This window comes from Zootoca vivipara, chromosome 13, assembly GCF_963506605.1.
Source record: "Zootoca vivipara chromosome 13, rZooViv1.1, whole genome shotgun sequence".
Classification (NCBI taxonomy): Eukaryota; Metazoa; Chordata; class Lepidosauria; order Squamata; family Lacertidae; genus Zootoca; species Zootoca vivipara.
Genome location: NC_083288.1, coordinates 32,178,268 through 32,250,356, shown reverse-complemented (window position 1 = coordinate 32,250,356; position 72,089 = coordinate 32,178,268). Strand labels below are relative to the sequence as shown.

The 72,089-nt window shown below is 39.7% G+C and overlaps 4 protein-coding genes across 4 annotated transcripts; all 4 read right to left on the bottom strand.

Annotated features, from left to right (window-relative positions):
• Positions 1 to 13,207: 13,207 nt before the first annotated feature.
• Positions 13,208 to 25,610, bottom strand: LOC118094748 (vomeronasal type-2 receptor 26-like). The gene is made up of 6 exons (XM_035135370.1): positions 25,468 to 25,610; positions 22,399 to 22,690; positions 20,053 to 20,919; positions 18,400 to 18,627; positions 15,825 to 15,951; positions 13,208 to 14,109 (listed from the first exon to the last, which is right to left on the bottom strand). Exons 1-6 carry the CDS (start codon positions 25,608 to 25,610, stop codon positions 13,208 to 13,210), a joined length of 2,559 nt encoding a protein of 852 aa, XP_034991261.1.
• A 1,574-nt stretch (positions 25,611 to 27,184) lies between these two features.
• On the bottom strand, positions 27,185 to 28,084 carry LOC118094747 (vomeronasal type-2 receptor 26-like). The gene has a single exon (XM_035135369.2). It carries the CDS (start codon positions 28,082 to 28,084, stop codon positions 27,185 to 27,187), a length of 900 nt encoding a protein of 299 aa, XP_034991260.2.
• A 10,965-nt stretch (positions 28,085 to 39,049) lies between these two features.
• LOC118094746 (vomeronasal type-2 receptor 26-like) lies at positions 39,050 to 49,393 on the bottom strand. The gene is made up of 5 exons (XM_060281214.1): positions 49,245 to 49,393; positions 47,171 to 47,462; positions 42,082 to 42,309; positions 40,725 to 40,851; positions 39,050 to 39,951 (listed from the first exon to the last, which is right to left on the bottom strand). The coding sequence occupies exons 1-5, from the start codon at positions 49,391 to 49,393 to the stop codon at positions 39,050 to 39,052; spliced, it is 1,698 nt and encodes a 565-aa protein (XP_060137197.1).
• Positions 49,394 to 56,439: 7,046 nt separating this feature from the next.
• Positions 56,440 to 66,303, bottom strand: LOC118077459 (vomeronasal type-2 receptor 26-like). The gene is made up of 5 exons (XM_060281213.1): positions 66,155 to 66,303; positions 64,247 to 64,538; positions 59,129 to 59,356; positions 58,034 to 58,160; positions 56,440 to 57,341 (listed from the first exon to the last, which is right to left on the bottom strand). The coding sequence occupies exons 1-5, from the start codon at positions 66,301 to 66,303 to the stop codon at positions 56,440 to 56,442; spliced, it is 1,698 nt and encodes a 565-aa protein (XP_060137196.1).
• Between the last annotated feature and the right edge of the window lie 5,786 nt (positions 66,304 to 72,089).

Genomic DNA, 72,089 nt, shown 5'->3' with positions numbered 1-72,089 from the left:
AAGTTTTTAATCTGTGATATTTTAATGTATTTTGGTATTTGTTGGAAGCCGCCCAGAGTGGCAGGGGAAACCCAGTCAGATGGATGGGGTATAAACAAATAAATAAATAAATAATAAAATAATAATAATAAGGACCTCTCAACATCTTTTGAAGCTGTGGTCTTTGGGAGCCTACTAAATTAAATGTGTGGGCAGAGAAGTGAGTTTCTGGTGATCCCTGCAGGATCATTTCCTCTGGAAAGTGGCATTGGGAGATTACTGTTTGACTCCATGGCAGTGAAAAGTGTGTCTTTTCTTTTTTTTCTGTCTGGACCCCAATTACGTAACACCACCAACTGCCTGGACCCCAATTACGTAACGACAATTTAAAGGGTTCTGCAATAAAGGGACCATTAGACAGCCCAGTTAATTTGGTCCATAACAGTTTTTGTATAACTTCTATTCACAAATCATTTTATATGTAAATTAATTTTCTATTAATTTCTTAGAAACAGCAAAATAAATTACTTTTTTGTAAAAAAAAAATAGCAAAATTGTACTGTGTGCACTTGTACAGAATGATAGCATGGAGAATCTTAAATGAATTTTAACTTTTATTAATCAAACTTTGACTTTTGTTTCTTACAGCCTATTTTAGGCTGAACTGCATATGGTAAACACACAGAGAAAGACATTTCACCTAAATTAAAACTATTGCACTAATTTCTGGGGGCGGGGGCGGAATCAACCATAAGAGGAATGAGCAGCAGCAATTTCACAAGCCCTACAAAATCATGTAGATTACTTTCTTTTTATTAGTTGGCCCTTGCTGTTCAGCTCAGGTCTAAAAATAATTATATAGCATTTAGGGGCATAGATACAGACTAGCAATCCAGCACTGGAAGCCAAAATGGAGAAGATCTCCACAGCCACCATGGATTTTCCTTTGGTGCTCAGGTAAGCTGGAACAAAGGACACCCAAACACTGCAAAACACCAACATGCTAAAAGTAATGAACTTGGCTTCATTGAAACTATCTGGCAACTTCCTGGCTAGAAAAGCTACAGTGAAGCTAACAATAGCCAAGAATCCTAGGTAACCCAGGACACAATAAAACATAATGGCTGACCCCTCGTTACATTCTACAATTATTTCTCCAGCCAGAGAGTACACGTCAAAATCTGGGAATGGAGGAGCAATACAGAGCCATACAGCACAAATACAGGCTTGAATAATGAAACACCCCAAAATAACACAGTTTCCCAATCCTTTCCCCAACCATTTCCTCTTCTTGGATCCTGGCCTAGCGGCCATTAAAGCCAGAACCACTGTGATTGTTTTTGCCAAAATACCAGAAACAGCCACTGAGAAGATCATACCAAAAGTGGTTTGTCTTAAATAGCAGGTCACTGTGTTAGGATGGCCAATGAATAGCAAGCAGCACAGGAAACAGAGTGATAGAGAGATGAGCTGACAATAGGTGAGATCCCGATTGTTGGCTTTGATGATGGGAGTATTGCTATGTTTAATGAAAATCCCTAACACAAAAGCTGTTACTAGAGAAGAAGACAAACTGAAAAAAGCTGAAGTGATACCCAAAGGTTCTGTGAAAGAAAGGAAGTTCAGTATCTTAGGGAGACATTTATCTCTGTTTTTATTTGCAAATTGACCTTCTGGACACTGGAAACAATAGTCCATATCTGAAAAATAGAACAAATGCTGCGTTAGTCCCTTAGAAATTAATGATGGGCAAGCTGTGCTATTCATATATATATATATATATATATATATATATATATATATATATATATATATATATGGGGACCCAGGTGGCGCTGTGGTTAAACCACTGAGCCTAGGGCTTGCTGATCAGAAGGTCGGCGGTTCGAATCCCTGTGACGGGGTGAGCTCCCGTTGCTTGGTCCCAGCTCCTGCCCACCTAGCAGTTCGAAAGCACGTCAAAATGCAAGTAGATAAATAGGAACCGCTACAGCGGGAAGGTAAACGGCGTTTCCATGTGCTGCTTTGGTTTGCCAGAAGCGGCTTTGTCATGCTGGCCACATGACCTGGAAACTATACGCCGGCTCCCTCGGCCAATAATGCGAGATGAGCGCGCAACCCCAGAGTCGGTCACGACTGGACCTAATGGTCAGGGGTCAATACACAATACAACATATATATATATGTTTTATAAAATGAGACAAACCAAAGACAAAAAAACATGATAACAAACAAATTACATACACTACAATAAAGAATATCAAAGCAATCTTCTATCATAAAATCTACCATTTTTGACTTCCTCCAATCCTTCCCTGCTGCGTTTCATTATATTACTTTGTTAGTACTTCCATATCTTAATTCCAGTCTTTTTAATAATTATCTAAACATATTATGACTCTAATTAACTTGGTAACATGATAAATCTCTTATTACTATCTTAAAATACAGCTTTATTCTAATTAATTCTTGATACTCAATGCAATAACTCACTTAACTAAATCTTTGTTGTTGTTGTTTAGTCGTTTAGTCGTGTCCGACTCTTCATGACCCCATGGACCATAGCACGCCAGGCACTCCTGTCTTGCACTGCCTCCCGCAGTTTGGTCAAACTCATCTTCGTAGCTTCGAGAACACTGTCCAACCATCTTGTCCTCTGTCGTCCCCTTCTCCTAGTGCCCTCAATCTTTCCCAACATCAGGGTCTTTTCCAAGGATTCTTCTCTTCTCATGAGGTGGCCAAAGTATTGGAGCCTCAGCTTCACGATCTGTCCGTCCAGGGTGCACTCAGGGCTGATTTCCTTAAGAATGGATAGGTTTGATCTTCTTGCAGTCCATGGGACTCTCAAGAGTCTCCTCCAGCACCATAATTCAAAAGCATCAATTCTTCGGCGATCAGCCTTCTTTATGGTCCAGCTCTCACTTCCATACATCACTACTGGGAAAACCATAGCTTTAACTATACGGACCTTTGTCGGCAAGGTGATGTCTCTGCTTTTTAAGATGCTGTCTAGGTTTGTCATTGCTTTTCTCCCAAGAAGCAGGCGTCTTTTAATTTCGTGACTGCTGTCACCATCTGCAGTGATCAAGGAGCCCAAGAAAGTAAAATCTCTCACTGCCTCCATTTCTTCCCCTTCTATTTGCCAGGAGGTGATGGGACCAGTGGCCATGATCTTGGTTTTTTTGATGTTGAGCTTCAGACCATATTTTGCGCTCTCCTCTTTCACCCTCATTAAAAGGTTCTTTAATTCCTCCTCGCTTTCTGCCATCAAGGTTGTGTCATCTGCATATCTGAGGTTGTTGATATTTCTTCCGGCAATCTTAATTCCGGTTTGGGATTCATCTAGTCCAGCCTTTCGCATGATGAATTCTGCATATAAGTTAAATAAGCAGGGAGACAATATACAACCTTGTCGTACTCCTTTCCCAATTTTGAACCAATCAGTTGTTCCATATCCAGTTCTAACTGTAGCTTCTTGTCCCACATAGAGATTTCTCAGGAGACAGATGAGGTGATCAGGCACTCCCATTTCTTTAAGAACTTGCCATGGTTTGCTGTGGTCGACACAGTCAAAGGCTTTTGCATAGTCAATGAAGCAGAAGTAGACGTTTTTCTGGAACTCTCTAGCTTTCTCCATAATCCAGCGCATGTTTGCTATTTGGTCTCTGGTTCCTCTGCCCTTTCGAAATCCAGCTTGCACTTCTGGGAGTTCTCGGTCCAAATACTGACTAAGCCTGCCTTGTAGAATTTTAAGCATAACCTTGCTAGCGTGTGAAATGAGCGCAATTGTGCGGTAGTTGCAGCATTCTTTGGCACTGCCCTTCTTTGGAATTGGGATGTAGACTGATCTCCAATCCTCTGGCCATTGCTGAGTTTTCCAAACTTGCTGGCATATTGGGTGTAGCACCTTAACAGCATCATCTTTTAAAATTTTAAACAGTTCAGCTGGAATATCATCACTTCCACTGGCCTTGTTATTAGCAGTGCTTTCTAAGGCCCATTTGACTTCACTCTCCAAGATGTCTGGCTCAAGGTCAGCAACCAAACTACCTGGGGTGTACGAGACCTCCATATCTTTCTGGTATAATTCCTCTGTGTATTCTTGCCACCTCTTCTTGATGTCTTCTGCTTCTGTTAGGTCCTTACCACTTTTGTCCTTGATTATGGTAATCTTTGTACGAAATGTTCCTTTCATATCTCCAATTTTCTTGAACAGATCTCTGGTTTTCCCCATTCTATTGTTTTCCTCTATTTCTTTGCATTGCTCATTTAAGAAGACCCTCTTGTCTCTCCTTGCTGTTTTTGGAAATCTGCATTCAGTTTCCTGTATCTTTCCCTATCTCCCTTGCATTTTGCTTGCCTCCTCTCCTCCGCTATTTGTAAGGCCTCGTTGGACAGCCATTTTGCTTTCTTGCATTTCCTTTTCCTTGGGATGGTTTTCGTTGCTGCCTCCTGTATAATGTTACGAGCCTGTATAATGTTACTCTATAATGTTACGAACTAAATCTTAATATACAATAATAACTCAACTAATCCTCATCTACAACCTCCTTATACTTCCAAATAAGATGTGCTATTCTCAGTACAAAAATGAATTGTCCATTATTATTATAAGACATTACTCTTTGAAAACAATCTTATTTGCCCACCCACAACAGTTCTATGTTGCTGTTTCTGCATTTTTTAAAAAAGATCTTGACTAATTAAAAGCTTAGTTTGTCAAACACTCAGACTACAGACGGGCGAATCTGTATTTCCAGACTGTGTCACTTTAGCACGTGTCCATCCCAGAAGACTATTCTCCCCAAGACCTCACTGATTAGGAATGGATATAAGGTATCAAACAGTTCTAGAAGTATCTTTGATCCAAGTTGTTAAGGGTCTTTTAAAGTAATACAAGAACCTTGAACATTAACTAGTAGTGTATCGGCAACCATTGCAAGCTTTTGAGCAACCAAGTTTTGTGATAGCCTGTCCCCTTCAACAGTTGTTATAAACCAGAGGAACCAGGGTGGATTGAGTAGATTTTTGGTTACACATCCAATGCCTACAGCAAACTTGCTTTCATCTGTAATCAATAAAGTTGTGGCCTAAATGGATCCCAATACAAGTATCCTCTAATGGCTGTACTTTATTGCACACACCCTGCACAGTCTTCACTGCACCTGGGTCCAAAATCAACAAAAAGGTATGAAATAGGCATTAATAGGATTGTGCTGGCACTGACAGCATGTCATCCATGGCCCTAAACATTTTCCACCTACGCTTCTGGTCTGAAATCTTCCCATCTGGACAAGGAGAACAATCAAAACAACAGAATGGTTTCCCTTCTTTCTTTTTTCTGCTGTAACCTGGATGGCAGTTTTCATTACATCTGGCAAGGGGCAGCACCTATAAAAAAATTAAAAAGACTAGAGAAAGAAATGCAGAGTTCTTTCATCTTAACAATAGTGTACCCTATGCTGCTCTTTTAAAAAGTTGATTCTCGGGGGAACTGTGCTTGCAAAGAGAATCAAATGGATTAGATCTCAAATTCTAGACAGGTGGAAATAACTCAGGAAAATATGAGCGAGGTTTCAACTTTAATAGAGAACAGATTGATTTTCAAAGGATACCTTGGTATAATCTTCTGATCATTGCTGGTCCCATCATAGTGACACAGAAGCTCAGCAGTACTTGGTCTGAATGAACAAAACATACTACATACAAAGCTACATTTTGGGGTGATTGTATGAACCAAAATAAGTACTTATTTTTTACACACAGAGACACAGACACAGACGCACAGACACACACACATTAATTTCTCGGTCCATTTTCTATGTGGCAGTTGTAAAAAAAGTTTGTTTTTTTTTAAAAAAAATCCATGGTAGGGATCATTAAGAATGGAATAGAAAATAAAACAGTCATTATCATAATGTTATTATGCAAATCTACAGTGCGATCACATTTGGAATACTATGTACAATTCTGGCTGCCTCACCTCAAAAATGAAATTGTAGAGTTGGAAAAGGACAGCCAAAATGATCAAGGGAATAGAGCTACTTCCCTATGAAGAAAGCTTGCAGCATTTTGGACTTTTTACTTTAGAGAAAAGGTGAGTAAGAGGTGAAATAATAGAAATTCATAATTTATGCATGAGATGGAGAAAGTGGCTAGAGAAATGCCCCCCCCCTCCCATAACACTAGAACTCACGGACATTCAATGAAACTGAATGCTGGAAGATTCAGGGTGGCCTAAAAGTACTTCACGCAGTGCATGAATTAAGTTCTTTTTCACAACCAACTTGGTTGGCTTTAAGAATGGAATGGATTGGACAAATTAATGGAGGATAAGACTATCAATGGCTGTGCAATGGCAGATATGATTGCCTCCACTATCCAAGCCAAAAATGCTTTTGAATTCCAGTTTCTGGAAGCTGGGGCTGGTGGTGATGGCAGTGCTCTTTTGCTCAGGTTGTGCTTGCAGAACTAGATTACATTATCCATTTATATATCTCATTATTCTTCTCATTCATGTTGTTTGTTTCATATAATTCCTGAGAAATGTTGGGTACTTTCTCCTACTTTTCTCTGTTTTGAACCCACCTGATTAAATGCCATGTGCCATGTGATGGCCTCCTTATTAATTGTGAACGCTTGATCCAGCACAGAATGTGGATTCATTCTTCCCACTTTCACTTTTAAGAAAGATTGATTTGGGAAAGTAACCCAGTTCATTATGTCAAATCCTGCTGTTAATTCACCCTTCTCATTAAAATACACTGCGTCACCAACGGTGTTGTTAAATGAAATTCTCCTTAGGAAATGATGAAGCTAGAGTGAACAGAGACATAGTGAGATTTTATGAAGTGCAAGTCTGATTTTTCAAAATGATTAAAGTGCAACGCCTCTCTCCCCAGTCTTTCATTCTAAAATTATATGCTTCCGAAAAGGGATGTGTTGTGTTCAGGTATGGAAATGTAATGTATATATAGGATATTATGTGAATTGGCCACAACACTTCAAATCCCTTTGTGATTGATGCATGCTTCATATGAGCCTGAGGTTCCTTCTACCCTCATGAACATCCACAGCATGCTGGCTGAATGGTGGTCACCAATCAGGTTTTGGGATGCTTGGAAACATGCCAATGCCAAGCCAAAGGGTGCAAACCATTGCCAATAAAAGTCATTCCATTAGCAACTAACATTTGCATAGCTCCTTCCCCCTATCTCTGCTCAGCTGCACATTGTAAGCCATGATTTATGTGAAATACTACCTGCCAAGGTTGCACATTCAGATGATCCAACCAACTTCTGTCTGGCATTGCTCTGTGTTTTAGCCTGGATGAGTACATCCTATGTAAAGTGTGTGCTATGGCGTGGACTGCATTGTAAATGCTATAGCTTTGACCAGTAAAACTCATTTCAAAAAGAGTCCCAGGGAGGCTCTCCAGCTTCTGTTCACCAGTGCAATGATTATTATTGCATTTATCACTGCATTTGCTGATCTGATTTGAATAAGAGAAAAAGCAGTTAAATGCCTGCTGCCAGAAAATTATAAGAAAACCATCTCCTTTGGGTGACTTAGGATGTAAGAACTGCAAGAATTTTCTGAAGCCCACTACTTCTTTTGAGTGTATGACAAAAGACAAGGCCCCATCAAAGACTTGAATATTAGATGCCCTATGCAATGTCTCTGAAGAAAAATCCCACTGAGCTGTCATGATCCAGACTTTTCCTATAGATGTCTCTTCGATGCCTTTCACCATTGCAAAGAGGAATATTGTCCAAGTCATATATGTTATGGTGGGATAATCTGCATTCACTACCAAAACATTGACTTTGGAGTTGGATAGATAGCTGGCCTTCTGAAAAATAGAGTTAAACGAACTCAATTTATCTATAGCATGTGATATGGCTGGTGTTTTTTCACTGAGGGCTATGCATATTCCACATTGCAAAAGCATTGGGATCAAGGTCAGCATAAACTTGTCTCCATTATCATCATCCATTGCAATGATCCCAACCCATGTCCATTGAAAATACAGAAGAAGCTGGACAATCCCTTCATACTGATATTGTTCACTGGGAACTGCCCTGTAGAGGGAAGGGAGTTGACTTCTAACATGCATCATTGGAGCAAATGCACAATAGGCAATCTAAAGGGGAATAAAATTAAGAAAATAACAAATTTTAATATTTAATATATTGATAAGATAATATCATCATTAAAATAATGTGAATATGCTTAACTGAAAAAGAGGTTATTGTTAGGGGAAAGCAGTTCCCATAATATTGTCTTCTTTCCTTCAAACACACACAATTATATTGTCAGTGAACTGATTTTTCAGCTTGATACTGGGAATATAGATGAATTCTGCTGATTTTATTCTTAATGTCAAAAACTCTTGAACTCTAGTCCTTGCTTTGTTTGTGAGGAGGAAATGTGTAGTCCTTTCCATCTTTTTTTTTCCTATGCTGAATTTCATGTTCAGTTATGCCATGGCTTTAGAATTAAGCAGCACTCTCCCATTGTTAACTTTGTGGCAGAAGAAGTAACCATACCACTAAGGTAACAATATATTATAGTGAGGTTGCTGTTGAAGACTTCCTGGAAACTGAAGTTACTGCAGATCAAAAAGAAAACAATGTAGACCAGTATCTAGAGCACATCCAACCAGCTCCTGAAAAAATACAAATAGTTTCTTACCCACCATTTCAAAGTATAATTCAATATGCTAGTGCTCATCCTTTGAAGGCATGCACAGCTTGGAATATGGCTATTTGAGACACCACCTTTCACCCCATTAACCTGTCTGTGCACGGAGATTTTCCTCAGAGGTCCTCCTGCTGTTGCCCCCACTAGCCATAAGGAGGTGGTTGGCAATGGGGAAATGGGTCATTTTGGTTGTAGGGCCTCCTTCTGGAGCTCTCTCCCACTGGACATTTACCTGTTGCCTATGACTAAAATGTTCTTTAGGGCCTTAGGCAATGGAACATTGGTAGAGAAATTATGGCTTGTCTAATGTTTGTTGCATAGCTGCCAAGCTTTCCCTTTTCTCGCGAGGAAGCCTATTCAGCATAAGGGAAAATCCCTGTAAAAAAGGGATAACTTGGCAGCTATGGTTTGTTGTTGTTTAGTCGTTTAGCCATGTCTGACTCTTTGTGACCCTATGGACCAGAGCACGGCAGGCACTCCTGTCTTCCACTGCCTCCTGCAGTTTGGTCAGACTCATGTTCGTAGCTTTGAGAACACTGTCCAACCATCTCGTCCTCTGGCGTCCCCTTCTCCTTGTGCCCTCCATCTTTCCTAACATCTGCTGTTACTGAACTACAACTCTTGCCATTCCTGGACACTGGCCATGCTGGCTAGAACTGATAAATGTTGTATTCCAGAAACCTTAGGAAGGCTATACATTGCCCATTAGTGCAATAGGCAAAGCACTTGCCAAAACCAAGGTTCCTTAAAACCACCCCCTTGTATATATATATTTTTTAAAATGTCTTTTTTTTCACCATCCAAAGATTAATATGCTGGTTATTTCCATTTTCAGATGTGCTATTGAACTCTGTTTCACAAGCACACAATGGTGAAAAAAATGGAGCGAGGGGACTTTTTCTATGTTTTGGTATTTTGTTGAAGAAAAAGCAGTTGTGACTGTTATTTTCTCTCTGAATGGCTGATAATACCTGTGGAATCTTGTAGATGCCTAATAGAGTAGCCATGTGAAGGGAGATTTCAGAGTCAAGTCCCCCAATAACAGATATCAACTTCCGTTGCTTATCACATTTGAAGTTTGGAACAATTGCTTTCTGGCTGGAAAGAAGTTTCAAGGTGTTTTGATGAGTCATCCTTGCATTGAAATAACTCTCATAAATGTGGAAGCCAAGAGTTATATTTGGTAAGATATTGGGATTTTTATTCATCTCCTTCACTGCAAACACTAAGGACAGAACATGCTGGTAGGTTTTTGTCCTTGCCCTAAATGAAGAGTAGTGCAAAGTGTGAGACAGATATTAAGCCCTATCTTAACCATCTATTCGATAATTTATTTTTGATAGGACACTACTGGAGACATCATGATGACTGCAGATATGATTAGGTTTGAACTGCTTACCTTTTCTAACTTGTAGAAAACAAAACAAAACAAAAACCTGAAATGAATTCATTATGTAGCACAAAACAGGGGTGCCAACTTGAATAAAATATATAAAAATATATAAAAGGATGTCATACAGAGGAGGGCGAAAGGTTGTTTTCTGCTGCTCCAGAGAAGCAGACACGGAGCAATGGATTCAAACTACAAGAAAGAAGACTCCACCTGAACATTAGGAAGAACTTCCTGACAGTAAGAGCTGTTCAACAGTGGAATTTGCTGCCAAGGAGTGTGGTGACCTTTTTTGGAGGTCTTTAAGCGGAGGCTTGACAGCCATCTGTCAGGAATGCTTTAATGGTGTTTCCTGCTTGGCAGGGGGTTGGACTGGATGGCCCTTGTGGTCTCTTCCAACTCTATGATTCTATGCTTGAGGGGTCCAGGTAAACCCTGCCCTGCAAAATTGATCACATGACATGGCACACACACACACACACACACACACACACACACACACACAATATGAATGGCAAGGCCCATCAACTTTGTGGGGGGGACTGGCTCCCTCAAACATTTTATTGGGGAGGGCAAAGGGGCCTAAACGCCTAGGAGTTGGCTCCTATGGTACAAAGTTTCCAGTTTGGGAATTCATGAACATGTTTAAAATGTTCATATCCTCACCATCAGCAAAATTTGCCTTCTCTTCTGTCAAAGGTCCCTGGATGGGTAAAGGGGTGCATCTTCAGCATTCATTAAATGCTGTATAATGAAGGTGCCAGATGGGTGCCTATGGGGATAGAGTTCCATGACTTAGGAGCTGATACAGAGAATGCCCACTCTTGGGCTGCCACCCCCTATGTCAATCTTAGCACCCAAGAAGCTCTGTATGGAAGCAGGTATTCTTTCAGGCATTTGTGTTTCTATGGCATATTTATAATCAATACATATATATTTTATGCAGCTCTATGAATTGTGTATATACATGTTAAGATGCTCATTATTTCAGGAACTCTGGAGTGTATATGCATATAATATACCAGAATTGTTTGTATTTTTAGAAGGCAGAGGTCAAGGGGACCTTACTTCTAATTGAAACTAAGAAGTGAGGTAGAAATAAGAATAAAAAATTATAAGAATGTCTATTGATATCAGGCAGGTGCCTTCGCAAGACTTTTTTTGGTACCTGCTAAAAACTTTTTTGTTTAGACAAGCCTTTGTCAATATGTAAAATGCTGCTGTGTGTTTGAATCTGTTTTTAGTTTAATACTTGTTTTACGTCATAAGGGTTTAAATATTTATTTATAACTGTTTTACAGATTTTTTTCCCATGAAGCGGTTATTGTAAACTGAGTTTCTTTTTTTAAAATCAAGCAGTATAAATTTTATGAAATAAAAATAAAATAGAAGGATAGAGGAATTATGTCTGACAGCCATAAGGGTTGTAGACAACATCTATAACAAAGACCACGTAGATTTTAAAAGCCTGCTAATAAGACTAAATGCTTGTACAACCTGCTTTAGGTCATTGCAGTGCTTGTATTACCTACACAAGGCACTTCTAAGGTGGGCTATGACAGTAGAGCTGGGGTAGGGGGTATACCTTACATAAGTGCATCCACAAACTTTGTTGCTGGGTGTTCACTGAATGAAATTTCATCAAACATGCAGACATATTGAGTAGCAATTGCTCCAATGGTGATGTCTCCTGTCTGATAATACTGGTATGGGAGCTGGAATGGATCTGTCAAGGTACACATAACAGTGGGTGTCTCACATTCACTTTGAGGAAGTTGCAGCCACAAAATAAGAAGCAGGAGAAGAAATTCCTCCAACATTTTGCCCAGTTCCATTTATTATCCACCATCAGCCTTGTTACAACTTGCTTACATCCATGGCTCCAAATCCTTTTGCAATGGGAATTGTCACATATTCAACTTAATGCTTCAGTCCAACCAACATCCCATTACTAAATGGCACAGAGATATTTTATGACAGATTTCAGACTATGCTATTAATTCTGTTTGTGAACTCTACAGTCCACATGGGGTTTGGCAAGCTGCATGATGAGATGTGGTAATTTGTGATAATTGAAGTGTTCAGAGCCGTCTTCCAAGAGTATTGCATTCTGGAAGACTTTACTTACATCAGGGGGAAAAAAACATAAAAAACATGTTTGCTGCCTCTCAGTATGGTTTACAAAGAAATCATATGTTCCAATTAATGCCCTGATTTACTGTACTCTAAATCAACTTGTTGATAAGGTTTCATACTGGAGCCTCCAAATAATCTCTTTCTCATAGTTCTGAACAACTTGTCTTTGGATATCAAAACAGACTCAGAATGACTTTGACATTTTGCCATATTCATTTAATAGGAGGAAGGGAATTCACCAGAAAACATTCTCTTCTGGGCATTAGAATGTGTCAAGATGTTGAAATATATTCCTGGCAGTGGGTAGGTGAGAGATCTGGTTCTCTAGTGAATACCTCTCAGAGTATGCAACTTTTTAAAAGATGTTTTTAATGGTTTTTTTTTAGAATATTTTTTAGGAGAGAAAAAAACAGGACCCCTATTATTTTTTATTTTTTATGTTTTAATTGTATTCTATTATTGACACCAGGAAACTCTCTTCACCACAAGCTTCAGACAAAGTTGTGGGTGAGCCAGGGTGTCAAAAGTTGAAGAGAACACAATGAACTGTGGAGGGCTAAGTGGAAACAGATATGTATAATAGAAAGCCTTTTAAAAGTGTCTGGTGGGGGTAATCTTTACATAGCCAGGACATTAAGGTATGTATATGAATCTATAAAAAGACATGTGAAACCTGCCATTGGGGTCGCTCTTTTCTTGTCCGCACCATGAGGTGAATGAGACATCATCGATTTTGCTGCCCATTCAGCTATTGACCAAAGAATACAATGGCTTGTTTCACAAAACATCCGGCGATGTACAGATCTGAACAGAACATTGACCATTTTAAGAGATACAAAGTGTAATTATATATGTGTAATACATGTGTAATATATATTGGGTGTTCAAAATAAACTACAATGAAAGTGCAGAACTGTGTGAAAATAAAAGGAGACTTGAAAATGCAAGAGCCAGGAAATATGAGCCAGTGCAAGAATAACTATCCTAACACTTCAGTTCCTATATATTCCTCTTTATTAGCTGTTCTCTGCTGTTCAAGGAAGGCCTCAGGATAATTATGTAGCATTTGGGAGCAAAGATACAACCAAGTAATCCGGCACTAGAGGCCAGGATGGAGAAGATCTCCACAGCCACTGTGTATTTCCCCTTAGTGCTCAGGTATGCTGGAACAAAGGACAACCAAACGCTGCAAAACACCAACATGCTGAAAGTGATGAACTTAGCTTCATTGAAACTGTCTGGCAACTTCCTGGCCAGGAAAGCCACAGTGAAGCTGATACTGGCAAGAAATCCCAAGTATCCCAGAACACAATAAAACATTGTGATGGATCCCTCATTGCATTCCACTATAATTTCTTCAGCTATAGTGTCCATGTCAAAATCTGGAAATGGAGGAGTGGTACTGAGCCATATAGCACAAATAATGGCTTGGATAAGGGAGCAGCTGAGAAGAACAGTATTGGCTAAACCTTTCCCCACCCATTTCCTCATTTTAGATCCTGGTTTGGTGGCCATGAAAGCCACAACCACAGTTATTGTTTTTGCCAATATGGTAGAAACAGCCACTGAGAAAATGATGGCAAAAGAAATTTGTCTTAAGTAGCACGTTACTGCATTGGGCCGACCAATGAACAGCAAGGCACAAAGGAAGCAGAGCAATAGGGAGACTAGCTGACAATATGTAAGTTCCCGATTGTTGGCTTTGACGATGGGAGTATTCTTGTGCTTGATGAAAATTCCTAGCACCAAAGCTGTGGTGAAAGATGAAGACAAACTGAAAAAAACTGAACAGATTCCCAAAGCTTCTGTGAAAGAGAGGAAGTTTGGTCGCTTAGGGAGGCATTGATCTCTATTTCTGTTTGGAAATTGATCTTCTGGGCACTGGAAACAGTTATCTGTGTCTGAAAAACAGGGAAAAAAATCCTTCAATAGTTAGTAATTCCCATCCCAAAAGTTATTTTTTTTAAAAAAAAAAATATTCCTGAATCCATGACACCTGTTTCATCTCAGAAATACCATAGCAAACTCTAATGCAAAAATGTCAACTGAGAGTGACTCTGTAGATGGCAAACCTATGGCAAGGTCAGGCAGGATGTATCCAGTTTAGGATACAGTGGCTCTCTGGCTGTTTCCCTTTATTGCTCCCTTTATTTAGCATCCCTTTGGGGGGCAGAACCTGAGCCTTATGGTGAAGGGAGTTGTACAGCCCCTAAGCATATGCAGGTAAAGATAATTCACATCTTACACTTTGTATACTAATGTAATTGCAGCTTTGGATGGGGAATGGATGAATAAATAAATAAATAAATAAAGGGAAAGCGGAGACAAGTCACTCTCCCTTTATTTATTTTCCCCACCCCACCCACCCACAGCTGCAACCATAGGCTTACCTAACTTTGAGAAGGCAATGTGGGGGCTTTGGCAACATACCAGAGCCCTTGCGCTGTGTCCCCAAAACTGGGTAAGTGAGGCACTGGACTTTGAGAAGGAGGCATGAAGGCTCTAGAAGTGTGATAGATTCCTTGTGTCTCCTCTTCAAAACATGGTACCTCACTTACCAATCTAGGGGAAGGCAGGGGTGAGGTCTCTAAGACGCTGCCGCGCCTTCCCATAGACGGGTAAGCAGCACTCCACCTTGCAGGACATTCTTGGCTTTATTTATTTTTGTGTTTATGTGTGGACCACCACAACCAAACCCTCATATAAGAGGCAATATATATGTATAACAAAAACTCTACATCTTTTTCTCAAAGACAAGCAGACAACATGATCCACTAGTTGTCTGCTTAGTCTATTCTTAAGACCACTTCAACTTATAAATAAAAAAAGATTATTATTTTTTTTAAAGACCCTCCTAAGCTTCATGATGTTCACTGCTAATGTTGTAAATACCATTGTTCTTGAGCTGTAGATGATACATCAGAAATGCATGTGCCAAAAAGCTTGTTTGGGATATTTATTATCATTCCTCAGACTTATAAAATAATATTTATAAACTTGATTGAATGAAAAAGAAGCAAAATCAATCAATCACCACTACGATGGTTCTAATATTAATCAAATTCAAATCCTTTATTGCTTAGCTGGTGGAGGCATAATCAAATTGTACAACAGTACAGTGGTACCTCGGGTTAAGAACTTAATTCGTTCCAGAGGTCTGTTTTTAACCTGAAACGGTTCTGAACCTGAGGCGTGTTTTGCTAATGGGGCCTCCCGCTGCCACTGTGCTGCTGGCGCACAATTTCTGTTCTTATCCTGGGGCAGAGTTCTTAACCTGGAGCAAGCACTTCCTGGTTAGCGGAGTCTGTAACCCGAAGCATCTGTAACCTGAAACGTCTGTAACCCAAGGTACCACTGTACAGTAAAAAATGGAAATAAATCACTATATATTTGATGTATGAGGCTTATTTTGAAATACAGGGTTTTTGTTTTTGTTTGGATAACATACAGGGTTAAGAAGTTTGGTTGTTTATTCAATACATTTTTACTGTGTATAACAAATTAGCAATTTGTGTTCTCACTGGATCATCACCATTCTTTTGGGAGAGCCGAACCGGAGACAGAAGAAAAATGAAGAAAAAATTATGCTCACGAAACTGAACATATTGTTTCCTACCCTTTTGGTTTGAAATCTTCCCATCTGGACATGGTACACAATCATAGCAACAGAATGGCTTCCCCTCTTTCTCTTTTCTGCTGTATCCAGGAAGGCAATTTTCATTACACTTGGCAGTTGGCAGGATCTATCCACAAAAAGAGGAAAATAATTGTTCTTGTTTCTAATCAATAAATTAATACTATGGTGTTTTAAATTAATACTATGGTGTTGCTTATCATGGGCCATGAGGTTTCTAAGGCTCCAGTTCTATTTACAAATTCCTGAGACACCTTGAACTGAATGGGACATATATCTGAGTAGACATAGCTAAGTTTGCTTTGCAAAAAACCAGCTACTTTAAAGGAGCTGGTTTAAAGGAATGCTTCTGTACGGAACATAACGGCTTTGAAAAGAGTTACGATCTTATTATTGTTGTTAGTGCTCTTGACTGAGTTGCTCAGAAGCTGGGTGATTCTGAGCCTATATTAACTAAGCAAACCACACTTGACTGTCACATTTGGAGTAGATGCCATAGTCATGAATCTCAGTAGGTAAATTCCAAGAGGTTTTAACCAGAGATGTTATCCTACAGTGAAGGAACGTGAACCTAGTTCACTGAATTGTAAGCACTACTTTTGGCAAAACATTTTGAGACCTTTAAAATAAATTCCCTATGAGGAGGTTATTGACTTCATACTCAGTAACAATGGGACTCACATTTTGAAGAAACTTATCACATGCTGCATCACTATTAATAATCATCAGCATCCAAACAGTCCAATGAAAATACTCCACTGGTACAATTCTAAGGATCATTGAGTAGTGGCTCCTTTTGGAGCAAGTTATCCAAGAAATGACAGTAGATATTCCTCTCATTCAGTTATTCCTTAATGAAACACTATTATTTGAAAAATACTGGAAATGATACTACTTGTATCAATATAATTGCCTCCTGTTTTTGTAATTGGCCCAAATCTTTTCCCACTGAAACTGCTGCTAAAACAGAGAGGAAAAGCCCTGTGTTAGCAAGTAGTTTCAGTGCAAACAGCGTTGTGCACTTGACCAAGGCATGATCCCACTGCCCATCAGCCAACAGACAGTGTGGCTTGCTCAAGAAAAGGAACAACTGGTAGCTGACTTTACAATCTTAACTGTTCCTTTGTAGCCACATCAGTACCTGCCCCTGACCTGACATCACATCTGACATCAGGTGTAGAACAGGTGTGGCATCATTAGTGAGGAACGGCTTCATGGGTAAAATTAGGCCTGCAAGCTAGAGGTTTTCTGATCCTATAAATAGTGATAAAATAACAACAATAATATTAATTTCAATTAACAACAACAACAACAACAACAAAACTTTTTTATTTATACCCCGCCCTTCCTGATTTGAAAACCGGGCTCAGGGCGGCTAACAGCAAATATGAAACATTAATTAAAAGCGACTTTAAAAACAGCTTAAAAACAGCATAAAATACAACATACATATAGCATCCATGTCAATAAAATTCAAAAAATTCAGGGTCATTTTATGGGGGGAAACCCAGTTTGGTAAAGGTCAAGTAATCACCAGGGTTAACTGGCCAAGTTTGGTTCTGCTAGGGCAAGGAAGGAGACCAGGGAAGAGTTTAAATGTGGGGTCCCAAAAGGGTTTCTTCATAGGAAAAGGAAAGGGAGTAGAGGATCAGGCTAATTCAAACTGAAGACCAGGTGGAATAGCTCTGTCTTACAGGCCCTGCAGAAGGGGATCAAGTCCTGCAGGGCCCTAGTCTCATGGGACAGAGCATTCCACCAGGTCAGAGGCATCACTGAAAAAGCCCTGGCCCTGGTGGAGGATAATCTGGCTTCTTTAGGGCCCGGGACCTTTAGCTATTATTATTCATGGACCTTAGGGTCCTCTGCGGGACATACCAGGAGAGGTGGTCCCATAAGTATGTGGGTCCTAGGGCTTTAAAAGTCAGAACCAGCACCTTAAACCTGACCCGATACTCCACCGGGAGCCAGTACAGCTGCTAGAGCACTGGGTGAATATGCTCCCATGGCAAGGACCCCGTGAGGAGCCTCGCTGCAACATTCTGCACCCGCTGGAGTTTCTGGGACAGTTTCAAGGGCAGCCCCGCGTAGAGTGAGTTACAGTAGTCAAGCCTGGAGGTGACCGTCACATGGATCACTGTGGCTAGCTTGGGGAAAGGTAAGGGACCAACTGCTTGATATGGCAAAGATGGAAAAATGTCACCTTGACTGTTGCTGCAACCTGCACCTCCATAGAAAGGGAGGGGTCAAGGATCACACCCAAACTCTTAACCGAAGGCACTGGCACTAATTGAGCCCCTGCAAGAGAAGGGAGTTGGTCCCCCAACCCTATACCACCCCAACCCAGCCAGAGGACCTCTGTCTTCAAAGGATTTAATTTCAGTTGGCTCCCATGAAGCCATCCAGCCACAATCTCCAAGCATTAATAACATTTCCTTTATAAATCATTCTTCAGGTTCTCTCTCTCACAGTCATAACCAAGTATCTTTTTGCAAGAGAATGGGATACCAAAGACTATGCCCAACTAATATTTTTTCCTGTACCTGTATTTTTATCCTACCTGATTAAATGTGTTGTGCCATATGACAGCCCCTTCATTAATGGTGAATGTTTGACCGTGTGTTGTGTATGGATCCATCTCTCCCACTTTCACTCGTAAAAAAGATTGGTTTGGGAAGGTAACCCAATTTATAATATCAAATCCAGCTGCCAATTCACCATTCTCATTTAAAGAAACTGTGTCTCCAGCACCATTGTTGAATGAGGTACTCCTTAGGAGAGAATGAAGCTAGAATGAAAAGTGGCAAAGGCAAAAACAAAACATCAAATTTGCAGATGACACCAAAGTGGGAGGGGCAGCTAATGCTGCAGAAGGCAGAATCAGGTTTCAAAATGACCTTAACGGATTGGAGAACTGGACCCAAACTAACATAATGAATTTCTCCAAAAGGGGATGCTCTGCCTACCATACCCACCTCTCAGGGGGCAGAAACACAATCCACATCACCTAGAACCAAAGGAGGTGTGAACAGATGGAGAAGATCCTGTCTTCGCTGCAAAGTGATAGATTGCTTAATAAGAAACCAAAAAATCCTACTTTGCCCTAAAGTGACCACCCTAGCCACACTACAGGGAAGGTCAGTGAGTGCCTAAATGCACTCAGTTGCCCCCCCCCCATGTTGTCATGCAATTTGTTCTTAAGGCAGATGGTTGTTGGGGCTTCAACCACAGGCTGCAAAGCATGCTGCGCAATGCAAGGTCAGAAGTGGAGTGGGAACTGGCTTAATAAAAGACCACCACTTTATTAAGTGGTTTTAAAAATTAGAGTTTTGCTCTGGGAACAGCTCTAAGGGTGCATTGTGGGAGCCAAACTATGTCAACCACAATGAAATGCAAGAAGGAAAGGGAAAGTTGCCATAATGTGTTCCTTTTTAAAAACCTGTTACAAAACAAGTATTTTTGTATTAAGAAAATGGAAAGGCCACTGATACCCAAAATTCTTAGGAATGTTCAGTGCCCAACCCAATGGGCCCACTGATTTAAGCTCTTCTTTTCTCACTCCCGCCTCCTCCAATGTCCATGAAAAAGTTATTAAACATTATTATACCACTTCATTTCAGAAATATTGTGAGAATAGCTCATTCACTTACAAAATCCATCCCATCCAGCATATCCCAAACATTATCCTCCACATTCATACACTTAAAATGTAACTTTACAGTGATGTGTCCCTAGACCAGGCATCCCTAAACTGCGGCCCTCCAGATGTTTTGGTCTGCAACTCCCATGATCCCTAGCTAACAGGACCAGTGGTTGGGGAAGATGGGAATTGTAGTCCAAAACATCTGGAGGGCTGAAGTTTGGGGATGCCTGCCCTAGACGATGCTTTCAGTGTCAACATGGCAATCTGATACGAGCTCTTTTTCTTATTCTCTCTTAACACATCTTTCTTCATTCATCAACCTATAGTAACATCCAGTTCCTGAATCTTCATTGATTAGCATCAATAACTTTGAGAGGGGAAATGAATTGATCTTCAACAGAATGATGACTTCTGCCGTGCTTTCAGGTGGCGAGTAAGGAAAGATTTCTGAGAACAGGATTGACCATTGTATTTAAGGAATAAGGAACATGGATCTGGATTTCCTGAATTGTGTGCCATCACACAACAAACTACATATTACAGGAGAGCTAGTTTTGATATGAAAATTACCTGCCAAGGTTGCACTTCTGGAAGATCCAATCTACTTCTGTCCAACATTGCTCTGTGTTTTTGCCTGGATGAGTACATTTTCTGTAAGCTATGTGCTATGGCATGAACTGCATTGTAGATGCTATAGCTTTGGCCAGTCATCCTTATTTCAAAGAGAGTCCCTGGGAGACTGTTCAGCTTCTCTTCACCAGTGCAAGTAACTGATCTCATCTCTTCCTCCTTAGAATCAGGAAATGAGCAGTTGAATGCTTGCTGCCAGAAGATCCTCAAAAAATCATTGTCTTCGGATGTCTTAGCATGCAAGACCTGAAGGAATTTTCTGAAACCCAAGTCTTCATTTGAGTGTATTGCAAGAGATAATGAACCATGAAACACCTGTATGTCAAAAGCCCTGTGCACCACGTCAGCTGAGAAATCCCACTGGGCTGTCGTTATCCACACTTTACCAATGGATGTCACTTTTATATCTTTCAGCATTGCATATATAAGCATTGTCCATGTCAAATATGTCATGACACCAGTATCTGCATTTACTACCAATACATTGACTTCAGAATTGGATAGATAACTGGCCTTCTCCAGCATAGAGTCAAGTGAACTCAACGTCTCTACAGCATGAGTTGTGGCTGGTATTTTTTCATTGAGGGCTGTGCAGATTCCATGCTTCAAAAGCATTGGCATTAAAGTCTGCAGGAATTTCTCTCCATTATTGTTCTCCATTGTGAGGATCCCAACCCATGTCCATTGGAAATGAAGCAGCAGCTTGACAATCCCTGCATACTGATACTCTTCATTGGGCACCATCCGGTAGAATGGAGGGAGCTGGCTTTTATCATCCATCTCTGGAGCATTCACACAGTAGGCAATCTAAGCCAAATAAAAATTGTACATTAATCAAATAATAATAATCATACAATGGCATTATGCAATTAGATTAATAATGTAACAACACCACATTTCTTTTCCTTCCTTGTTGCCAGACCTGCTCTCATTTTTGTATACACATTTTTAAATTCTTGAATTCATTCTGTAGTTTAATTGTACAGTACTAGATTATTTCAGTTCATTTTATGCTAAATGTCATACTTTCAGAAATTCATACTCTATCTTTTTGTTTGTGGCATGCATGTGAAATGTTGATTAGTTTGTTGCTGCCAGCAACTCCCACAGCTGGTTGCCAGCAATGTACAAAGACAAGGAAATGTTTCTTACCATCCACTTTTGATTCAGTATTTACAGAGAGAGGCTATAGAACCCAGCTAATAATAATAATAATAATAATAATAATAATAATAATAATAATAATAATAATAATAATAATTTATTTATACCTCACCCACCTGGCTGAGTTTCCCCAGCCACTCTGGGCGGCTTCCAATAAAAGGTTAAAAATACATTAAAACATGGATAATGGCATTGTCCCGAGTGAATCTCCACTCCCCCATCTCTTCCACATCCTCATTCGTCAATCACATCATATCTTCTACGGGTGCTGATAAGTGCCCTCTGCGTTTGAGCTCTTTGCTCTCCTACTTTCAAGGATCACTGGGTTCTGAGAGTGGGGGCTTCTGGAATGCTTTCTAAAGACACTGTCTGTCAGCTGTCACCCCTCTGGTGCTCCTCTTCCTCCTCCTCCTCTCCCATTATTTCCCAACTTTCCCCCTCGTCTGTCTCTGAGCTGTGACCTCCCTCAAACCCCTGTTGTAATTCTCAACTGTCTTTCTCCTCCCTGGAAGGTTCAAGCTGCCATGTCCCTGACAGTTTGCAGGTTTTCTATGTATCAAAAATTGTGACTCTCTACAATAAGAAGTAAGCACTTCATACACCTTCCCACATTGCCTTAGTTCCTAACACTACTTAGCAGTGAAAGCAGCAGTTATGCCACTAAGCTTGGCAAAACATTGAATATATGGACACATATGCTGCATATATGAAATTACATGGTAATAAATTGTCCCAAGGACAGTTTAAAGTGCTGGTGCTTACCATTACAGCCCTACATAGTTTAGATTAAGGATACCTGAGGGAGCATCTTCTAGCCCAGAGATAGGGAGTTTATGATCCTCCAGAATTGTTGCAATATAACTGCCATATCCCTATCTATTGACAAAGCTCAGTGGAGCTGATGGGAATTGGAGACCATCAACAATGGGGGGGGGCACAGCTTGCCAATCAACCACTCAATGCAATAAGATCTTCCTCAGTGACCCTGCAACAGGTCCAAGAACCATCTGAAATGAAGCTATTTGTGAAGGATAAATGGTTCACTATCATATTTTATTTAGTGGATAAATATATGGTAATACAATCTATGGAAAGCTTATATGGTCAGGTGATTCTTTGTACCTGTGGAATCTTGTAGATGCCTAAAAGAGTAGTCATGTAAAAGGAAATTTCAAAGCTAAGTCCTCCGATGACAGCTATCATATTCTTTTGCTTAAAACATTTGAAGTTGGGAACAATTGTTTTCTGGCTGGAAAGAAGTTTCAAAGTATTCTGGTGGATCATTCTTGCATTTAGATAACTGTCATAAATGTGAAAGCCAAGGCTGACATTTAGTATGGTCTTCAGGTTTTTATTTATCTCATTCACTGCAAAAACCAGAGACAGGATATGCTGGTAGTTCTTAGACTTTGTCCTAAAGAAAAGAATTGTTTCATGTGTATTATTCTTGATAATAAAGGATCAACCATCTTTTTCAGAATAGGGATGGGTCATTTATTTATTCAGTGTGCCCATTGTGTTTTGGGCAAAAATGCATTTGACAAGACTTTATCCAAAAGGAAGAAGAAAAAGCAATAAATAACATTCTTTAAACAATGATATATATATATATATATATATATATATATATATATATATATATATATAATGGAAATCCATATATATATGGAAATCTAAAAGCCGAACATTTAAAAGCTGTGGAACTCCCTCCCCACAGAAGTGTGTCTGGCACCTTCATTATACAGATTCTGGTGGATGCCAAAGTGCACCTCTTTACCCAATACTTTGGCTCCAATACTTTTGCCACCTCATGAGAAGAGACGACTCTCTGGAAAAGACCCTGATGCTGGGAAAGATTGAGGGCACAAGGAGAAGGGGACAACAGAGGAAAAGATGCTTGGACAGTGTTCTCGAAACTACGAACATGAGTTTGACCAAACTGTGGGAGGCAGTGGAAGACAGGAGTGCCTGGTGTGCTCTGGTCCATGGGGTCATGAAAAGTCGGACATGACTAAATGACTAAACAACAACAACACTTTGGCTTTTGATACCCGAGGTGTATATTTTTAGGACCCAACTTATTTTTGTTGCTGAAGATTGTTTTAAACTCTTTTAAATGTTGTGTTTTGCTATTATAACTCGCCCTGGGAGCTTTGGGTGAAGGGTGGGTAAATGATGATGATGTTAGCTGGTGTAAGTAAGTTAAGCAATGTTACACCAGTTTCAAACCCTGTGTAGCAGTGAGGCTGCTCCTGCTCTGCCTGGTAAAAGGAAAACAAGCTTTTAAAATATTGTTTCAGGCTGGTTACATAACTTAGCTGAAAGGGTTTAGAATCCAGGCTAAGTCCCTGGTCTTGCCATGGTAAAGCCCCAGGATGCCCCTTTTCTAGGACTTACACTGCCAGCTGTACCTGTGTTTAATGCCACGTAAAATCAGAAATCTCTCATTTTTATGATTTTGGGCTCATGAGCTGATCCTACCATTAGCTCACTAATATTAAGTCCTGAACAACCCCAGCTCAGCCAAAGATACAATGTCAGTGTAACTGGCTTATTCCATGTCAGGCAGGGCTTAGCTGATTGAACCAAGGCCATTGCAAGTATCCAAAAGAAGTGTTTTGGGAATATGGAGGAGGTAGGATTCCGGGGAGTGAAGAGGCTGGATCTTAGGTCCTTTCTGATTGGTCATATAACCTGGAAACCCAGCATAGAACCCTCTTTTAAAGGCTTGTTTTTGCACCACCAATTTTTAGCACAGCAGCAGCAACACCCCTGTTTGAATATTGTGGAACTTTATTCTGGCTTAATTAACATTGGTGTGCTTTGTGCCAGCTTTTTGTGCAAAGGGTTGGGTCCATTGTGGAACAACTGCAGATAAAGCATGGAATGCTATTGTGTGGTCAGGGTGGTCCTTCCCCTTACCTGGCCAGTCCCCTGGCAACGCCTCCCCAGGCAGGATAGGGCTTTTGACTGAGGTAGGCGGAGACCCCAGGTATCCTGCCTGGGGAGGGTGAAGCCAGTTCCTGAACTACCAGGAGCCGCACTGGGATCCAGGGGGCTATGCGTGACCACGCAAAAGTCGCCCCCCCCATTTGATGTGGGGAGCGGTCACTCCCTAAATCCCATTTGAGAATCTTTTGTCACATATTGATCACATATTGATAGAAAGAATATGCTTATCTCCCCGATAAATAGGGCACAAACACAACCATCAAATAAGAAGAAATAGGAATGGTGTGTAATGAAATTCAGTTTAACAATGTCACATGCAGAATGATACTTGGTATTTAAAAATATTCCAGCTATGCTAGAGTGCATTAATTTGAAAGGGAAAAAAACAAGGAAATATTTCAATGGTACCTTACTCAACATAAACCGAACAAAAGATGCAGTCAAAATATGTACTGTTGGAGATGTAAAAGAACTACTACAGATTTTATACATATTTTGGAACTGTGTTAAAACAATACATTTGGAGGCTACAATTCTGCATGATTATGTATTACCATCACCCCCCCCCCAAAAAAAGTCCTCCTTTGCATGCGTTCTGAAGTTATAAATCCTGATCTACAACTAGCAATAAACATTTTGACAATGGTATAACTATGTATAGCCCAGCAACGGAGAAACAAAGATCCCCCCCATAACTGTAGAATGGCTGAGGAAAACCTGGGATAATGTTATGGTGATAAAGCTGACATACAATAGAAATACTATAAAATATAATCTTCACAACAAGTTTTGTGGCTTGCCCATTCAATTTTGGAATAAAAATGTCAGATGACATAACCCCTTATTACTAATTTAAATTAATCCATCTATATGTAATGATACCTTCCTTTCTTTCGTCTCACCCTTCTAAAAACTTCTTCTATTATACCCTGCTTTTTAATTTCATATCAATGTATTATAATACTTAGAAGAAATAGGAAGGGATTGTGAAGGCCATTAAATAATATGATGTGAATGATGAAAATGTGGAATGTAGAATGATCATGAAGAATAAGAAAGCATTGTAAGCAAAAAAAATATCACAGAAATGTCAAGCACATTGTGTAAAGGAAAAACCATATGCAATTTAAATAAATCTGCTATTAAACCTAAAGACAAAAAAACCCCAACCCTGCTCTCTGATCATGTTGCTGCTTGTATAACATATGTGATTCTATTCAGCCTTACATAATTCCTTACATAAGTTCATCTGTCATCTTTGTTGATGGCTGGTTGTTGAATGGTATTTCATCAATGATGAAGGTGTTCAGTGTGGCAATCATGTCAATGTTTATATCCCCTTTCTTATAATACTGGTGTGGGATCAGGAATGGATCTATCATGGTGCACATAGGAGCTGGCGCCTTGCAGTCAATTTGAGGGAGACCCAAAATGAGAAGCAGAAAAGCAAATACCCCTATCATCTTGGGTGGATTCATCAAGCAGAATAACCGGAAATAATCTATTATCTGCTACCAGACTGGATACATCACTGAAGATCAGATGGGCAGCTGTAGCTCTGCCCATTCACCAACCAGCACACCAGCACTTAATAGGACTGGGTATTTTTTTTAATCAAATTTCAGACTGTGTTATTGATTGTGCTTGTGAGCTCCAGAAATCCATAGGAGGCTTGACTAGATGGATTATGTCCCTGAGTGGTAATTTGTGATAATTAAAGGTTCCAGACTAATCTCCCAAGAGTATTGCATTGTACAATACATGACTTGCATCAGAAGAAGAGAAGAAAATATGTTTGATATATCTCAGCAATCCTTACAATGCAATCCTGCCAGGCTACTACTACTACTACTACAGTCATACCTTGGAAGCTGAATGGAATCCATTCCAGATGTCTGTTCAATTTCCAAAACATTCAACTTCCAAGGCATGGCTTCTGATTGACTGCAGGAGCTTCCTGCAGTCAACTGGAAGCCACTGAAGCCCCATCAGACGTTCGGCTTCCAAAAGAATGTTCACAAACTGAAACACTCACTTCTGGATTTGCAGCGTTCGGGAGCCAAAACGTTCGACTGCTAAGGCGTTTGTCAATTAATTCATTAAATTTTTATACCACTATTCACTCGAGGATGACAGGGAGGCTTAAAGGAAAAGGTAAAGGGACCCCTGACCATTAGGTCCAGTCGTGACCGACTCTGGGGTTGCGGCACTCATCTCGCGTTATTGGCTGAGGGAGCCGGCGTACAGCTTCCAGGTCATGTGTATCTATTTGTACTTTGATGTGATTTCGAACTGCTAGGTTGGCAGGAGCTGGGACCGAGCAACAGGAGCTCGCCCCATTGCAGGGATTCAAACCACTTACCTTCTCATCGGCAAGCCCTAGGCTCAGTGGTTTAACCCACAGCGCCACTTGCGTCCCCACACAGGGAGGCTTACAATATAGCATATTACAATAAAGTGTTATACAGTGTGATTGTGGGTGAAATATATGTTTTAAATACCTGAAGGAGGAGGAGGAGAAACTCAAATCCACATCAAGTTCACCAGTAGCTCTGTTTATCTGACACCTCTTAGTTAAACATTGACTAGAGGAAGCAGAAATAGAAGAGCAAGTCTATTCCTGCCACTGAGTCCACCCAAACAGTAAAACTGCTAAGGTTAGATTCAGCGCCTAAATTGCCAGCCTGACAGAGACAGGACAGAGAGTCAGTAACTCCATTAACACACAACTTTACTATTACATGGTGTCTTCTGGCTGAAGACAGATGGGTGGGAAATCTTGACTATAGCAATGTTTTATATTATCTGTTTATTGAAAAATACATATAAGCAACAGAGAAAAGGCAATGCAGAGTTGCAAAACTAAATAATAACAGCAAACCAATGTGCCAAATTACTATTTTGCTTGAATATTGAAATACCCCAACCATAACTACTTGCAATTGAAGAAATACATTTACATATTCCTCCTTATTATATGCTCCTTGGTGTTCAGGGAAGGCTTCAGAATAATAATGTAGCATTTAGGAACAAAAATACAGCCCACTAACCCAGCACTGGAGACCCAGATGGAGAAGATCTCCACAGCCACCATATATTTCCCCTTGGTGCTCAAGTAAGAGGGCACAAAGGACAACCAAACACTGCAAAACACCAGCATGCTGAAAGTGATGAACTTGGCTTCATTGAAACTGTCTGGCAACTTCCTGGCTAGGAAAGCCACAGTGAGGCTGACAAAAGCCAGCAATCCCAAGTATCCCAGAACAAAATAAAACATTGTGACTGACCCTTCATTACATTCTAGTATGATTTCTTCAACCAAAGAGTTCATGTTGAAATTTGGGAATGGAGGTGCAGTAGATAGCCATATACTACAAATTGTGACTTGTATGAGAGAACAGCCAAGAATAATAGAAATAGCCAATTTTCTCCCCACCCATTTCTTCATTGTGGATCCTGGCTTGGTTGCCATGAAAGCCAGAACCACAGTGATGGTTTTTGCCAGCAAACAAGAAACAGCTACTGAAAATATGATGCCAAAAGCAGTTTGACGTAAATAGCAGGTCACCCACTGAGGCTGGCCAATGAAGAGCAAAGCACAAAGAGGGCAGAGGAACAGGGAGATGAGGAGAAAGAATGATAGAGCTCGATTGTTGGCTTTGACAATGGGAGTGTTCTTGTACTTGATGAAAATTCCTAGTACCAAAACTGTGGTGAAAGAAGCAGCCAATATAAAAAAAACTAAAGTGGTGCCCAAAGGTTCTGAGAAAGAGAGGAAGTTCATGGACTTAGGGAGGCACTGGTCTCTGTTCTTGTTTGGAAATTCATCTTCTGGGCATTGGAAACAGTCATCCATATCTGAAAAACAGAACAAATTCTGTGTTTGTTCCTGTCTGTGCAGTTATATATTTCCAGATCTGCAACTTCTGTATGAAAGTGTACACAGAAATGTCTTATTTTCCTGAAGGCATCTATAGGGTTGATTAATAATTCCCCCTAAGTGTTTAACACCAGTTTACTTCTAAGGATATATCAGTACTGTAAGTGCTGCAATAAGATTTGCAGACGTCAAATCCTGCTCCAAGGGATTATGCAGGGAAGTGAATATCTCTTACTTCCTAAACAAAACGACTCTTATAACAAAAAAAAGTACAAATTGTACTTTGTACTTTTATAACTATTACTTTGCAATTTGGCCAGCTTAATCTACTCCTGCAGGTTGATGCCTCTGCAAATTCCAACCACTTTGGCCAGAAGGGGAGGGAGTTATAGTCATTTGTAAATTTCCCATTACAGTCATACCTCGGGTTGAGTATACGCTGTGGGTTGCGTATTTTCAGGATGTGTACTTCACAGACTCAGAAGTGTTTGCTTCCAGGTTCCGTCGCACGTGCATGCACAGAAGCATTCTTCACGCATGCGCAGAAGCGCTCTATCAGCGCTTCATGCATTCGCTAAAGCGCCGCTCAGGTTAAGTACTTTTTGGGGTGCGAACTGCACCCTGGAACGGATTGGATACTTAACCCGAGGTACCACTGTATAATCCAAGGGTGGAAACAAAAGTTCGCTAGCAGTTAAGTTAGATACCAAAGCTAAGTGTGCATAGAAAATATCTTGATGTGTAAACAAACATTCATGTATCTGAAAAATGATTTGCAATATTTACCACTAATAGAATATATTTTTCCCTAGCACTTACTGTATTGGATGGAAATGGGGAGGAATTTAAGAGACTATCAACAACACACGGTCGGTCTCAATATTGCATAGTATGTTCACCATTTTGTTTCTCTTACCCATCTGGTCGGAAATCTTTCCATCTGGACATAGAGCACAATCATAGCAACAAAATGGCTTCCCCTCTTTCTTTTTTCTGCTATAGCCTGGGTGGCAATTTTTATTACACTTGGCAAGGGGTAGTACCTGGCCATAAAAAGTAAAGGGAAAATTAATTCATGATATATTTGGTTAATAGCAGGGAAAAAGTTTTAAACAAAGTTGCTTCTCATGAGAAATAAGGTTTCCTTTGCACACTCCTTGGTGTTAAGTCCCTATATACTCAGTAGGGTCTATGTATATGTGACCAAAACAAGTTCCATCCCATTTGTGGCTTAATTTTTCATTTCTTTTTAAAAAGAAAATATTTTTTTAAAAAAATCTCTCTGGTTTTATGTACACAGACAAGTAAATGTGAGGTGGCATGAAGGACGACTTTTTCATTCTTTGACATTTTACAGCTTCTTGGAGGAGTTGGTAAGCCCATAGTGGCCACCTGCTAAATATGTCTTGTGAATCCCCCCACCCCCAAGGAAGCAACTGCACATTATAGAAATATGTTCACTGAGCCCAGCACATTTGAAATATTAATCAACCTTCATGAACAATTTTGGCAGAACCATTTTTTTCTTTTTTGCAACAGAAGAAGAAGAAGAAGAAGAAGAAGAAGAAGAAGAAGAAGAAGAAGAAGAAGAAGAAGAAGAAGAAGAAGAGTAGTAGTAGTAGTTTGGATTTGATAACCCGCTTTATCACTACCCGAAGGAGTCTCAAAGCGGCTAACATTCTCCTTTCCCTTCCTCCCCCACAACAGACACTCTGTGAGGTGGGTGGGGCTGAGAGACTTCAAAGAAGTGTGACTAGCCCAAGGTCACCCAGCAGCTGCATGTGGAGGAGCGGGAATGCGAACAAGGATCACCAGATTATGAGTCTACCTCTCTTAACCACTACACCACACCAGAACTGGGCATGAAAGACTCCAGTCACCTAAGAGTGCTACTGAAGAGTCATATGTAAATATGTTGAGCACAATAATCATATTTCTGTGCTCTTATTTCTGTGCTCCATTCTTTGCTTATACGTTTATTGCCACACCATTTTCGCCTTTTCCTTTCAGTGTGAAAACCAACACCTGCACCAGAACTTAGTCTGTTGAAACTATTAGCAAGGACTGAGCAATGTCCAAGGTCTGTTTAATATGACCCTATCAACTGAAAGCAGTCCTGCGGAAAGAGCACATTTTGAAGCAATTAAAGCTATTCACTTCTCTTCAAGGACAGCCACATGAATACTGTGTTATATCAAGGCAGCAACCTTCAAAAAACCTTATATAAAGCAACCTAATTTCCTTGTAATTGTTACAGCCACAGAGAACAAAACTTATCACTCTGATGGTTGATGCTTGTATGAAACTTTCAGACAACCCAGAATGCTGCTGACATGAATCACATTTCAGGGTGGAAAAGCTTCCTATGTAATTTTAATTTATTTTTTTCATAAAATCTATACACCGCTTGATTGAAAACAAAAACAAAAACAAAAAAACAAACCACACATCTCAAGACAGTTTACAGAAGGATTAGACAATAAAATTGAGGGGAAAATTGCAACCATAATTAAAGACATATGAAATTAAAATACTAATTTCAGTAACCCAGTTTCGAAGTAACCAATGCATGAGCTATTGTGGCAAGGCTTTTCCGATCCAGGATTGGCTGTAGCTGTTGAACCAGCTGTAGCTGGTAAAGGGGATTTCTAGCCACTGAGGCCACCTGAGCCTCCCGTGACAGAACTGGTTCCAGAAGCACCAGTAAAGGGTGGACTTTCTGCTTCAGGGGCAGTTTGAGCGTAGGCATCTGACCAATTTCTCAGACACGGGAGCTCTTCACCCACAGTGCCTCCATCTTGCCAACATTCATGCTCAGCTTGTTTGTCATCATCCATTTCACCACTGCATCCAGTCAATGGTTCAGGGACTGCACAGCCTCTCCTGATTCAGATGTTTTGGAGGAACAAAGCTGAGGGTCATCCCTATATTGATGGCATCTCGCCCTGAAACTCCAATGACTGCCCACAATGGCTTCATGTAGATATTAAATGGCACTGTAATATTTCCTCCTGCACCGATACATGGGCCCCACCTGATTAAGCATGTAATGCCATGTGATAACCTCATTAATAGTGAACTCTTGATTCAGAGCAGCCCATGGAGCCATCCTTCCCACCTTCAGTTTTGAAAAAGATTGGTTTGGGAAAGTAACCCAATTTATTATATCAAATCCAGATGCTAATTCACCATTTTCATTAAAAGACACCGTCTCTCCACCAGTGTTGTTAAATGAGATACTCCTTAGGAAATGGTGAAGCTAGAATGAATAGAGACAAAAATCCTTCCTTACATACCAGGTTACCATAACAATTAAAACAGATAATGATAATCACTAAATAATAATAAAGCTACCACTTAGCCTTAAACATTAGAATTCATAGTGTACCAAAGGTCAGGGTGAAAATGTGTGTTTTAAAATGGTACCTAAAATTAAACCAGGTTGGCATCAATCGCAGTGGTGGAGCTTCATGCTCCGCCACCGGGGGTGGAGATCAGGCGCTCTGCCCCCAGGGACGTGGCACACATTTTGGGGGTGGGGCACACGTTTTGGGGGCTGGGTGCATCGTGCGGGGCATGCATTTTGGGGTGGGGCGCACTGAGCGCAGGGGCGGGGCGCGTGTTTTGGGGGTGGGTTGGGCAGCCGCAATGGCGCCCTTGGGATCGTGCCACTCGGGGCGGCCCACCCTCACCGCCCCTATCTTCCTATGCCCCTGATCAGTCGTATTTGAGGGGATGGAAAGACACCCAAGATGTGTGGTGACATTTAAAGAAGATAAATGAATGAGTAAGTTAAGTTAATTTGGATATGCAGAAGATATTAAAAATAAATTTAAGGAACAGCAGAAAGAGGAGGAAGGAAGTCAAGTTTTAAAATGTCAGAATGATTGTACATCTGAAATATGAGTTGGATGAAAGCTAAGGCTGCAATACTGTAACCTCTACCTGAATGTAAATCCCATTTTTTTTAGATTGCCTATTATACCGCTTGGGCAACACAAAACGTTTTGGGCCTGCTGTATATCCCTTCTCCAGCAAACAATAAATGCTAGGTGGGGGAAGCATCCCTTCACTGTCATGGAAATCGGTGCCTCTTCCTCCCTGTAGGCCAGGGCAAAATCACACACACTGGAAGGTACTACCCTTGATCTGGAAAGCATATGGATGAGTGACTTGTTTGATATGTAGTCACATGTACAATGTTCCTAGAAAGAGAGTGGAAGAAGCCAGAGTGTGGGGAAACAAGTTCAGGGATAACACATGGAATATCTTAACTTGACCCACCCCCTGCTGTGTCTTCACATGAGAAAAGATATACAGGAATGGTGGGAGTGGATAATCAACATATTCAAGGAAAAGAAATGAAGTGTGTGGTGTGTAGGTTTACTCTGTAAACTGAGTGCCACCACACACTGGAAAAGCTATTGCAAAAGAACTGTTTTTCATGTAAAACATTACCTGCCAATGTTGCAGGTTTGTAGGATCCAATTTAGCTCCATCTGGCATTGCTCTGTGTTTTGAGCTGGATGAAATCATTTTCTGTAAACTATGTGCTATTGCATGGACAGCATTGTAAATGCTGTAACTCTGGCCTATCATGCCCATTTCAAAGAGAGTCCCAGGGAGGCTATCCAACCTCTCTTCACCAGAACAAACACTAGCACTTTCCTTGGCTGCTTTAGAATCAGGAAAGAAGCAGTTGAATGCCTGTTCCCAGAATATATGGAGAAAAATATCTTCTTTAGCTGAATTAGGATGTAGGGCCTGAAGGAATTCTTTAAACTCTGGCACTTCATTTGTGTGTATTGCAAAGGACAAGGCACCATCAAAGACTTGTATTTGAGAAGTCCTGCGCGTTGTATCTAACGTGAATTCCCACTGAGCTGTAAAGATCCACACTTTAAATATTGATGTCTCTGTAATACCTTTCACCATTGCATATAAATAAATTGTCCAGTTCAAAGATGGAATGGTGGGATTTTCTGCATTCACAACTAATACCTGAACTTCAGAGTTGGATAGATAACTTGCCTTTTTCAGGATGATGTCAAATGAGCTCAGTGTATCTATAGCATTAGATATAGCTGGTACTTTTCCATTGAGGGCTATACAGATCCCATGCTTCAAAAGCATTGGCATCAAAGTCTGCACAAATTTGTCTCCAGTATCATTCTCCGTTGTAAGGATCCCAACCCATGTCCACTGGAAATGCCCGAGAAGCTTGACAATCCCTGTGTACTGATATTCTTCATTGGGAACCATCCGGTACAATGAAGGCAGTTCACTTTTAGCATCTACCACTGGAGCAATTACACAATAGGCAATCTAAGGGGAAGGAAATGAAATTCAATTAAAGAAGTAGTTAATTCAATTGAAATATGTCTGCATTAATAATATAAATATGCAACGGTTTATTGTAATTATCTGCTAAGATAAAAAAGGAATGCTAACTAAATCTAAAAATGCTGGTGCATTTTAAAAATTGTAGATATTTAAAATAGTTTAATAACTATGAGCTTTGTTTTTCATAGTAATAACATCTGCAGTTCTTTTCTTCGCGCATGATAAAATTATTTCTGCTATTTTTCTGTGCACTTTTTCTTCATAATGAACTCATTCTACAGTTACATGCTAGTGTAATAGCTGGTTTCCACTAAGATATATGGAAGGTTAATTTAAACCCTGTCCAGTAGCCCCACTACTCATGCTGGCTGGGGCAAAATGCAGGAAAGAGGCAAATGACTGTTCCAGGCTATGCCAGCCTGGGTCTGGCATAGTGCTTTGTCCCAGATTAGCCATGTAGCCATCAACTGGCAGCAGTGACAGCTCAGGATTCCAGTGTGCCCTGGCTTGCTCAGCCTCACATCATGCTGTTTTGTGGCTTTCCATGGACTACCAGCAATGGTACTTCTGGTGACCCACACTTTCAGCAGGTTGATTGTATATGTATGTATGTATGTATGTATGTGTATATATATATATATATATATATATATATATATATATATATATGTTGTTATAGTTGTTTAAAACTGTGCACCTCAGATGTGTTAATATGTTCTTAGACGTGTTGCTAATCTTGCAAATAAAATCACAATAAACTGCCTGCCTTACAAGCACATAGTGACAAGAACTGGACAATTTGAATTTTCCTGACCCTGGACTTCTTTCTTTCTTTGGGAACATCAGCCTCATATATATTGTATATTTATTTATTTATTACATTTATATGCCTCCCATTACCCCACAAGGCACACAAGGTAGCAAGCAACAAAGCAATAAAACAATGCAATTGAACGTAACACAAAACAAAAGAACAATTGAAAACATAGAAAAATATTTTAAAAACTTACATCTCTTGCTAGCTCACAAAAATCTTTCAAAAATAAATAAAAGAGAATAAAATTCTAAATGATATAAATGATTAAAAGTTGCATTGCCTGCCAGCTCACTCTACCTGTGGTATTTTGTGGATGCTTAAGAGAGTGGCCACGTAAAGGGAGATTTCAGAGTCAGGGCCTCCAATGACAGCTATCAGATTATTTTGTTTATCACATTTGAAGTTGGAAACAGTCTTTTCAGAGGCAGACAGAAGTTTCAGGGTGTTCTGATGAGTCATTCTTGCATTCAGGAAGCTGTCATAAATTTTGACTCCAAGGCTGACATTCGGAAAGAGTCTGGGGTTCTCATTCATCTCATTCACTGCAAATACCAAGGACAGGACATGCTGGTAGTACTTCGGAGTTGCCCTAAGGAAAGAATTACCTTAAACATAAGACAGATATTCAGCTCTTCATCAACCACCTGTTTCATAAGAATTATTTGACAGGGTGCCACTTGATACATGACCATTGCTGCAGTTGTTCTTAGGATTATATGAACTAGATTGTGCCTCAGAAAGAATGATGAATTGGAACACATAAATCCCACTGGAGTCAACAGGAAAAGCAATTCATGATTCAGTCATATCCCATTGTTTTTAAAGAGAACTTGGGACAGCTAGCTTAATCTGGATACAATCATATCCCTATCAAATGCATCCTTTAAATTTCATCTGACTGAATAGCATAATCATTCCACTGTGACCAGGTGGCCCGATAAAGAGACAGAAATACAAGCTGGTGTTGAACTAGGACCACATTTTTAAGTGTTTATTGTTTATTATTATTATTTATTATTTGTACCCCGCCCATCTGGCTGGGTTTCCCAGCCACTCTGGGCAGCTTCCAACAACAACAACAACAAAAAAGAATACATTAAAATGTCACATATTAAAAACTTCCCTTCTGATGTCTTCTGAATGTCAGGTAGTTATTTATCTCTTTGACATCTGATGGGAGGGCATTCCACAGGGTGGGTGCCACTACCGAGAAGGCCCTCTGCCTGGTTCCCTGTAGCTTTGCTTCTCGCAGTGAGGGAACTGCCAGAAGGCACTCGGCGCTGGACCTCAGTGTCCGGGCTGAACGATGGCGGAGGAGACGCTCCTTCAGGTTAAGACATGGAAAACCACCTTCAGAGGGAAATACTATCAGTGCAGTATTTCCACCCATGAAGCCTCTTCCTTCTGATCACTTGGGTGGGAAAGAACAACTCAGCCTGTTTTCAAAACTGACCTTCAGTGAAATGCAAGCATCAGTTATTTAGTTGAGCCCAGCAGAGGAAACAGTGGGAACTTTAATGCTCATATTCTGTCTAGTTTGTACATGGAACAGCAGTTATCCAGTTGTGAATCTTTGTTTATCTGTTAAATAAAGCTGCAGTTAAATAAACTGTTATTTGGCATCCTTATTCTGGAAAATTGGGGGGGGGGCTATATCTAGCTTACTTTTCTTCTTCGGCTTTCTTTTTAGTTGTTGCTGCAACACAAATAATGCAGAACTGTGGTTTTTAAACAAAGTTTTTAAGCAAAGTGCATAGCCACAATGCAGATAAAGACAATCTCATCTCGATCATATGATTACATATTTATAATTACATATTATTCATATTAAATTTATAATTACATATTATGTCATATTAAATCATATTGCTTAAGGAAACTCTTAACCTCCACAGTTGAAATGATTGGTTTTAAAAAGTGTTTTATCTTGGCCGAATTGACTCATCCTGATCCATAGACTCATCCTGATCCAGCAGATATAAAACTCTAGTGGCCCAGTCACTATTCTTGTTATATGCATATATGAATGTTTTAAAAAGGGAAATGTTAAATGAAAAATGAACACGAGGAATAAAAATGGGGAATGCAAAACACAATGGATATATAAAGCACATCAGGTAGAAGAAAAACCAGAATTTGCTTTTTTTAAGCCTACACAGAAGTCTAAACACATGTTCAGAAAAGGTAATCTGATAACTCTAGTACTTTCTGACCATGCCAATGTTCATAGGATTTATGTGCACCAATTATGACCGGTACTCATGCATGCATAGGATAAATATTATTTCTTACAAAAGTCCATCTACCAGCTTCGTTGTCGGGTGCTCACTGAATGATAGTTCATCAAAAATGCAGCCATACAGAGCTGTAATAGCTCCAATAGTGAGGTCCCCTATCTGACCATACTGGTATGGCAGCTGAAAGGGATCATTCATGGTACACATAACAGGGTCTGGCCTGCACTCTGTGTGAGGCAGTTGCAGCCACAATATGAGCAAGAGCAAAACATATGCCCCTGCCATCCCACACCACTTATTGATGCAGAATGTCCTCTTGGATCTACAATCCACCATCAACTTGGTTTCAACAATGGCTCTGAATTATTTTGATAAAAGAGACCCCCCAAAATATCAGATTGAATGCTGCAACCCTGTTTTCCCACCATCCCACATCCCAGTACTAATTGTGACCAGGATACCTAAATAGCAATCAGTCTCTATTATTCATTGTTCTTCTGGTCTCAGAACATCCAACTGGGATTAAGCAAGATAGATTATTGACATCTAGTAATTTGTGATAATTGAAGGTTTGAAAGCCACCTCCCAACTGTATTGCACTGTGCACGTTAACACTTGCAGCAGAAAGAAATAATGTTTGCTATATCTCAGCATGAGGGACTCAGGTGGCGCTGTGGGTTAAACCACAGAGTCTGGGGCTTTCTGATCAGAAGGTCGGCGGTTCGAATCCCTGCAACGGGGTGAGCTCCCGTTGCTCGGTCCCAGCTCCTGCCCACCTAGCAGTTCGAAAGCACATCAAAGTGCAAGTAGATAAATAGGGACCGCTCCGGCGGGAAGGTAAACGGCGTTTCCGTGCGCTGCTCTGGATTGCTGGTGGCAATGTGCTAAAATATACGAATTTTGGAACAAAGTATATGAAAAATTAAAGATGTTTAAAAGTACATACGAAAAGAAACCTGAAATTGTCCTATTAAGGATGGTGCCAGAGAACTTCCCAGAAGACAGAAAAAATATACTTTTATATGTATGTGCAGCAGCTAGGCTTCTCATTGCACAAAATTGGAAGGGTGAGAAAATACCGATGATCCTTGAATGGTAGGAAAAACTGGTGGAATTCATGTATTTAGCCAAAATGACGGCAGCAATCAGAAGCATATCCAAGCAGAAATGTAAAGCCGAATGGAAATATGTTGAGGACTATTTGATTAAAGGAGGTATAAATATTGAATTGGTGATTTGCTTAAATTGAAACAGATACAGGGAAGTGTACAGAAAGAATGTAATTAACAGATTAAAAAAGCAAGTTAAGTTAAAATAAAAGAGGAAAACAATGCATAAACCATAGGGAGTCAAAATTTCTGTTTTTATATTCTGTTTTTATATTTCTTTTTTATGCTTGTTGTTTATTCTTTATATCATATTTGTTTTATGTTCTTTGTAATATTTTAATGTTATCAAATAAAGATGATTTCAAATTGAAGAAACATAAAATGTAAGCATGCCAGTAAATCAACTTTTCTTTCATGTTTCTTCTAAACACAAATACAGTGGTGCCTCAGTTTAAGTACACAATTGGTTCCGAATGTCTGTATTTAACCTGAAGTGTACTTAACCTGAAGCGAACTTGCCCTATTGAAAGTAATGGAAAGTGGATTAATCCATACCAGACAGGTAGATGGAGTACCCAACCTGAAGCGTACATAACCCAAGGTATGACTGTAATTGGTTCCAGAGGTCCGTACTTAACCTGAAGCGTACATAACCTGAAGTGAACTTTCCCATTGAAAGTAATGGAAAGTGGATTAATCCATACCAGACAGGTCCACGGAGTACTCAACCTGAAGATACTTAACCCGAAGTATGAGTGTAATTGGTTCTGGAAGTCCGTACTTAACCTGAAGCGAACTTTCCCATTGAAAGTAATGGAAAGTGGGTTCCAGACGGGTCTGCGGAGTACTTAAACTGAAAATGCTCAAACCGAGGCGTACTTAAACCGAGATATGACTGTGCAACTTAGCATCACTGTTAAGGTACCCAACAACAGTTCTTATTTTATGTTTATGAAACTAGCACTTCAATATACCTAGTACTGGATTTTTTCAAATGGGAGGAAACGGCTCGTTCCTGTAATATATTAACATATTGACCAGTAAACTTCTCATGACCATAAATAATTGATAGTACTCTTATTGGCCTTTTTATTGCTTCATCATTTTTCCACCTCCTGCTCTATAGCCTAGAGGAGAACTTCTTCACAAATGCTGACATAGCATTTTGCACAAATTACAGACAATAGTTTGCAACAGACAATGGCTAGTGAATCGAGTCAGGTTCGTAACCAATGGCAATTAACCACTATTCTAAACAGTAATCCACATTTTGTACACAACAAGATGTTTAAATCTGTTAATTCTGATATATTGTTTTACAAAAGCACTCAATGGAGAAGACTTGAAAAGTTGAAGACGTTAGTACATATATTTGCTTTGAATAAATTCTCAATTGAATAGCTTTGTATGCATAAATATCCAAACATTTCATTTCCTAAATATTCCTCCTTATTAGCTGGTCCTTTGTGTTCAAGGAAGGCCTCAAGATAATTATGTAGCATTTGGGGGCAAAGATGCAACCTAGTAACCCAGCACTAGAGGACAAAATGGAGAAGATCTCCACAGCCACCATGTATTTTCCTTTTGTGCTTAAATAAGAAGGAACAAAGGACAACCAAACACTGCAAAAGACCAACATGCTGAAAGTGATGAACTTGGCTTCATTGAAACTATCTGGCAACTTCCTGGCCTGAAAAGCCACAATGAAGCTGACAGTGGCCAGAAATCCCAAGTAGCCCAGAACACAATAGAACAGAGTCACAGACCCTTCATTGCATTCCAGTATGATTTCTTCTGTCAGAGAATGCATATCAAAATGTGGAAATGGAGGAGCAGTACATAACCAAACAGCACATATAATGGCTTGAATAGTGGAGCAGCCAAGAAGAAGCGAACTGGCCAATCTTCTCCCCACCCATTTTCTCATCCGGGATCCTGGCTTGGTGGCCATGAAAGCCAAAACCACAGTAATGGTTTTTGCTAAAATGCAGGAGACAGCCACTGAGAATATGATACCAAATGCTGTTTGTCTTAAGTAGCAGGTCACTAGGTTCGGTCGGCCAATGAATAGCAAGGAGCACAGGAAGCAAAGCAATAGAGAGATGAGAAGAGAGTAGGTGAGCTCCCGATTGTTGGCTTTGACGATTGGGGTGTCCTTGTTCTTAATGAAAATCGCCAGCACTGCAGCTGTGATTAGAGAAGAAAACAAAATAAAGAAGGCTAAAGTGGTCCCCAAGAGCTCCGTGAAAGAGAGAAAGTTAAGGATCTTAGGAAGGCAGTTATCTTTGTTCTTGTTTGGGAATTGACCTTCTGGGCATTGGAAACAGTTGTCCATATCTGAAAATGGGACAAAGTTTGTATCAATCGTTCAGTAAAGATGTCAAACTCTGCATAGAACTGGGTTATTAAATAAGAGTAGGTGGGAAATACTTTCTGAAAGTTTCTTCCTCTACATTGGTGCCATTGCTCTTTTGGTCTCAGAACATCCAGCTGGGATTAAGCAAGCTAGATCATTTCAGCATTCATCTTTGGCACACACATACATATAAACACACACTCTCTATCAGAGTAGACCTTCACTTATATAAAAAAATATTTTTGACATTTCTTAGGCAGGAGAATAACAAGACTCTGCAACCATACATGTGGAAGGTGTAGAAATCAATGTATAACTACACCAATGGTGTGAATACACTATGGATGAAGCACAAATCTCCGTCTTCCAGAGATTTCAACTACACCCATGATATGAATGGTCTGTATCAAGATGTACATCAAAAACACAGTTATTTGACTTGGAATAAGAGATACAAATCCCTTCTAGAAAAGCATGGCAATGGTGATGAAATTTGGCAGTATACCAAACACATTAACTGGACTTGATATAAAATGTTTATGGATCTATGTCCATAGCTGCCAAGTTTTCCCTTTTCTCGCGAGGAAGCCTATTCAGCATAAGGGAATTTCCCTTAAAAAAATGGAGAACTTGGCAGCTATGTCTATGTCAGAACTAGACAATTGTCAACCACGTTCTGTTTTAGGGAACTAGATTGACAGTAGAAAAGGGGGTTCAATGCTGCAATCCATATTCAGGTCACTATGTCTTCTACCATTCTGGTCTGAAATCTTTCCATCTGGACACGGAGTGCAATCATAGCAACAAAATGGCTCCCCCTCCTTCTTTTTTCTGCTGTAGCCTGGATGACAGTGATCATTACACCTGGCAAGCGGCAGCACCTATCCATTAAAAATGAAGAGAAATAAATTGATGTACCTTTACAAAAAGAAAGAAACACCCACACTCAATGCTGCTGTCGAGAACATTGGGCCCCATGGAAAATGAGATTTAAGTGATTCAAAAAGCATCAAATCCCACAATAATTTTGTACATTAATGCCAGATAGACAGAAAGGGAAAATATAGGGGGGGGGAATGAAAAAAAATGAACAAGGCATCAACTTCAAAGTGTCATTTTCCTAATGAGCATATTTTTTCCTGTATTAAACTGCTGGTGCGATCTCCTGGCCATTCTTAGTTCTATGCTAGGAGTTCTCTTAGACACAACCAAGCATAATAAGAACAGAATTTGATATCAAAGATGTAAGCTGTAACGGAATGTAAGGAAATGCAAGGGAACCAGGCAGAGGGCCTTCTTGGTAGTAGCACCCGCCTTGTGGAACGCCCTCCCACCAAATGTCAAAAAGAAAAAAACAACTACCAGACTTTTTGAGGACACCTGAAGGCAGCCCTGTTTAGGGAAGCTTTTAATCTTTAAGAAATTAGTGTATTTTAATATTTCTGTTGGAAGCCGCCCAGAGTGGCTGGGGAGGCCAAGCCAGATGGGCGGGGTATAAATAATGAATTATTATTATTATTATTATTATTATTATTATTATTATTATTATTATTATTTGGTTGTTACTAGCATTTTACTGAAAAGTAAAACAAACAGCTCATGACAAAATCAGCAACTTCAAGAGCTGGCCGATGATGACCTTGAATCCATTTTTCTGAAAGCCACACATGTATAATCAATTTGTCAAAATAATACAGTAGGGCAGCAGTTTTAATTTACATTCTCTTGCGCCAACTTACATTTATTTATTCCAGTGTTTTAAAATTTGGATTGGCCTTTATACTTTTGAAATAATGAGGTGTTCATATATATGGGCAGTATATAACTGAATGAATAAGAAAGAAAATAATCATTTAGTCACTTGCTCTGCTCTATGATTTTGTCCCTCATATATGTTACTGAGAATAATAATAATATATCAGGATGAGAAGAATTATCAAGGCTCATTTGGGAACTCTTCCCTTTTAGCAACTTCTCTTATGTTTGTCATATACATATAAATAGATAAAAAGATAGACTGAGTCTCCTACTGAATGGAATCACCTGTCATGGTTCTTTATTGTGCCGCTTACTAATTTTAGTTTTATCTTATTTCTATATTTGGATCCTACCTGGTTAAATATTCTGTGCCATGTGATAGCCTCTTCATCCACTGTGAATTTCTGATCAGGTAAAGCCTGTGGATCCATCCCTCCTACTTTCACTTGTAAAAACGATTGGTTTGGGAAAAGTACCCAGTTTACAATATCAAATCCAGATACTAATTCACCATTCTCGTCAAAGGACACTCTGTCACCAGCACTGTTGTTAAAGGAGATACTTTGCAAGAAAGAGTGAAGCTAGAATGGGAAAAAAAATGCAAGCCAAAAAAATTAAAAAGAGGGACTTTCAGCGAGGCAAGATAGTGAGCGCCATAACCGCACTGAACCCCTAGGGAACGCCAGCACCAAACTGCTTGTCTGGTCCCCACACCACCATCACCATCACAACTATCAAAAGGGAGTCTGGGGAGCCCAAACTGATAATTGAAGAGGCAGCACAGAGCCTCACCCCCTCACCCCCTGACAATCTCGATCCCACTGGGACTCATAGCACCCCAACAAAGTTCCTGGATTGGATGCCTCCAACTTACCACTGCCAACATCACCATCACCACCACCACTGCCAAGGGAGAATGGCAGGAGGGGACCGGGAAAGTCAGGGAGGCTGTGAGAGAATGTGTGGCCTAGCCCAGGAGGTGTTATTGGGGTGCTATTTTTGTTTTGATTATATATATTGTGGTTTTTATGTTGATATTTTCTGTGAACCACCATGAGACCTCTGGGTAAAGGGTGGTATATAAATTCAAATAATAATAATAATAATAATAATAATAATAATAATAATAATAATAAGATGATGATGTGGGGGACCACATTCTTAAAAATCCAATACTGTTTTTTTGGAAGAATGGGAGTCAACTGCCTAACTTATCGTATGTGATAGTTGTATGCATTGTACTTTCATTTGCTTTTGGTTTTCCTCTTCCCCCTGTATTTTCAGTTTATTTTTCAATTTCTGTATTTATTCTTATTTGCTACACTCATCATTTTTACTGCATTTTGTATATGCTTATGTCAATAAATTTTCATAAAATAATAAAAGGTCAACTGTAATTTCCTTTTCATAAATGTAATAAGACTTTTCAATCCTCTCTCTAACCAGAGATTTCTCATTGTCCTGGCTTCCTTGCCTGCTGATGTGAATGGAGAGGAAATAGTGAGATAACTGCTTCTTTTTGCAAAATTCTTCAATTTGTGCAGAATTCATCACATCCAGCATATTTAAGCAGTAAAATATTATACTTAGCGACTCCAAATCATTACATGTAAAGTCATAAATATAGCAAAAAAGAAAGAAAGATACTTGTGTGGGACTATTATAAAAAGAAAAACCAATGCTCCAAATCTGTAGTAGGCCAATACTTGTTTTGCAACATTTTCATTGGCCTAATGAATATGTTGCCCAAATATGGATTATATAATTCAGTCATACCTCCTGTTGCGTCCACTGCGGGTTGCATTTTTTCATGATACGAACGCGGCGGACACGAGTGTTTACTTCCGGGTTTCACCACGCGCACATACACAGAAGCGTCCTGCGGGCTTCATGCATGCGCAGAAGCGCTCTATCGTCCCTTTGCATGCTTGGGTTATGGACATTTTGGGGTGCAAACAGCACCCCAGAATGGATTGGGTCCGCAACCCAAGGTACCACTGTATAATAATTATGTTTCTCTATAATAGGGTAGGAAAATTTGATTGTTCTAAATTAACCAACCAACAGTTTTTTCCTTTCTCTTTTAACTCTGGAATTATATACACCTTTTGTATTATTAACAAAAAATTACAAGAAGAAAAGAAGTCATGTGAGTGGGCAAAGTATTCAAGGAATACAGAACATTCTTAGCAGATATGTGCATAAAGCTTTTAAAGAAATTCACTTTGGATGAGGAACACTACCTGCCAAGGTTGTACTTTTACTGGACTCACTCTACCTCTGTTTGGCATGGCTCTGTGTTTCTGCCTGGCTGAGTGCATCTTATGTAAACTATGTCCTATGGCATGAACTGCATTGTAGATGCTGTAGCTTTGGCCGGTCATGCTCATTTCAAAAAGTGTTCCAGGGAGGCTCTCCAAATTCTCTTCACCACTACAGCCATTATTGTTTTCCATGCCATCCATAGAATCAGAATATGAGCACCTGAATGCACTTTCCCAGAAAAGCAAAATAAACCCATCTTCATTTTTTGATTTAGGGCGAAGGGTCTGCAGGAATTTTCTGAAGCCCCACACTTCATTTAAGTGTATTGCAAAAGTGAAGGCGCCATCAAAGACTTGCATATCTAAAGACATCAGTCGTGTGTCTGCTGAGAAATCCCATTGGGCTGTCATGACCCATACTTTCCCTATTGCTAATGGTGGGATATCCTCCACTACTGCATACGCATATATTTTATATAACAAAAAAGAGATAGTAATAGTTTCTGCATTTACAACCAACACTTGAACACTGGTGTTCGATAGATAATTAACTCCGTCCAAGATGGAATCAAAAGAAGTAAATGTCTCTACTGCTTGAGCGGTGGCTGGAATTTTCCCCTTGATGGCTATACAGATTCCATGTTTCAAAAGCATTGGAATCAAGGTCTGGATAAACTTGTCTCCATTATCATCGTCCATGGTGAGGATCCCAACCCACGTCCATTGAAAATGCAGAAGAAGCTGAGCTATCCCTGCATACTGATATTCTTCATTAGGCACCATCCGGTAGAATGAAGGGAGATGGGTTTTAACATCCGTCACTGGAGCGATTACACAATAGGCAATCTAAGTAAAAAGATTATGTTAATTTCAGTAAAATTCTAGGAACGTCTTTTTTCTTCAAGAGTTTATTGGGTGAGTGGGGGTGACAAAAGATACTCCTGAAAAGTCATAATGGAGAAAACCTATGTCTTCATACTATATAGCAGGGACATAGAGTGGCCTTACAAAGTGGCAAAATGGTTTCCACTTTTTACTTGTTTTTTATTTTATTTTATTTTACTTTTTTAAAAAAATCACTTTGCTTTGCAAAGTTCAAGCTTTTTTACTCTCCCACGAAATGCTATAAAGCTAAAGGTCACCTCTTCAGAGAACATGAAGGATGCTCTTTCTTTTCAGTGTTCTCTAATGACTGAATGCTTTTGTGGGGATCTAGGGAATGAGAGTGGTCTAAGGCAGGCATGCCAAACATGCAGCCCTCCAGATGTTTTGGACTACAATTCCCATCTTCCCCAACCACTGGTCCTGCTAGCTAGGGATCATGGGAGTTGTAGGCCAAAACATCTGGAGGGCCGCATGTTTGACATGCCTGGTCTAAGGGATAGAGGGGGTAGATCAGGCATCGGCAATGTTTTCCGGCCATGGGCCGGATCATTGCCACTGAAGCTGGTCCGTGGGCTGGACAAGCTCCGGACTTGCGCAGAAGCGATTTCCAGCTTCTGGGTATGGGCGGCGCAGCATCGGAAATCGCTTCTGCGATTTCAGGCGCTGTTTTTGGCATCTGCACTTGCAGTTTAGCAAGGCTCTGCCGGTTTAGCGCGGTGCGGGGACTTGCCGAGCGGGAGGCTTGGTGACCGGGCGGCTCGTGGGCTGGATAAACGGCCTCCGTGGGCCACATCCGGCCTATGGGCTGGAGGTTGCCAATGCCTGGGGTAGATGGAACTTTTGAGTGAGGAGAGAACCATTTGTCTAGTGTGTTATTCCTGTTCACATTTACATGTTGTAATTGTGCGTTTGCACTTTGCATAGGTACATTGTATGCACTTTATAAACAATCCCTGTCCAATTTTGGTTGGCTGCACTTTGGCGCTTTTTTATTTATTTCACAAAATTTATACATGTATTGATTTAAAAAAAATCTGAAACAAGCCTACTTTAAAATATGCAAATGTTAAAATGCTAGAACACATTAAAATTTCCTCAACTTTCTAAGCATCTGTGTAGGCTTGTCTAAACAAGAATGTTTTTAGCAGGTACCAGAAATAATACAGTGAAGGTTCCTGCTTGATCTCAATAGACAGGGTGTTCCTAAATGGAGGTGGTGTTACAATAAATTGTTCAGTTCTTACAAATGCAGCATGGGTATTGTGTGGCACTTGTAGGAGTGACATACCCTTGACTGGTAGCAATTCTATTTATAATCGGGTTTTTTGGAGGGAGGGAGGGAGGGTTACCACTTTTGTCTTTATATAAAGAATGGGATTAATTGTTCACTTTTCCTCTTGCATGAATAGGGGGCCAATTACACTGTTGTGTTAACTACACATTCATTATTTGCTGACTTACACTTTCTTTCCAAAAAGAACAAAAGAGAAACTTCAAATGCCATTAGTAGAAATGTAAATATTATACTAATAATAAATTTATTGTTTATATCCACTAGGGTGATGACTTTTTTACAACCTCATTTCCCTGTATCATAATTTGATGAACCTTCATTAAAGATTAGATAAAAACTTACTTTCAAAGAGATTTGATAAAAAAAAAAACCTCACACACAACATGATTTAAAAAAATTTATTTATCAGTTTTTTGACCATTTTTGAAGTCACTGTAAGCAGATATAAAATTGAATACCCAAGCTTTGGAGTCACATATATACAACATTATATAGGGTCATCAAACACACAAGGAAGCTTTCTATAGCTGCAGTAACAGTATAGACGCCGCTAGAGGATGATGTTTTGCTACCTCTCCTTTAGGTTCTTTTCCCAGCATGCCCGGCAGGGTCTGCTGGCTGAGTTTTGAGGTCCCAAAAAGGGGCTTTTAGCTTGTGCAGGTGTTACATTTGTATACCCTATGTTGCTAAGAACACTCCCCATTGTGGAATGTGGTGTTGTGTCCAAATTTGATACGAAATATATATATAGAATTGTTAATACAATTTTATGAAATGGTAAAACGGCATACAATTTTTTAAAAATGGTTTGTGCATAACCTTTTTAAATATTTCAATGGAATATACCTCATTTTAGTCATTAATAGGTGAAAGTTCATCCATTTGTGCTACAGGAAATAATTTTTGAGGGAAAAAAATGAAAAAGTCATCACCCTAATATCCACCTATCTGGCTGGGTTTCCATGTGGGAAAGCTGCATAGCCAATCCAAATATTTTACCTGTGGAATCTTGTGGATGCCTAAAAGAGTAGCCATGTAAAGGGAGATTTCAGAGTCAAGTCCTCCAATGACGGCCATCAGATTCTTCTGCTTATTGCATTTGAAATTGGGGACTGCAGTTTTATGACTGGAAAGAAGTTTCAGGGTGTTCTGATGAGTCATCCTTGCATTTGTATAACTGTCATAAATGTGGAAGCCAAGACTGACATTTGGTAGAAGTTCAGGATTCTCGTTTATCTCCTTGACAGCAAATGCCAAAGACAAGATACGCTGATAGCTCTTTGTCCTTGGACTGAAGAAAGAGTTAATCAAGGCAGATATATATATATAGATATTCATCAACCATCAGTTTTTAAAACATTTGTTAGATTACATCTAACTGGAAGGAATATTAGGATAGAATCCTGTCTGCTTTGTAAGTAAGAATTTAATAACAAATTTACTAACAGCAGACACCACAGTAATAGCCAGAACATGGAAAACTTTGCAATTAATAAATATTAAGCACTGGAATAATATTTATGAATACATTTCCCCTTTTTTATTAATAAATATTTATTAATATACATATTGTTTTTCAAACAACTGCCCCCCATGTTCTAATAACCTTCTTGTCAGGTAACACAATATGCATGTTTGTTTCTTTAATGTATTATACTTCAGTTTTATTATGTTGCACTAGTTTTAAATGAGATCTTGTGCACAACATTATATATATATATATATATATATATATATATATATATATATATATATGTGTGTGTGTGTGTGTGTGTGTGTGTGTGTGTGTGTATGTTATATGACTTTGCAGTATTGGAGGAATAAAAATAAATAAATAATATCATGACTTAATATCACAGTAGTAGTTTTTAAACATTTATTGCTCTGAACCATAGATCTTAAGATTCCAAAGGTAAAGCATTAATAAATCCAAACTCATCTTAGTTGTGTATAAACTGAAGGTACACAAGATTGTACTCTCAGAAAGTTTTGATTAGAAACTGCAATGCTCTTATACATTTTCTAAGGATTAAACTCAACTGCCCCCAAACAAAGACACACACATAAACACACCATTGTTCAGCCCCTATGGAAGATTTGTAATGCCACATCACAATCCTGGCTTTGCATGAAACCAGAGTGGCGTAGGGAAACAAAGCTGAAGGCAGGTTGCACAATAGCAGTGGCCCTGGCAAGGGAGCAAGAAGGGAAGGGGGAAATCCGTGGTTTAAACACTGGTAGAAGTTTCAATAAAGCAGGATTTGGAGGAAATGTGAGGGAAATTGCCAAAGACATCAAAGACATAGGTTTGAGTACTATGGAATATTTGGGAGCTCCGCATAGTTATCTCTCACTCAAGAAGCTGCTGAGGAATGAACAACAGAGAAGTCTGAGTGCAATGAGAAGTGAACACAGAATAACTATCTGGTGATTTTAAACGAAAGCAGAGGTTTCAGAAGAGTGAACAGAGTTCAACATGGGGGGTGGCAGTTTAAAACAAAATATGAGTGCAGTGAAAAGGCAGTTTAAAAAGGTTCTGTTGCGTTAGCTTTTCACTCTTAGCTTCTGTGGTCTACCCTTATCTGTTATTTCTCCTGCCTAAAAGTGGTTGGTTGGTTGGTTGGTTGGTTTGATTGATTGATTGAAAATCCCTTGGTGTACCCCCTCCCCACATTTTGTTTTAAAAGTACTACTTTTTTCTCAGCTTCACTTCACCTCCATTTACTCAAAACTTCTTTAGCTGAGAAAAGCATCTTCTCCTCCCCTCACACACAAACCTGGTTTTGAAGACAAAGGTGAGAATCAGTGCAAAGTAGGGCTACATTACAGAAGATAGAAGTGGCTTCAGAAATGCAACTGGAAAGGTGAAATGTGAAGGGGAAACCCTGTGTGTTAATATGGAGGACATAGCAGGGGTTTGTTGAGTAGATCAAGCCAGTAAGCAGCCTTACATCTTGATATATGTGTATAACAAACCCAGAATTCATTAAAGACTTTTTAAAACCACTTTTTTCAAGTAATAGTAATAGTTATGACCTGGCCTGAAGTACGCAGAAAAAAAAATACTCCTTACATAAGTTTTAGTCCTTCCAGATACTCGTTTGTGGGATGTACCCTGAATGATAGTTCATCAGATAAGAAGCCATATTGAGATACCATAAATCCAATCGTTAGGTCCCCTGACTGATAATATTGATGTGGGAACTGGGGGGAATCAACCATGGTACGCATAACGGCATGTGACTCACAGTCAGTCTGAGGGAGTCGCAGAAACAAGAGAAGCAGAGGCAAAAGAAACAACCCTGTCATCTTCAACCAAATATTCATATGCAGAATGCCCAGCATCAATCCAAAATCAACCTCCAGCCTGTTCAGTGGCTCTTCTGGACCTGTTCAGTGGCTCTTCTGAGGACGGCATTCTCACACAGATCAGTCTGACAGCTGTAACCCTGCCTCTTCAGCACCACACATCCCAGCACTGAGTATTCAATATCTACTTTCAGATTTTGTTAATTATTGTTATTGTGATTGGAGAAAATCCACATGGGATTTGGCAATATGCATGAGGACAACTAATAATTTCTGAAGATTTCAAAGATGTTTCCTCAGTGTATTACATTGTGCAAAACATTACTTGTGGCTGAACAATATAATAAAATATTATTACAGTGGTACCTCGACTTATGAATGACTCAACCTACGAATGTTTCGAGTTACGAACAGAGCTTCGTCCACCATTTTGGATGCGGTTTAGATAGGATTTTTTCGACTTACAAATTTTTAGATAGGGTTTTTTTGACTTACGAATTTTTTGAATCCCCCCATTGGCTTCGACTTACGAATTATTCGACTTACGGAGGTCCGTTCGGAACGGATTGAATCGAGGTACCACTGTATTTTTTAAAATCTGAATAAATAGATAAGCCTATCTGCTTGTTATGACAGCTGGATAGTTTTAGGATACTGACCATACCTTATGTTTTACTGGAGTTTCAGGATTACTCTGCATTCCAGGGCAATATTCCGCTCTATTTCAAGGACTGTTATGACAATTTTATGATAGCATAACCCAACTCTGGGGTCATTTGGGTGGATTATTAATTAGCTAAAGAGCAAAGAATATAAAAACGGGCTGCTGGATTACATCAATGGCACATGTAATCCAGCATCCTGTTCTGACAGTAGCCATCCACATGCCTGGAAGGAACTAGCAAGTAGGATTCAGTTGGAAGTGCATTCTCTCTTTCTGTAGAATCCAGCAACTGGTCAGGCCAATGGCCCTTCTAGTCCAGCATCTTGTTCCCACAGTGGCCTACTAGATGCCTGAAGGAAACCCACAAGTGGGACTCAAGCACAAGAGCAGGCCCAAGTCCAGCCCACGCCCTGCATGGTTTCAAGCAACAGGAGGCAGTGATGGCCAGTAACTTGAATGGTTCTAACATAGGATTAAACAAATCTATGGAGAATAAGGTGATCAAAATGGCCACTCATCATGGTTGGACAGCTCCATGGTTGGAGGCAGTAAGGCTTCTCCATACCAATTGCTGAAAAACGGAGGAGGGACGAAAGCTCTGGATAAGAGGAGACTGAGTGATATGATAGCCTTCCTTCAATATATAAGAGCTGTCACACAGAAGATGGAACAAGCTTGTTTTCTCCTACCCAGGATTGTAGGACAAAAATCATTGGCTTCAAGTTAAAATAAAGGAGATTGCAACTAAGCATTATAAAGAACTTTCTGATGGTAAGAGTTGCTTGACAGTGGGACAGACTGTGGCAACTGTGAATGTGCTGCTCAAGAAATCCACATTGAACCCAACTTTCTGTAAAATCTATCAGCCACTCACCAATACACTATTCCTAGTTGTGATGCATTCCAATGCCCTCTAAGCTTGGTGCCCAGCGTGTTGGATCCAGTAATACTAACCTAAATCCACCTCTGAAGTCACACTCCAATAGCAATGGATCTCTTTAAACAGCAAAATCAGAGATACGGCTGAAGCTACTATTATAGAACATTTGTAAATCAATCAATCAATATAAATAAATAAATGTCATTTTAAAAAAGTGGCCCATAATATTGAATGAATATGAGCATTATACAGCATGTTTATTTGGTTGAGAAAAATAATGGGGAGAAATCTTGGGTGTTGTGTGGAATAAAATAGAGATAAAAAGAATTGAACTCGAAGAGAAGATATAAAAAATAATAATAGAGCTGGATAGGAGAGTATGGAAAGGCTGGGAGGAGGGAGGAAAAAAGTAAGTGATAAATTACCTCAAATAATAGGATAGTTTGGTCTGGTAGAGCATGAGACGTTCTCTCAGGGTCATGGGTTTGAGCCTCATGTTGGGCAAAAGATTCCTGCATTGCAGGGGTTGTACTACATGACCAGCATGGCCCCTTCCAACTCTAAAATACTACGATTCTATGATGTGACAAAGTGATTATAGAATCAGCATGATGAGGAGAAACAAAAGAACTCCACAAGATTATAGCATTATATCATACGGTTCTACATGCCTTCCTTAGAAATAAATTTGTACAAGTTACTAAAAGGTAATTATGACTTTGCTTTGGACCTACATGTGTGTTTACAACAGGGAGAAGGAACCTATGGTTCTCTAGATGTGGATGGACTCAAACTCCCAACGGCTCCAGACAGTTTGTCGATCGTCAGAGACGATGGGAAGCGTAGTTTGGAGGGCCACAAATTCGTTCCCCATCCCTAGTCTATAACCACTACATTCCTTTCCATTACCTTTTCCATAGTACTTATGATCTGACACAACACATGCTGAGAGGGAAAACATCCTTACGCAAATTCTTTCAGTTCATCTAGAAATTTTGTTGTGGGGTGTTCACTGAATAATATTTCTCCAAATATGCAGCCATACTTAGTAACAATTGCTCCAATGGTTAGCTCACCTATCTCATAACACAGCACACATAACAGCATGTGCCTCACACTCAGTTTGAAGAACATGCAGTAACAATATGAGAAGAGGCAAAAGGAATACCACAATCATTGTGAGCGACTTCGTTATGCAGAATGCCCGGGTTCAATCTGTTACACACGACAAGCCTTTTCAAAGGCTATAAAAAATTTGATAAAGTATAAGCTTGTTGTTGGAAAATGGAAGAATTTTGTAAAAAGTCAATTTAAAGGAAATATTGTACTCAGGTTTTGGGTGGTTTTATGTTTTATTATGCTTTGTTATGTTATTGTCATTTATTGTATGTAAACACTTATGGATTCATTTTGGCAAGCAGAGGGAATGGGGCAATATTCTCCCTCCTTTTCTGTTAGGAGCTGATCTTCCTCACGATTGCATTCCCTCATCTTCCGATCCAGACCAGCCCCTGACATACAGTCATAACTCGGTTTAAGTACGCTTCGGTTTGAGTACTTTCAGTTTAAGTACTCCGCGGACCCGTCTGGAACGGATTAATCTACTTTCCATTACTTTCAATGGGAAAGTTTGCTTCAGGTTAAGTACGCTTCAGGTTAAGTACAGACTTCTGGAACCAATTGTGTACTTACTGTACAGGTACCACTGTATTTGGATTCATTTTGTCTTGGCAAGTCTTGGGTTTTTTTGACTCCCTCACAGCTTTCATAACCACCGAAGTTGTGATGAAAGCTGTGAGGGAGTCAAAAACCCCAAGGCTTGCCAATTTGTAGGAAGATGAAATTCTTTCCTGGTCTGAAATACAGTGATTCCTTGGCAAGATTAAGGAGCAAACAACAAGGCATCACAACAGGTGGCCACAATTTTTTAGGGTCAGAAGGTAGGATTCATAGTATTTAACTGGAAGAATTGTAGGGTTGTGCTTTTCCCTTCCAGGAATTGGGGTATTTCATTAAAAGGATCTGAGGAAAAGTGTTTTGTCCATAAGCCCAAAAGCAGTGGTTCCAGTGGGCTGCTACTATTTGATATAATTCCTAGGGTAATTCAAGGCATTCTTGGACTTGTGAATGGCCAGAAAGGGTTCCCAATTTTTCACCAGTTTCACTTCCTGACAAATGCTATGAAGGTTAATTGTCTCCTCTTCATGGAACACAGAGGATGTGATTGCTCCCTTCATTGAGTGTTCTCCAATGACTGACTGAAAATACTGGGGACGCCTTTGTGGAACACCACATTTTCTACCCACAGCCCCACACCCTAAACAGTGTGACATTATGAGATATGAATCTTCATAATGATTGCCAAAAGTCCAAAAGTCATGCAGGCTACCTCTGCATAGTTGAGCCTGCCCCCTTCCATGGCTCTGGTCGGCTTAAATGCAGAGTTTTTCCCTTGCACAGCGGCAGCTGTGTTGGCCACAGAGGGCAACACACAAGTAAATCACAGAGGACAGCTTCTTTATTTACACAGCAATAAATCAGCGGCTCCCGGCGAACAGCACTCCATGTTGCCTCCATTTTGTCGGTGGAAAACGAAACCAAACACAATACAGAGAGCAAAGAAAGATCCCCGTATGTACTCCTCCCTCCTCCCTCCCAGTGGCCAGACTTCACAGCAGACTGCTTAACCCTTTAGCAGCTCTGATGCTCCTCACAAACAGAGTACCAACAGAATATCAAAATTCCTCAGAAATCATTAGAATTTTCAGATGAATAAAAAAAAAACCTAGGAAGGTAATTCGAATCAGTTAGTTTAAAGATAAGATAGCACCTAGGACTTGACAACATTGTACTGCCAGCATAACTTGGCTTGCACTTAATTTCACTGGGATAATGGAAAAATGCTTGGTTGCAAGAGGGGTGCCTACTGCTGAGGAAATTAGGCTTGTTGGAATTCACTATAACATATGTGATACACTTGATCTCTTAGGTCAATATTTTAGTTATTCCAAAGCTTTTAAACTGCTTAGCATTTTTTAAAATCTGTAATTGTTGTACAATCTTTTTTAAAAGCAACAATTTACATATCAAAAGTACAATATGATTTAAAGATACAGCTTAAGGACAATATAACAGTGTACAAAAGAGTACAAAAAATGGTAACGCAGAATTCAGAAAAAAAATTGAAAGATAAGCGCTGTGTGATAGTTTGGAAGTTGTTTTATATATATATATTTATGTATTAAGACTTGAAAGAATGATTGTATAATTTTTTGGTATTGTTATATGTTTTTCTTTTTTAATTGAATGAATAAAGTTTATTTTAAAACCTAAAAAAAAAGAGTACAAAAATTTAGGGAAAATGATCCCAGAAATATTTTTTTTAAAAGCACTGTTCATTGCAAGCTACTTTCCTGCAACATGGCACTGTAAAGTGTGGGAGCTGAATATATGGGTTCTGGGTTTGCAAAGAACTGGGCCTCTAATAGGCCTGAGCTTGCTTCTATCTTAAGGGCATGTTTCTATTAGATGTAAAAAGAATGTTAGCATGAAGTTGCCAGAGAAGGTAAAAGAACAAAGGAAGTACGGAATGTTGGTGGTTTTGACTTCTGTTTTTCTTGTGTTTTCCCTCTAAAGTTAACTTATTGTGGTTTCTTATTAAGTTGGTTGTGAAAAAAGTATCACCCCTTTAAGAAATTGTTAGCTCTGCATGTAGGCAGAACATCCCATTGATGAACTTATAAGAGAGCCTGACTGATGAGGGTGGGGTCTTCTCCAATGGAATTGTCATGTCTAAAAAAACATAATTTTGGATAGACCTTTACTCTAACCAAGGGTGAAGCAAAATAAAAAAATTCCTTCAGTAGCACCTTACAGACCAACTAAGTTTTTATTTTGGTATGAGTTTTCGTGTACATGCACACTTCTTCAGATACACTGGAAACGGAAGTGTCAGACCCTTATATATATACAGAGGGTGGTAATAATACAACCACCAGACTTAACATGGACACTGGTACCAGAGCCTGCAATAAACCCAGATGCCAACTTTGCTGCCACATACACCCGGACAACATCATTACTGGCCCCAACAACTTCCAACATACCATCTCAGGACTATTCAATTGCTCATCTTCTAACATTGTGTATACCATCAAATGCCAACAGTGCCCTTCAGCTCTTTATATTGGACAAACAGGCCAAACCCTACGCCAAAGGATAAATGGACATAAATCTGACATCAGGAACCATAAGACAGAGAAACCAGTAGGAGAACACTTCAGTCTCCCAGGACATTCTATACAAGATCTCAAAGCAGCTGTTTTATTACAGAGAAATTACAGGAACAGACAGGAAAAAGAAGTTGCTGAATTGGAACTAATTACCAAGCTTAAAACCATGGAGCTACCTGGAATGAATAGAGACATCGGATTCTTATCTCATTATGCATGATCAAGCTTTCTTTAGCGCCTCAGCCCTTGTTTTTTCCCCCAGGACTAATTGCAGCCATCAGCAGCCGTTAACAGCCATCCACAGGTTTACCACTCCCATCAGCCCATCACCCATTCCCACCCACCCCCACCACACTCTGTATGGGTCTGACACTTCCGTTTCCAGTGTATCTGAAGAAGTGTGCATGCACACGAAAGCTCATACCAAGATAAAAACTTAGTTGGTCTTTAAGGTGCTACTGAAGGAATTTTTTTATTTTGCTTTGACTCAGACCAACACGGCAACCTACCTGTAACCAGAGGGTGAAGACTTGTGTTTCTTCCACTGAAGGTATGCATATTATCATACATGAAGAAACATAAAATGTAAGCATGCCTGTAAATAAACTTTTCTTTCATGCCTCTTCTAAACACAAATACTGTACAACTTAGCATCACTGTTAAGGCACCCAACAACAGTTCTTATTTTATGTTTATGAAACTAGTACTTCAATATACCTAGTACTGGATTTTTTTTTCAAATGGGAGGAAATGGATTGCTGCTGTATTATATTAACATATTCACCAGTAAACTTCCCATGACCATAAATAACTGATAGTACTCTTATTGGCCTTTTTATTGCTTCATCATTTTTCCACCTCCTGCTCTATAGCCTAGAGGAGAACTTTTTCACAAATGCAGACTTAGCATTTTGCACAAATTGCAGACAATAGTTTGCAACAGACAATGGCTAGTGAATTGAGTCAGATTCATAACAAATGGCAATTAACCACTATTCTAAACTGTAATCCAAAGTTTGTACACAACAAGATGTTTAAATCTATTAAATCTGTTTTTTTTACAAAAGCACTCAATGGAGAAGACTTGAAAAGTTGAAGAAGTTAGTACATACTGTATATTTGCTTTGAATAAATTGCTCAATTGAATATCTTTGTATACATAAATATCCAAACAATTAATTTCCTAAATATTTCTCCTTATTAGCTGGTCCTTTGTGTTCAAGGAAGGCCTCAAGATAATTATGTAGCATTTGGGGGCAAAGATGCAACCTAGTAACCCAGCACTAGAGGACAAAATGGAGAAGATCTCCACAGCTACCATGTATTTTCCTTTTGTGCTTAAATAAGAAGGAACAAAAGACAACCAAACGCTGCAAAAGACCAACATGCTAAAAGTGATGAACTTGGCTTCATTGAAACTATCTGGCAACTTCCTGGCCTGAAAAGCCACAATGAAGCTGACAGTGGCCAGAAATCCTAAGTAGCCCAGAACACAGTAGAACAGACTCACAGACCCTTCATTGCATTCCAGTATGATTTCTTCTGTCAGAGAATGCATATCAAAATGTGGAAATGGAGGAGCAGTACATAACCAAACAGCACATATAATGGCTTGAATAGTGGAGCAGCCAAGAAGAAGCGAACTGGCCAATCTTTTCCCCACCCATTTTCTCATCCTGGATCCTGGCTTGGTGGCCATGAAAGCCAAAACCACAGTAATGGTTTTTGCTAATATGCAGGAGACAGCCACTGAGAATATGATACCAAACGCTGTTTGTCTTAAGTAGCAGGTCACTAGGTTCGGTCGGCCAATGAATAGCAAGGAGCACAGGAAGCAAAGCAATAGAGAGATGAGAAGAGAGTAGGTGAGCTCCCGATTGTTGGCTTTGACGATTGGGGTGTCCTTGTTCTTAATGAAAATCGCCAGCACTGCAGCTGTGATTAGAGAAGAAAACAAAATAAAGAAGGCTAAAGTGGTCCCCAAGAGTTCCGTGAAAGAGAGAAAGTTAAGGATCTTAGGAAGGCAGTTATCTTTGTTCTTGTTTGAGAATTGACCTTCTGGGCATTGGAAACAGTTGTCCATATCTGAAAATGGGACAAAGTTTGTATCAATCGTTCAGTAATCAAAGATGTCAAACTCAGCATAGAACTGGGTGATTAAATAAGAGTAGATGAGAATACTTTCTGAAAGTTTCTTCCTCTACATTGGTGCCATTGCTCTTTTCGTCTCAGAACATCCAGCTGGGATTAAGCAAGCTAGATCATTTCAGCATTCATCTTTGGAACACACACACATATAAACACACATACTCTATCAGAATAGACCTTTCTTGTTGTATTTTCACTTATATAAAAATATTGCTGACATTTCTTAGGCAAGACAATAACAAGACTCTGCAACCATACATGTGGGAGGTGTAGAAATCAATGTATAACTCCGCTAATGGTGTGAATAACTCTATGGATGAAGCACAAATCTCCGTCTTCCAGAGATTTCAACTACACCCATGATATGAATGATCTGTATCAAGATGTACATCAAAAACACTGTTATTTGACTTGGAATAAGAGACGGAAATCCCTTCTAGAAAAGCATGGTGATGGTGATGAAATTTGGCAGTATACCAAACACATTTTCTGGACTTGATATAAAATGTTTATGGATCTATGTCAGAACTAGACAATTGCCAACCACATTCTGTTTTAGGGAACTAGATTGACAGTAGAAAAAGGGGATTCAATGGTACAATCCATATTCAGGTCACTATGTCTTCTACCATTCTGGTCTGAAATCTTTCCATCCGGACACGGAGTGCAATCATAGCAACAAAATGGCTCCCCCTCCTTCTTTTTTCTGCTGTAGCCTGGATGACAGTGATCATTACACCTGGCAAGCGGCAGCACCTATCCATTAAAAATGAAGAGAAATAAATTGATGTACCTTTACAAAAAGAAAGAAACACCCACACTCAACGCTGCTGTTGAGAACATTGGGCCCCATGGTAAATGAGAATTAAGTGATTCAAAAAGCATCAAATCGCACAATAATTTTGTACATTAATGACAGATACATAGAAAGGGAAAATGGGGGGAAATGAAAATAATGAACGAGGCATCAACTTCAAAGGGTCCTTTTCCTAATGAGCATATTTTTTTTCTATATTAAAGTCCTGGTGTGATATCCTCGCCGTTCTTAGTTCTATATTAGGAGTTCTCTAAGACACAACCAAGCATAATTAGGAACAGAATTTGATATCAAAAATCTAAGCTGGTTGTTTCTAGTGTCCTGGAGCCTTGCTCTGTTCTCTTCACTGGTCCTGCATTCTCATTTCTAATCTTACTGAAAGGTAAAACAAACAGCTCGTGACGAAATCAGCAACTTCAAGAGCTGGCTGATGATGACCTTGAATCAATTTTTCTGAAAGCCATACATGTATAATCAATTTGTCAAAATAATACAGTAGGGCAGCAGTTTTAATTTACATTCTCTTGCACCGACTTACATTTATTTATTCCAGTGTTTCAAAATTTGGATTGGCCTTTATACTTTTTAAATAATGAGGTGTTAATATATATGGGCAGTATATAACTGAATGAATAAGAGAGAAAATGATCATTTAGTCAATCACTCTGCTCTATGATTTTGTCCCCCATATATGTTACTGAGAATTATAATATATCGGGGTGGGAAGAATTATCAAGGCTCAGTGTTGGAACTCTTCCCATTTAGCACTTAGTCTTACGTTTTCCATATACATGTAAATAAGTAGACAGATAGATTATTCTCCTACTGAATGGAATCACCTGTCATGGTTCTTTATTGTGCCTCTTACTAATTTAAGTTTTATCTTATTTCTATATTTGGATCCCACCTGGTTAAATATTCTGTGCCATGTGATAGCCTCTTCATCCACCGTGAATTTCTGATCAGGTAAAGCCTGTGGATCCATTCCTCCTACTTTCACTCGTAAAAACGATTGGTTTGGGAAAAGTACCCAGTTTACAATATCAAATCCAGATACTAATTCACCATTCTCGTCAAAGGACACTCTGTCACCAGCACTGTTGTTAAAGGAGATACTTTGCAAGAAAGAGTGAAGCTAGAATGAAAAGGGGGAAAAAAGCCAAACAATTTAAACAGAGGCAAGATAGTGAGCGCCATAGCCGCACTGAACCCCTAGGGAACGCCAGCACCAACCAAACTGCTTGTCTGGTCCCCACACCACCGTCACCATCACAACTATCAAAAGGGAGCCTGGGGAGCCCAAAATGACAAGTGAAGAGGCAGCACGGAGCCTCACACCCCCACACCTCGATGATCTTGTTCCCACTGGGACTGAGAGCACCCCAATGAAGTTCCTGGACTAGAGGCCTCGATAGCTAAAGAAATAATGTAGTGAAGTCACCCCCCTGTCTCACACCAGCTTACTTCTGCTGCCACCACTGCCACCACTGCCAAGGGAGAATGGCAGGAGGGGACTGGGAAAGTCAGGGAGGCTGCGAGGGAATGTGCAGCCTAGCCCAGGGTGGACACCAAGCCGAAATCTCTAGAGGTCACCCCAGAACGGGTCCTACCGAACATCTTCCGAAATAACAATTCCCACCAGTGTACCAATGGGAACAATGGGGAGGTGCTTTTTTTATTTTGATTATATATATTGTGGTTTTTATGTTGATCTTTTCTGTGAACCACCGTGAGACCTCTAGGCATAGGGTAGTATATAAATTCAAATAATAATAATAATAATAATAATAATAATAATAATAATAATAATAATATGTTGTGGCGGACCGTGTTCTTAAAAATCCTACACTATTTTGTGGAAGAACGAGAGTGCCAGAGTTTCTAAAACAAAAATGAATAAAATGAAGTCACCTGCCTAACTTCTCATATGTGATAGTTGTATGCATTGTACTTTCATTTGCTTTTGGTTTTCCTGTTCCCCCTGTATTTTCCTTTTATTTTTGAATCTCTATATTTATTCTTATTCGCTACAGTCATCATTTTACCTCATTTTGTACATAGCAGATATTTGCATATAGCTTTTAAATAATAATAATAATAATAATAATAATAATAATAATAATAATAATACCTTTTACTACAACCTGTGTACAATGAAATTAATGCAACCTGTGTACAATGAAATTAATACAACCTGTGTACAATGAAATTAACCAAAATTAACTTTGGAAATTAACTTTGGATGAGGAACACTACCTGCCAAGGTTGTACTTTTACTGGGCTCACTCTACCTCTGTTTGGCATGGCTCTGTGTTTCTGCCTGGCTGAGTACATCTTATGTAAACTATGTCCTATGGCATGAACTGTATTGTAGATGCTGTAGCTTTGGCCAGTCATGCTCATTTCAAAAAGTGTTCCAGGGAGGCTCTCCAAATTCTCTTCACCACTACAGCCATTATTGTTTTCCATGCCGTCCATAGAATCAGAATATGAGCAGCTGAATGCCCTTTCCCAGAAGAGCAAATTGAATCCATCTTCATTTTTTGATTTAGGACGAAGGGTCTGCAGGAATTTTCTGAAGCCCCGCACTTCATTTAAGTGTATTGCAAAAGTGAAGGCGCCATCAAAGACTTGCATATCCATATCCACCTGTGTTGTGTCTGCTGAGAAATCCCATTGGGCTGTCATGATCCATACTTTCCCTATAGCTAATGGTAGGATTTCCTTCACTGCTGCATATGCATATATTTTATATAACAAAAAAGAGATAGTAATAGTTTCTGCATTTACAACCAACACTTGAACACTGGTGTTCGATAGATAAATAGCTTCGTCCAAGATGAAATCAAAGGAATCTAAGGAACTAAAGGCCTCTGCCGCTTGAGCGGTGGCTGGAATTTTCCCCTTGAGTGCTATACAGATTCCATGTTTCAAAAGCATTGGAATCAAGGTCTGGATAAACTTGTCTCCATTATCATCGTCCATGGTGAGGATCCCAACCCACGTCCATTGAAAATGCAGAAGAAGCTGAGCTATCCCTGCATACTGATATTCTTCATTGGGCACCATCCGGTAGAATGAAGGGAGATGGGTTTTAACATGCGTCACTGGAGCAATTATACAATAGGCAATCTAAGTGAAAAGATGTGTAAATTTCAGGGAAATGTCAGGAAAGACTTTTTTTCAAGAGCTCATTGGGTGAGTGGGGGTGACATAAGTTACTCCTGAAAAGTCATAATGGAGAAAACAAATTGCTTCAAACTATATACAGTAGCAGGGACTTTCCACTGAGATCATGTGGTGATCAGTCTCAAGTTAGGCCAGGTTACAATTAACTTGGGAAGGTCCCTATAAAATTATCGCCAAAAAGTATGACATCAATTATATCATACAATATGGTGATGGAAGGAGAGTAGTTCATGTGAATATGATAAAACCTTATTTTAAGGCTGAGGGATGGACACTATATGCCATAAAAGAGGATCCCCAAGACATAAAAAATACCATGTTGGGAAATGGAAACGCACACAAATACAATAGCTGAAGTGAAATTAGATGCACAACTAACACCGTCACAACAAAAAGAAATACAGCAGATTTTATTTGAGTTTGAGCAAGTATTCAGTAATAAACCACGAGTAGCCAAAGGAGTGTTGCATAGAATTGATACGGGAGATGCTAAACCAATAGCAATAAACCCATATCGCATTACAGGCAGTTATGTGGAGAAAGCCGCTTCCGCGCCTGCGACGGAAGCGGCGTTGTGGGCCGACCGACTGCACCACCGCGTAGGGGCTGCGAGTTCAGCCCCTACGCGATGGTGGCTTCCCGCCTGCGTCATCCCCCGACCAGCCAATGAGAATGGTCGGGGCGGAGCCGGGAGTTTTAAAGCTCCCCGCAGGCGGGAAGCCGACCTCTTCTCTCCCTCGTTCGCCGGAGCGAACAGTTCATCGGTTTTTTGCCTCGTCGTTTTTTTTTTTCTCGTCGTTTTTCTCTTTGGCTCCTGCTGTTTTTTGTTCCCCTGTTGCCTCCTACCTGGCCTTTTAAGCGAACAGCCTTAAAGAGCGGAGGGAACCCGGGATCGTCGGGCGGCTGCCACCGGCGCTACCGCTCATCAGCTGTGCGGCGGGACCGATCGCCAGCTGTTTTTTAATTTTTTTTTTCAACAAATAGCGGGGAACCGACAGCCTCTGGCAGGTTCGGAAGGAGGGACATAGCCACACAATGTTAACAAAGAGAGAAAGCATAAGGCTGAAAGCCCAAACCTAAGTCAAGAAAGAGTCATGACAGCTACAAGTGCAGAGCTTGTCATTCTACCAACACATACTAACCAAGAAATGCCAGTTGCTTCTGAAGCAAAAATTCCAAAGCCTAGATGCAGACTCAAAGTACTACCACCAGACTGTCCATTTGAGGGTGATGTTATTCATGAGAGAGATAAGATTGACAGAGAGGGCAGCCTATTGCAGCCATGTGCAACAGTCAGAGACGGAAACCGATTTTACCTCAATAGCAAGTCGTCTCTAAACCATCATGGTCAAGTGTGTTATCATCATTTGGTCCCGAAGAAAACTACAGTGAAACCAAAGATGCCTGAAAGCTGAATTGCATCCAAGTCAGTTGCTGCACCACCGAGAGCTCCAAATTCAAGAGGACAAAGCAAGACTTTTAAGTTGTCATGAAGATATAAAAGACTTTCTGAACATAGTGGGTGCTTTATCGCGAAAGCCAGAGACTAATAATGACTAAAGACAATTGCCTCTTCAAATCAGTATTGCATGTCAATTGAACTGCATTCTATTGCATGTAACAAAGATACACATTTGCATGTTGTATGACAAAGTTTGATGTTTATAAGTTGATGTGGTTATAGGGAAAGGTAACGAATATTTAATGTAGATTCAAATGTTTGCATTTTAAATTGTGTTGTTTGATCAGGAGGTAACTTGGAAAAGTACCCCTCCTGATCAAACCGGAAATGGGGGAAGGTATGAGGCGATCAGCCTCAAGTTAGGCCAGGTTACTAAGGGTTAACAAAATAGAACTGTTAGAACCCAAGGGGGTGCGCTCTGGCTGAGTATAAAAACCCCACCCCTGGAGTCAGTTTGTGAGGTAGTCAGTTGGTCAGGTAGTCGGTTGGAGGTAGTCGGTTGGTCGGGGGAGTAGATTGGAGAGGAGAGTTAGTTGAGAGTTAGTTGTTAGTAGAGATAGAGCTGGTTTAAATACTGAGGTGAGGCATAGATGGTGTGGGTTATTAATCAGTCAGGATAGAGAGTTTGAGTGCTTATTTACAAAAACAATTAGTTGTTTTTAGTGGTAATAGGCCGGTAATAGTTATAATTAGAGGTAATAGGCCGGTATAGGAAACATCTGTTATTTGGAACATTATTAAGACTAATACAGAAACCATTACGCTTATGTACCAACAATAAAGCAACATATTTTTACTTCCACAATATCCTGGTCTGAAGTGATTAATAAGTGACAGCAGATATTTATTTTGTCGTTGGCGCAGTCATCAATGGACTGTAAAACGTCCGGGGGTGTTGCGCAGGTCAGGGTGACCGCGACAGATCATTTAGTCAGTTGCTAGGTTTCTTATTCTATCTTTGACTACCCATTCTATGCCAGAGATAGTGGAATGAGAAGGGTGTCACACTTGCCAGTGGGAGATGCTCTGGCCCAGCTGCAAGACATACCCTTGAGTGGTAGCAATTCTATTTGTAGTTGTTTTTGGGAGGGGGGGAGGGTTACCACTTCTGCCTTCCTATAAATAACGTGATTAATTGTTCACTTTTCCTCTTGCATGAATAGGGGGGCCATATAACACAGTTGTGTTAACTACACATTCTTTATTAGCTGACTCACACTTTCTTTTCAAAAAGAACAAAAGAAACACTTCAAAAGCCAATAGTAGAAAAGTAAATATTATCTCACATAATAATAATAAACTTATTATTCATATCCCATCCATCTGGCTGGGTTTCCATGTGGGAAAGCTGCATAGCCAATCCAAATATTTTACCTGTGGAATCTTGTAGATGCCTAACAGAGTAGCCATGTAAAGGGAGATTTCAGAGTCAAGTCCTCCAATGACGGCCATCAGATTCTTCTGCTTATTGCATTTGAAGTTGGGGACTACAGTTTTATGACTGGAAAGAAGTTTCAGGGTGTTCTGATGAGTCATCCTTGCATTTGTATAACTGTCATAAATGTGGAAGCCAAGACTGACATTTGGTAGAAGTTCAGGATTCTCGTTTATCTCCTTGACAGCAAATGCCAAAGACAAGATACGCTGGTAGCTCTTTGTCCTTGAACTGAAGAAAGAGTCAATTAAGGCGGATATATATAGCACTTCATCAACCATCAGTTTTTAAAATATTTGTTAGATTACCCTACATCTAACTGGAAGGAATATTAGGATAGAATCCTGCCTGCTTTATAAGAAAGAATTTAACACGGTAACAAATTTACTAACAGTAGCTAGCACGATAATAGCCAGAACATGGAAAACTTTGCAATTAATAAATATTGTTCACTGGTATAATATCTATGGATCCATTCCCCCTTTTTATTAATAAATGTTTATTAATATACATATTATTTTTCTAACAACTGCCCCCCCCATGTTTTAATAACATTCTTGTCAGGTGACACAATATGCATGTTTGTTTCTTTAAAGTATTATACTTCAGTTTTATTATGTTGCACTAGTTTTAAATGAGATCTTGTGCACAACACACACACACACACACACACACGCGTATGCATGCATGCACGTGTATGTATGTATGTATGTATGTATGTATGTATGTATGTATGTTATATGACTTTGCAGTATCGGAGGAATAATAAATAAATAAATAATATCATGACTTAATATCACAGTAGTAGTTCTTAAACAATTATTGCTCTGAACCATAGATCTTAAGATTCCAAATTGAAAGCATTAATAAATCCAAACTCAGCTGTGTATAAACTGAAGGTACACAGGATTGTACTCTCAGACAGTTTTGATTAGAAACTGCAATGCCCTCATACATTTTCTAAGGATTAAACTCAACTGCCCCCAAATATACACACACAAACACACCATTGTTCAGCCCCTATGGAAGATTTGTAATGCCACATCACAATCATGGCTTTGCATGAAACCAGAGTGGGGTAGGGAAATAAAGCAGAAGGCAGGTTGCACAACAGCAGTGGCCCTGGCAAGGGAGCAAGAAGGGAGCAACACTGCAAGGGGGAAAGCCGTGGTTTAAACACTGGTAGAAGTTTCAATAAAGCTGGATTGGGAGGAACTGTGAGGAAAATTGCCAAAGACATAGGTTTGAGTACTATGGAATATTTGGGAGCTCTCACTCAAGAAGCTGCTGAGGAATGAAAAACAGCGAAGTCTTAGAGCAATGAGAAGTGAATACAGAATAACTATCTGGTGATTTTAAACGAAAGCAGAGGTTTCAGTAGAGTGAACAGAGTTCAACATGGGGTTTGCAGTTTAAAACAAAATATGAGTGCAGTGAAAAGGCAGTTTTAAAAAGTTCTGTTGCGTTAGCTTTTCACTCTTAGCTTCTGTGGTCTACCCTTATCTGTTATTTCTTCTGCCTAAAAGTGGTTGGTTGGTTGGTTTGATTGATTGATTGATTGATTGATTGATTGATTGATTGAAAATACCTTGGTGTACCCCCTCCCCACATTTTGTTTTAAAAGTACTACTTTTTTTCTCAGCTTCACTTCACCTCCATTTACTCAAAACTTCTTTAGCTGAGAAAAACATCTTCTCCTCCCCTCACACACAAACCTGGTTTTGAAGACAAAGGTGAGAATCAGTGCAAAGTAGGGCTACATTACAGACTTTTTAAAACCACTTTTTTCAAGTAATAGTAATAGTTATGACCTGGCCTGAAGTACGCAGAGAAAACATACTCCTTACATAAGTTTTAGTCCTTCCAGATACTCGTTTGTGGGATGTACCCTGAATGATAGTTCATCAGATAAGAAGCCATATTGAGATACCATAAATCCAATCGTTAGGTCCCCTGACTGATAATATTGATGTGGGAACTGGGGGGAATCAATCATGGTACGCATAATGTCATGTGACTCACAGTCAGTCTGAGGGAGTCGCAGAAACAAGAGAAGCAGAGGCAAAAGAAACAACCCTGTCATCTTGAGCCACATATTCATGCAGAATGCCCAGCATCAATCTAAAATCAACCTCCAGCCTGTTCAGTGGCTCTGGACCCTTTCTGAGGAAGGCAATCTCACACAGATCAGTCTGACAGCTGTAACCTCTTCAGCACCCAACATCCCAGCACTGAATATTCAATATCTACTTTCAGAGTTTGTTAATTATTGTGATTGTGATTGGAGAAAATCCACATGGGATTTGGCAATATGCATGCCGACAACTAATAATTTCTGAAGATTTCAAAGATGGTTCCTCAGTGTATTACATTGTGCAAAACATTACTTGTGGCTGAACAATATAATAAAATATTATTACAGTGGTACCTCGACTTACGAATGACTCAACCTACAAATGTTTCGAGTTACGAACAGAGTTCCGTCCACCATTTTGGATGCGGTTTAGATAGGATTTTTTCGACTTACAAATTTTTAGATAGGGTTTTTTGGACTTACGAATGTTTTAATCCCCCCATTGGCTTCGACTTACGAATTTATCGACTTACGAAGGTCTGTTCGGAACAGATTAAATTCGTAAATCGAGGTACCACTGTATTTTTAAAGATCTGACTTAATAGATAAGTCTATCTGCTTGCTATGACAGCTGGGTAATTTTAGGATACTGATGATAACTTATGTTTTACTGGAGTTTCAGGATTACTCTGCATTCCAGGGAAATATTCCGCTTTATTTCAAGGACTGTTATGACAATTTTATGATAGCATAACCCAACTCTGTGGTCATTTGGGTGGATTATTAATTAGCTAAAGAGCAAAGAATATAAAAATGGCCTGCTGGATTACATCAATGGCACATGTAATCCAGCATCCTGTTCTGACAGTAGCCAACCACATGCCTGGAAGGAACTAGCAAGTAGGATTCCATTTGAAGTGCATTCTCCCTTTCTGTAGATTCCAGCAACTGGTCAGGCCAATGGCCCTTCTAGTCCAGCATCCTGTTCCCAAAGTGGCCTACCAGATGCCTGAAGGAAACCCACAAGTGGAACTCAAGCACAAGAGCAGGCCCAAGCCCAGCCCATGCCCTGCATGGTTACAAGCAACAGGCGGCAGTGATGGCAGTAACTTGAATGGCTCTAAAATGGGATTAAACAAATCCATGGAGAATTAGGTGATCAAAATGGCCACTCATCATGGTTGGACAGCTCCATAGTTGGAGGCAGTAAGGCTTCTCCAAACCAATTGCTGAAAAATACAGGAGGGATGAAAGCTCTGGAGAAGAGGAGACTGAGAGGAGATATGATAGCCTTCCTTCAATATCTAAAGAGCTGTCGCACAGAAGATGGAATAAGCTTGTTTTCTCCTACCCAGGAGGGTAGGACAAAAATCAATGGCTTCAAGTTAAAAGAAAGGAGATTGCAACTAAGCATTATGAAGAACTTTCTGATGGTAAGAGATGCTTGACAGTGGGACAGACTGTGGCAACTGTGAATGTGCTGCTCAAGAAATCACATTGAACCCAACTTTCTGTAAAATCTATCAGCCACTCACCAATACAATATTCCTAGTTGTGATGCATTCCAATGCCCTCTAAGCTTGGTGCCCAGTGTGTTGGATCCAGTAATACTAACCTAAATCCACCTCTGAAGTCACACTCCAATAGCAATGGATCTCTTTGAACAGCAAAATCAGAGATACAGCTGAAGTTACTATTATAGAACATTTATAAATCAATCAATCAATCAATATAAATAAATAAATGTCATTTTAAAAAAGCGGCCCACAATATTGAATGAATATGAGCATCATACAGTATGTTTCTTTGGTTGAGAAAAATAATGGGGAGAAATCTTGGGTGTTGTGTGGAATAAAATAGAAAGAAATGAACTCGAAGAGAAGATACAAAAAATAATAATACAGCTGGATAGGAGAGTATGGAAAGGCTGAGAGGAGGGAGGAAAAATTAAGTGATAAATTACCTCAAATAATAGGATAGTTCGGTCTGGTAGAGCATAAGACTTTCTCTCAGGGTCATGGGTTTGAGCCTCATGTTGGGCAAAAGATTCCTGCATTGCAGGGGTTGTACTACATGACCCGCATGGCCCCTTCCAACTCTAAAATACTACGATTCTATGATGTCAGAAAGTGACATGTGGAATATAGAATCAGGATGATGAGGAGAAACAAAGACAACAACATGCCAAACCAAGTCAAACCAAAATAACAAACAAATATAAAGTATATGTGAGCTGAGAGGGTTAATAGCTCAGCATATCGTCCTTGTGTCACGGGGCTTGTTCTCATATAAACAGGAAGTACTACCTGTTGCTGTTGTAACTTTCTGTTATATGAGACTGTATGTTATTATTCTGTCTGTTCTCTCGCAGTCCACAGCTGAGATGGAGTTGAACTTTCCCAGTTGAGAGCTGCCTTAAACAATAAATCTTCTTTGTTTAATGAGCTAAGAAGTCAACGTGATTTATTTCACAGGCGGAAAAGTCGGATAACGCTAACTGCTGCTACGAGCTGTTATCTGCATTTGGGAAGAAAGTTTCTGGACTTTTGAACAGAGGCTCAAGCGAAAGCGGGCCGGACATTGTCTGCTATGCAGCTAGAATTGTTTCGTAGGCAGATAGATTTCTCTGCTATCTATTGCCTCACAAAGCTGTGTTATTGATAATTGCCAATTAGACAATTGGATAATCAAATAGTATATTACATAGGAGAAAGACTATATACATCTTTTAGCCAAGTACTAAGCCAAAATGACCATCCAAAGAGTCGATATACTGGTTCCTGTCGCTGTCAATGCTTGTATCGTCTGTCTGTTAACAGATTAAGTAATTTCTAGTGCTGTTAGTGCTTCATTCCTGTGTCTCATCACCTGTAACTGATTACCAGTTCTTTAATGTTAGTTCTGAGTATGGAAATCTTCGAAATCTTGGTTCACTTTTATTGATAAATGAATAAGACATAAATTTCAAAGGAAATATTAGCCTAAGACAATAAATAGTGCTTAAGCGTGTTTTGTTACAAAGTTTAGATCTTAACAGTTCAGTAGGAAAGCATTCATATGTCCAAAGTTCGATCAGTGACATTTAAGCAAGTATAAGGCAAATTGCTTATGATGGTAGGAAGCTGTTTTGATTAGAACATACTAGGCTTTTAAACAGTTTCCTAAGATTATAGCATTGTATCATACTGTTTTTCATGCCTTCCTAAGAAATAAATTCGTACAAGTTACTAGGAGGTAATTACGACTTTGCTTTGGACCTACGTGTGTGTTTACAACAGGGAGAAGGATCCTATGGTTCTCTAGATGTGGATGGACTCAAACTCCCATCAGCTCCAGACAGTTTGTTAATCATCAGAGACTATGGGAAGCGCAGTCTGGAGGGCCACAAATTCGCTCCCTATCCCTAGTCTACAACCACTACTTTCCCTTTCATTAAATTTTCCTTAGTACATAGTACTTAGGACTTATGATCTAACACAACATACTGAGTAACAATTGCTCCAATGGTTAGCTCACCTGTCTCATAATATTGATATGGGAGCTGGAAACGATCTACCACAGCACACATATCAGCATGTGCCTCACACTCAGTTTGAGTTACATGCAGTAACAATATGATAAGAGGCAAAAGAAATACCACAATCATTGTGAGCTACTTCGTTATGCAGAATGCCTGGGTTCAATCTGTTACACACTACAAGCCTTTTCAAAGCCTATAAAATTTTTGATAAAGGGAAATTCACAGACTTTCAGGCTGTTAATCATTGTGCTTGCGATTTCACAAAAACCCATGTGGGAATTGGCAAGATGAATGATGACATTTAGCAATTTGTGATATTGAAATTGTTCAAAGTTATCTCCCACAAGTATTGCACTTTGTAAGACATCACTTGTTGGTGGAAAATGGAAGGATATTGTAAAAAGTCAAGTTAAGCGAAATATTGTACTCTGGTTTTGGATGGTTTTATGATGTTTTGTTATGCTCTGTTATGTTATTTTTATTTATTGTTTGTAAACACTTTTGGATTCATTTTGGCAAGCAGAGGGAGTGGGGCAAATATTCCCCCACCTCTTCTGTTAGGAGCTGATCTTCCTCACGATTGCATTCCCTAATCATCTGATCCAAACCAGCCCCTGCCATACAGTCATACCTCGGTTTAAGTACGCTTCGGTTTGAGTACTTTCAGTTTAAGTACTCCGCGGACCCGTCTGGAATGTATTAATCCACTTTCCATTACAGGTTAAGTATGGACTTCCAGAACCAATTACACTAATACTTTGGGTTAAGTACGCTTCAGCATGAGTACTCCGTGGACCCGTCTGGAATGGATTTATCCACTTTCCATTACTTTCAATGGGAAATTTCGCTTCAGGTTAAGGATGCTTCAGGTTAAGTACGGACTTCCAGAACCAATTACACTCATACCTTGGGTTAAGTACGCTTCAGGTTGAGTACTCCGTGGAACCGTCTGGAATGGATTAATCCACTTTCCATAACTTTCAATGGGAAAGTTCGCTTCAGGTTAAGTACAGACTTCCGGAACCAATTGTGTACTTAAACCAAGGTACCACTGTCTTTGCATTCATTTTGTCTCCTACCTTCTAACCCTAAAATTTTGTGGATACTTGTGAGGCCTTGTTGTTTGCTCCTTGATCTTGCCAAGGAATCACTGTATTTCGGACGAGGAAGGAATTTCATCTTCCTACAAATTGGCAAGTCTTGGGGGTTTTGACTCCCTCACAGCTTTCATCACAACTTCGGTGGTTAGGCATTTGGTAGGATTCATAGTATTTAACTGGAAGAATTGTAGGGTTGTGCTTTTCCCTTCCAGGAAATGGGGTATTTCATTAAAAGGATCTGAGGAAAAGTGTTTGGTCCATAAGCCCAAAAGCAGTGGTTCCAGTGGGCTGCTACTATTTGATATAATTCCTAGGGCAATTCAAGGCATTCTGGGACGTGTGAATGGCCAGAAAGGGCTCCCAATTTCTCACCAGTTTCACTTCCTGACAAATGCTATGAAGGTTAATTGTCTCCTCTTCATGGAACACAGAGGATGTGATTGCTCCCTTCATTGAGTGTTCTCCAATGACTGACTGAAAATACTGGGGATGCCTTTGTGGAACGCCACATTTTCTACCCACAGCCCCACACCCTAAACAGTGTGACATTATGAGATATGAATCTTCATAATGATTGCCAAATGTCTGGTCGGCTAAAATGCAGAGTTTTTCCCTTGCACAGCGGCAGCTGTGTTGGCCACAGAGGGCAACACACAAATAAATCACAGAGGACAGCTTCTTTCTTCTAAGCTAAGTCCTTTATTTACACAGCAATAAATCAGCGGCTCCCGGCGAACAGCACTCCATGTTGCCAGTGGAAAACGAAACCAAACACAATACAGAGAGCAAAGAAAGATCCCCGTATGTACTCCTCCCTCCTCCCTCCCAGCGGCCAGACTTCATAGCAGACTGCTTAACCCTTATGCTCCTCACAAACAGAGTACCAACAGAATATCAAAAAAACCTCAGAAATTATTACAATTTTCTGATGATTAAAAAAAAAACCTAGGAAGGTAATTCGAATCAGTTAGTTTAAAGATAAGATAGCACCTAGGACTTGACAACATTGTACTGCCAGCATAACTTGGCTTGCACTTAATTTCGCTGGGATAATGGAAAAATGCTTGGTTGCAAGAGGGGTGTCTACT

Coding starts and splice junctions, on each gene's coding strand:
- LOC118077459 (XM_060281213.1), bottom strand. CDS start 66,303: ATGATTGATTCCCCCCAGTTCCCACATCAATATTATCAGTCAGGGGAC. Junction 58,161..59,128: donor GGCACAGAATATTTAACCAG/GTGGGATCCAAA, acceptor TTTAATGGATAG/GTGCTGCCGCTTGCCAGGTG. Junction 57,342..58,033: donor AAAGATTTCAGACCAGAATG/GTAGAAGACATA, acceptor TCCCATTTTCAG/ATATGGACAACTGTTTCCAA.
- LOC118094747 (XM_035135369.2), bottom strand. CDS start 28,084: ATGGATGACTGTTTCCAATGCCCAGAAGATGAATTTCCAAACAAGAAC.
- LOC118094748 (XM_035135370.1), bottom strand. CDS start 25,610: ATGATAGATCCATTCCTGATCCCACACCAGTATTATAAGAAAGGGGAT. Junction 22,691..25,467: donor AAGATGACAGATGAACTTAT/GTAAGGAATTAT, acceptor TCTTTTCTTTAG/GACAAAGTCTAAGAACTACC. Junction 18,628..20,052: donor CAGAAGTGCAACCTTGGCAG/GTAATTTTCATA, acceptor TTTTCATTCTAG/CTTCATTCTCTCCTAAGGAG.
- LOC118094746 (XM_060281214.1), bottom strand. CDS start 49,393: ATGGTTGATTCCCCCCAGTTCCCACATCAATATTATCAGTCAGGGGAC. Junction 40,852..42,081: donor GGCACAGAATATTTAACCAG/GTAGGATCCAAA, acceptor TTTAATGGATAG/GTGCTGCCGCTTGCCAGGTG. Junction 39,952..40,724: donor AAAGATTTCAGACCAGAATG/GTAGAAGACATA, acceptor TCCCATTTTCAG/ATATGGACAACTGTTTCCAA.